The 71,038-nt window shown below is 42.2% G+C and overlaps 3 protein-coding genes across 4 annotated transcripts; 2 read left to right on the top strand and 1 right to left on the bottom strand.

Moving 5' to 3' along the window:
* Positions 1 to 10,658: 10,658 nt before the first annotated feature.
* LOC308383186 (3',5'-cyclic-AMP phosphodiesterase 7B-like) lies at positions 10,659 to 44,190 on the top strand. 2 transcript variants are annotated; one of them, XM_080860804.1, is made up of 13 exons: positions 10,659 to 10,834; positions 19,545 to 19,605; positions 32,990 to 33,073; positions 33,510 to 33,661; positions 33,925 to 33,988; positions 34,131 to 34,226; positions 34,467 to 34,567; positions 35,306 to 35,437; positions 35,865 to 35,956; positions 36,469 to 36,613; positions 38,604 to 38,700; positions 40,560 to 40,640; positions 41,442 to 44,190. In XM_080860804.1, the coding sequence occupies exons 1-13, from the start codon at positions 10,814 to 10,816 to the stop codon at positions 41,633 to 41,635; spliced, it is 1,320 nt and encodes a 439-aa protein (XP_080716930.1). In that variant the 5' UTR covers positions 10,659 to 10,813; the 3' UTR covers positions 41,636 to 44,190. The 2 variants fall into 2 exon arrangements, with proteins under 2 accessions (XP_080716930.1, XP_080716929.1); XM_080860803.1 differs by lacking the exons at positions 10,659 to 10,834; positions 19,545 to 19,605 and adding an exon at positions 23,142 to 23,450.
* A 1,771-nt stretch (positions 44,191 to 45,961) lies between these two features.
* On the bottom strand, positions 45,962 to 49,176 carry mtfr2 (mitochondrial fission regulator 2; the record flags this gene model as incomplete). The annotated part of the gene is made up of 7 exons (XM_080833413.1): positions 45,962 to 46,006; positions 47,269 to 47,452; positions 47,681 to 47,981; positions 48,263 to 48,483; positions 48,637 to 48,761; positions 48,864 to 48,968; positions 49,105 to 49,176. The coding sequence occupies 7 exons, from the start codon at positions 49,174 to 49,176 to the stop codon at positions 45,962 to 45,964; spliced, it is 1,053 nt and encodes a 350-aa protein (XP_080689539.1).
* A 1,696-nt stretch (positions 49,177 to 50,872) lies between these two features.
* On the top strand, positions 50,873 to 53,713 carry armc1l (armadillo repeat containing 1, like; the record flags this gene model as incomplete). Its single annotated transcript, XM_080860835.1, has 6 exons — positions 50,873 to 51,025; positions 51,162 to 51,253; positions 51,496 to 51,685; positions 52,348 to 52,464; positions 53,019 to 53,093; positions 53,522 to 53,713. 6 exons carry the CDS (start codon positions 50,873 to 50,875, stop codon positions 53,711 to 53,713), a joined length of 819 nt encoding a protein of 272 aa, XP_080716961.1.
* Positions 53,714 to 71,038: the final 17,325 nt, after the last annotated feature.

Here is a 71,038-nt window from a genome sequence, read left to right as displayed (position 1 = left end):
AACACAAACAAACAGACGAACACACACACACATAGCCATACAAGCAAACAAACAAATACAGGGACACAAACAAACACACACACACACACACACACACATCAATATAGAAACAAAAAAACAAATACATGCACACACAAACAAACAAACAAACCAACAAACCAACACACGTGCATACACACACACACACAGCCATACAAGCAAACAAACAAATACATACACACACAAACAGACAAACACTCACACACATAGCCACACACAAACAAACACATGCACACACAAACAAATAAAGACACACACACACACAGCCATACATGCAAACAAACAAACACGCACACACAAACATACACAAACAAACCAAACACATGTGCACACAAACAAACAAAAACGGGCGCACATACACAGCCATACAAGCAAACAAACTTTTGCACACACACAAACATACAAACACACACACACACACAGCCATACATGCAAACAGACAAACACACACACAAACAAACAAACACATGTGTAACAAGCTGGCTCTTAGGCTTGTCGCAAGAAACAAAATAAAAATACAACAAAGGGGTTTTTGGTTATTGTTTTTATTAATCTGTTATTCACGTACATTTTGAATTACTTCAAATGTGAAATGTCAGTTGGAGGAAGTAGAGGCAGACATCTGGCCTACAGTATTTCAGATCATCCCCCATGGAGATTTGTATCTATGCCCTATTATCTATTATTGAGCACTCAATATATACAAATCTTTATGAAAATCTTCACTCTTTTTGATAGAAATGGTGAAAATATAGGGACAAACACCAGATGAGAATTACCAATCATGTGATACATGTATAATTGTTTTCCAAAAGGGGTGAGGAAAATCCTAAATCGTCTTTTTATGATAACTGTTAACGCAATTCTCCCTTGGGGGGAGTCTGGTGCAGGGGGACAAAAATGTAACTGCAACCTTCATATACACCAATTACTAGTGTGTCACAGTACTTTATTCTTTTATTGACCATAACCCAACCAGGCTTCTTACCTGGGTTTAATGTGGTGCCAAAATATTGTTGTACTCTTACTCTTTCTTGGCTCTTGGCTGCTAAGAATGTTGTTCTAGGTCTAGCAGTACTAATAGAGAGAAAAACACAATGTATTCACTGCCTAGGCCTAGACGAATCTTTTAATGGCTCCCGGTCATGAAAATATATTTATTATGTCCTCTAGGGGGCAGTCAGACACAGTGAACATACATTGAGAACTCTTATTTGCTGTAAACCATGGAGAACAAAACAAAGTGAAGCGACGCACTCATGACATATGTGGATATTCTCCCTCTGCTCTGCCGCTATAAACGCAACTTCCAAGCTTAAATATTGTTAACAAATGTGCAAATGGATTCTTTAATGAGATTTGCATTTACAGTTTTTTACGATTGAATAAACAAAAAAGTCTAAATTATTATACAATTATCAAAACCTTACACTCAAGGAGCAAAACTCAGCCCAGATTTGCACCCTTATAGACACAATGTCAGTTCACACTTTTCGCAAAACAATACACACAGTGATTTGCCAAACACTAAACACACTTGTATACATTACACACAGAAGTATATCAAGGTGTCACTTCCTTGCAATTCCACAGCACTGACTGCCAAAATACCACACCTATGAGCCAATTGGTTAAACACAGCCATCAAGTGCGCAAACACATGAGTGCAGGTGAGCAGCTTTGACTTTGACTTGACTTAGCAGGTTTTTTAAGACGCGGTTGCGGAAGATGGGAACGCTACGTTTTTTTTTTGTTCACTACGGGGGCCCGTCATAATATCTTGCACCTGGACCCGTCGTTACTAAGTTACGCCACTGCTTGGGCAGAGGGGAGATGGCTGCAGGTGATACGCTCTGGCTGCTGTCTTTAACACCCTCTGCAGGGCCTTGCGATCGGCAGCAGAGCAGCTACCATACCAGGCAGTGATGCAGCCTGAGAGGATGCTTTCGATGGTGCATCTATAGAAGTTTATTAGGGTTTTAGCAGACATGCCAAACTTCTTGAGACTCCTCAATAAGTATCGCCGCTTTTAGGCAGTTTTGACTGCCAAGCCTGCTTGCATGGACCAGGTAAGGTCATCCTTGATGTACACTACGAGGAATTTGAAGTTGGAGACTCTCTCCACTGCAGCTCCCTCTATGTGTATGGGGTCGTGACTCCTCTGCAGCTTCCTGAAATCCACGATCATCTCCTTGGTTTTGCAGACGTTGAGAGACAGGTTGTTGTCTTGGCACCATGCTAACCAAGTTGTAAGAGAAGAGACCCAGGATGGTAGTGTCGTTTGCCATCTTCAGAATGATGTTAGAACTGTGTGTTGCCACACAGTCCCGCGTGTACAGGGAGTACAGGAGGGGACTGAGTGCGCAGCCTGGGGGGCCCCGGTACTCAGGGTCAGTGAGGAGGATGCAGTTGCACAGGGTGTTTTGAGACCCATACACACGTGTTTAAAAACATACACTCACACACACACGTCCAAAACAGATCAGTGTGTTGTTGTGTGTTTTAGTGCAAGCGCCCCAATAAAAACCAAGTGCACCGGATCGAGACATGGGAGACTAAATGCAAGAAACTAGACCAAAAGGAAAAGGCCCTTCATTCCAAACAACAAATGACAAATGTGGCTGGCCAGGCTGCCTCTGCACTGCTTGACTATGCTTCAGTGGGTGTAAGTGCCAGTCGGCCTGTGAGGGAACAACAGTGAGAGGAAGCAGCGTTCCAGTGAAGCGCTGGCACTGGGACAGCGTGATCATCACAGAGCCGACAGTAAACAGAGGAGGCTTTTCTGGGCTCCGCTCGACTCGCCATTCCTCCGTTTGGACAGGAAGGAAACTCTGCCTCTCTGTGCTGCTTCCCTTGACGGGCCTTGTGTGTGTGTGTGTGTGTGTGTGTGTGTGTGTGTGTGTGTGTGTGTGTGTGTGTGTGTCTGGTGCCATCAGAAAGCTATTCACACACACATACTAACATATACACACATTACACAAAGACATGGAGACAGGGGCACACAAAACACACACACACACACACACACACACACACACACACACACATACTGTACATATGCACACACACATAGATGCTTTTACACACACACTCACACACACACTAGCTCACACATAGATAAGTCAGCACATACAGAAGGGTTTGTCCCTTCAGCTGAAAAATTATTAATAGACACTGCCATTGTGTCTTTTCTGATGACACTACATGGGTCCATGTGTGTATCCATGTCCGTGTGTGCGCGCGCGTGTGTGTGTGTGTGTGTGTGGGTGTGTGTGTGTGTGTGTGTGTGTGTGTGTGTATGTGTGAATGTGTATGTGTGTATGTGTGTATGTATCTGTGTGTGTGTGTGTATGTGTGTATATTTGGGTGGATGCATGCACAACAAGATCCACTTTGACCAAACAGCAAGACTACCTTTAGTAGCTGATACAGAGCAGAAATTTGCAAGTTGTTTAGATTGTCTCTTACTAAGTCCTGCCAGTCGTAGCCCTCTGACTGACAGCTTATGGTGATGCCCCAGACTTCCAAATATCAATAACACCAGCTTACTTGTATAGCCTAGGTCTCTCATCTTAGCAACAATGGGCTGGTATTTAGTCAACTTGTCAAGGAAGGCACACACGAACACACACACACACACACACACACACACACACACACACACACACACACACACAAACACACATACTAATAACACAAAGAGAGGGTGGAGAACAGACACAAAAAGACATTTCAAGAGGAAAAAGGTGAACACACGAGAAATTGAGATGCTGTTTATTTTCTGTGGCTGTTGACACAAATACACCCAGCGATACGCCTAACAGATAGCATTAGAGGAAGCAGGGGTGCTTACTTCCTGTTTTTCAAATGCCGCAGTTCGCTCAGGGAGGATTTGCCTCGAGAACGAACTAGCCTTTCTCTGACATGGACCTGGCCCTAATGGGGCTTTAAATTGGCCCTGATTTGGCGTGGATCCGCCCTTGTTCTGGCACAGATTTACATCCGTTCACACTATCCACATTTGAGTAGGACCAGATCAGTGACACAGTCAGCTAACAACTCTTTTTTTGTTTTGTTTTCCGGCGCTTCCGGCAGCCTTTTTCAGACGCTAAGAGAGATCCTCGCCTCCTGTAGTAATCCTCTTCTTCCTGTGACTCCTCTACTGGATGCTCCTAGAAAACCCTTGTCCATTTGGAGCGCAGCAGTTATTATTATCATTCGAGTTCTTAGTACATTAGCATTACATACATAATAACATGCACTTTGGACAAAAGTGTCTGCCAAAGTACTAAATGTAACATATTCTGAGATGTGTGTCCAGTTCGAGAACATATTCATTTTTGTACAACCCTGAAAAATATTGATGTATGAATGTGATTTTGTTTGTGCTCTATGCTGTTATCTATTTTCCTTGCCATTATCACCTTGTGCTGGGTCTAGGGGTTCAGGCCTTGGGCTCTGTAAAGCACTTGAAGGCATGGTCTGTTGTTGTGGCAGTATGAACCAATACATTTTTATTTAATCTAATCGCTCTCTAGGCGATGTGAGCTTCAGGGGTCACATTACATTTATTGTGGTTGGGATTCCAGGAAAGTCAGACATTGACAAAGAGAGACAAAGAGAGGGACAGGAACAGAATAATCCAATGTTATGGTGTGCAGCAGCATCATTACCAATCTGAATTACTCTTCAGTGGCAGAGTGAAATGATCCTCAACTCTAAAATCCGATCGCCCTCTTTTCTCATTCACTGCTTTGAGTATATCAACAGCACTGATAATATCATCAGCCTTATCCATGCATCAGTAAAGGTCAGTAGTAATCTGAGGTCATACCTTTATATTGTTTGTCTATTGTTTGTCCATTTTTTCTTTTCAGTGTGCTGTGATAATGCACTCCTTTTTCTGTGGACCTGGATGATGCTCATCTCCATATATCTCACCACACACATACACATCTTATGTTCATCTCTCTTAATCTACTGTATTTATGGTTACTGAACATCACGCACCATTGACTCCCCCATTGGTTAATTGACTTCCTGTTCTGAACTTGACTGTGCAGTGTTTTGAATAGGAACGGCCATTCAACTACCTTTCATTCTTTGGTGTCCACATGGTTAAGCATTTGCCAAACAAATAACTATATTATACTATGAGGTCAAGTACTTGCTCCTGTTGCTGGTATTGTTTTCAAGTCCCAGGGTGAGCATACATATGGTTTAAAAAGTGAAGCCTTATTCATTGCATTCTATCAATTTTTTTGTGAGGAATGAGTGATATGAAATTGTATAAAATTCTCTGTGTTTGTTTATGAAGGGTGTATGCTCTCCACACCACTGAAACATGGTATAAAGTAACAGGCCACTTGGCAGTTCAACCAAACACAAAATAACTTTGAGTGAATTCTGGCCGATATACAAGACCCTCTTTACCGGCACACTGATAGAAAAGCCTGTTTGCACATGCTTTCTAGAAGTGTGTACTTCCTCTTGAGATCAACACTTCAGATAGCCAACGAGATGGCCTTTTCCATTTAAAACAGGGGCCAGCCTGAGGCTTCTCCTCGGGATTAATCACCACTGAATAGCCTCAGTCTTCTGTTTCCATTAGGAGTTATAATACATTGGGGACGTTCGCCAACAGAGAACATCAACACTACACACTTCTAAACAGTGCTTAGCAATAATCGTGAGAGCACATGTAAAATAAATCAAAACAACATTAAGACTTGTAATGAAATTGCTCAAAATATTGGAAACGGCCTCAGAGATAAAAACAGATTAGGTCTGAGGTTTTTCCCCAGACACTGGGATTTTACCCCACTGTGGAAATGCGGCAAGAGCCTCTGCGCTAAGGCCATCTGTTTGTCTAATGAAATATACTAGGTGTATTTGTGTCTGTGTGTGCGTGTGAGTGTGAGAGAGTGAGGCTATAGGACTACCATAAGGTTTGAGGACATGTTCTGTTTTTGGTCTGATACATATCTTAAAATGTCTGATCATTCTGAAATATGTACATATCTGCATCGACACATTACAGTCAATTTCTTAATAGTATTGTCACGATTTGGGACCTCTGTGTTTGGACCTCCAGGCCAGGGTTTACTTCCAGAGCCCGGCCCTGACAAGTATATAATAATGCGTTCCTGATTTAAAGCCTTTCCTCTCTCAATATGCAATTAAAATTCCCTGTGCACTGCACGGTGAAATGATTGACAGACCTGTCGACAAATCCCTGCAGAGATCTGTGCAATTGATTAAACTTGGGCCAAACCAGATTACAAAGCCAGAGCTGTTCAAAGAGACTTGTTTTTCAACACATGTAGAAGAGAGAAAAGCCTTTATTGTCATTGTACTTGCAAACAACAAATTGTATAGGCCATGTAGGTTATTGATAGCAGTTTGGGAAGTAAAGATGGTTCTCTGGAATCTGTAACACTGTACATTATTGGTAATATTTCCCTCGGATTGGTTCCTTTGTATTTTGTTTCTACCACAGTGCAGTGGCATACGGGCCCCCATTTCATTACAGGACACATTCTCAATACAGACTATTATATCAACATGGCAACAGCCATTGCTACTACCATCTTCAATGTCTGACCAAAACAGATAATGAGTCATCTCTTGTTCCTGAAAAAAATCCCAAATCCCAGAAAAGGGTATCTAGCGAAGCGAAGCGAAGTGAGTCATGATCAGGGGTGGACTGGCCAGCTGGCATGCTGGCATTTTCCCAGTGGGCCAGTGCGCATCTTAGGCAGACAGACTCAGACTTTCAGAATCAGATATTTCTTTTTACGGTAATTCATTTCATTCTTGACTTGCCCCTGAAGTAGATAGACTGGTTGTTTTCTAAACTGAAACTGACTGACTGTCACATCTAACAAGCATGTTTAGCATATTTAGAATTGATACCTCCGATACAAAACTGTCCATTACCACTCTAGTGTATTTAAAATAATATGCTTTTTGCACATCATTACCATGGAATCCAATCATTCTGGACCTAGTAAAAACACTCAATTATCTCTCACCTCATGTGTCCATAAAATTATCTTATGGACCAATTACAAATCTTAGATCTTATACTGTTATTGTCCACTTAAAACTGGAACAAAATGTGGTTTGGGTATATGAGAAAGCAGGTTGCCTACACTGTAACATATTTAAGAAGCATAAAGCTGTGTGCTCTGACCAACTGTGATGGGCCCATCTGAGACATAATGCCAGGGGTGATATTTTTTTTTTGTCCCAGTCCAGCTCTGATCTTGTTAAGTTAATAGTTTCACATACCAACTTGATTATGGGACAGAGTTAGTTCATATGTGGAACACATACTGTACCTCTCTTTGCTGTTGAGGTCAATCCTTGTCAGTGCATTGGGAAATATTTTGTCAAACACAGACAGCCAGTTTAGAAAAGAGAGAGAGAGACAGAGAGAGAGAGAGAGAGAGAGAGAGAGAGAGAGAAAGAGCGATTGACAGAGAGAGATAAAGTGAGGGGGAGAGTGATATTGAGAAAGCGAGGGAGAAGGAGAGGGAAAAGAAGAGGGCGAGAGAGAGAGCAAGATGGTACCTGACCTAATCAAACCCTTCCTGTTATGGAGCACAAAAAGGGGGAAAGGGGGGAAAGGAAAAGGAGCTCTTGTGTGTGTGTGTGTGTGTGAGTGCGCATGTGTGTGTGTTTTTCTGTGTGTGTGTGTGTGTGTGTGTGTGTGTGTGTGTGTGTGTGTGTGTGTGTGTGTGTGTGTGTGTGTGAGCGCATGTGTTTGTGTGTGTGTGTGTGTGTGTGTGTGTGTGTGTGTGTGTGCATGTGTTTGTGTGCGTGTGTGTGTGTCTGTGTTTGTGTGCATGTGTGTTTGAGAGAGGGAGAGAGAGATGGAGAGGGAAAGGAAGAGAGAGTGTGTGCCTGTGTATGTGTCAATTTGTGAGAAAAAAGTCTGCACACACATTTCTGTGAGACTATGCTCTCATGTGTGCATGTGTGTGAATGAGAGACAGAGAGAGTGACCTATTCAAAGCTAAATTAGCTAATTTTCCGCTATTTTAATATGTGCACTGTGGAAAAATGCTGGAGAGCAGTGTGAAGCACGTCTGAGACAAAAGTGTTTTTTTCCCCTCAGTCTTCTGGACCTGACCTGACCCGGCCAGGCGATTCCAAGAAGTGCGTTTCTCAGTACACTTCTCAATGGGTCGCTAGAACGCCCTGAGTCCAGCTGTTCTCCTGTGTCTAATCAGCGTCAAATTTGGCGTCTGGGCGCCAGAAGCATAGCGAGAAATATTAATTTGGATGTGCCTGTGGTATATAAGGTGTGCATGAACCAGAGCAAACAGTGATCTGCAGATCAACCATAACAGTTTTTTACACTTATTTTAGGATCTCATGAAAACATTATTCAGAGTATTTGCCTACTTTCAGTTTTATGCGTTGTATCGTAGCCTGACCTATTAGCCCCTTTGACCTATTAGCCCCCACGCAGGGTTCAATACGCTGTATATGTGCCATTTTTGCTACAAAGCTAATTTAAATACCCTTTTTGGGCAGGGACCTATGTTTTCCGAAATCCGCAATCCTGGTTGGTAGTTAAATGAATATTACGTTACGTGTACCAGCGCGTGGGGGCTAATAGGTCGCGGGGGCTAATAGGTCGCGGGGGCTAATAGGTCGGGCTACGATATCAAACGTACTGGTCGTGTTTACAATTGCTTAGAAAAGAAAAAGGGGCAGAGGCAGGCCGCAACATTTTTTTCTTAATTTAATGCCACATTGATTTCTGCAATACTATTCTAGTATTACTGTTGCATAAAAGCAGTGTGAAACCTGGAGTTGTGGAGACTGAAATGGTCTACTCACTGAGCATCTACAGCATTGAACAAGTCACTTCTTCATCACATCAGATTTTGTGATAGCAAGGGTAACCACAGAACCACAGATTTCGCAACCATGATGGCCACAACACTAGAGGGCTCTTTTAGACAGCCATTGTCGATTCCTCTTTCTGGATGCATAGAGTCTTAAAAAACTTGTCACAGTTTAGCATTTTAATTAAATTTCTAGGTGGGTAGCTTGATCTGTCACTGACGGGCAATTGAATAGATCGATGGCCTGTGCCAACTCCACTTTATGCTCTTTTAAACTTTGAAAACACCTTGCAAGCTGAATACACACACATATGTAGGAAGAATATGTAAGTAGACGATGCGCGTGTAGGCAGACAATCGGTGGTAACAGGAAGTAATTCTGGTTTCTGATTGGTTTAGACCAGTCACCTGACCAAAAACGGAATACACTACTAATACCAGGACCTTAATTTTTTCGTTGAGTAACACTGCCGATTGTCTGACTTTTAAACAATCTTTTTTTTTTATTGAAAAGTTATACAGCTTAATAGTCAACTCACTTGTAAACCGCCAATCGGCAGTTACCGGAAGTAATTCAGGTTTCTGATTGGTTAAGACCAGTCAGGTGACCCAACCCATTTCTTTACAGATACAAATTAAACCATTTACATACCCACTTCAGTCAACATAACAGATTCTCACTAACCACCCCCCCCCCCCCCCCCCCCCCCTCCTATTGCCTGCACTTCCGTTTTGAGTATGAGGTAGTTAACTAACTAATGTCTGGACATGTCATTGTAGTCTCTAGAATTGCAGATTTCTAGGGGGTTCTCATGGAATTACCATTTCTGTGAACTGAAATAATCAGCTGTGTGGGATCATGACACCTTTAGATTTAGATTGGCTCTATAAACACTCTAAACGCTTAGGCCACCCCTCTACACTTATCTCATTTATAGCCAGAGGAATTTCCCAATCCCATTGCAGATCTGTACACCAAATCACACACGTATCACAACATAGAAGAAACGCTTGTCAGGGTCATAAGATCAAAGTTTCACATACAAAATATTGAAATCCATTGAATTTGTGAGATTTGTGAAATCCATGTTACTATGCAATTGGCTACCAGCTGGCTGTGTGTGTGTGTGTGTGTGTGTGTGTGTGTGTGTGTGTGTGTGTGTGTGTGTGTGTGTGTGTGTGTGTGTGTGTGTGTGTGTGTGTGTGTGTGTGTGTGTGTGTGTGCGCGCGCGTGTGAGAAAGAGATAGAGAGAGAGAGATGGAGATTGAGAGAGAGAGAGAGAGAGAGAGAGAGAGAGAGAGAGAGAGAGAGAGAGAGTAGGCCTATGTTTACATGTTTAGGTGCTTGTGTTTGTTTAGACCAATATGTGTGTGTTTCTGTTCGAAGACACTGCGATCCCTACTTAACAACACTTCACATCAATAAATTAACAGAACAAATTCATCACACAATCAGTCTAAAATTGAAGATTATTGCTGCTATTATTGACTCGAATCAAAACGACTAAATGTGATTGGCCGTTTAACACTTAGGCCCGCCCATGGTTCATCGCTGCCACTCCCTCTGTCTCCGCAGCAGCGGCACGCGGTACTATACGGCGTGACGGTCGCGCGCCCTACCTCCAGTCCTCCACTACTCGAGAGCGCGCGCTCGTACAGTAAACTTAACCCTGAACAGTTCAGGGCGGCCTAGAGCTCCGCTGCGAGTTTAACAGCTGGAATCAAAGAGACTATAAGACAGAAAGAGATTAATTTCATTATTTTTTTCTTTGTCAGACACAGCTTTTTAAAATTCCTACCAGGTCTTGCATGCAGCTGGACTGCCCCGCGCGTCGTTTCTGCTTACATGAGAGCACTTCGTCCGCGCAAGATTCCACTGCATTCACTCACCTCTGGTTTTCCAAAATGGTTAAATGTCTTGTTTAATGGTTGAGGTAAGTAAACACATTTGTGTATTTGATTTGGTGCTGTTCTTCAGCTGCTGTAATTCGTTAGTTTGGCATAGAGGCTTGGGGTAGCTGCTGCTAACGGGAGAGAAGAAGTGGGGCTGCATTCTGATTTCTTTTTTTTCATACCTTATGACCGAGAATGACACTTTGTAATTTTGGGTTCATTTTTTGTTTCTGTGGAATTGACATATCATTAACTCACTAGCGGAGAAGGCTTCGATACTTTTTTGAAGGCCTTCGTTTCAAAAAGATATATATTTTCTACAACTGTCATTTTAGTCTACAAAGGATTCTGTCACTGCGCACAATTGACAGCGGATACCGTAATCGCGAGGCTGCTGTCTCTCAACCAGCATGCAAAATGCATCCCACGCACACATTGCGCCGGAAGCTCGCTTGTCTTAAAATCGATGATGATTAGCTCTCAGATACCGATCCTGTGGCATGAACACCGGGGCCCTTATCAAGCCACGGGGTTTAATATTCAGCTCCTATCCGTTGCATCGACACAACGCAAATCACACTGGCGGCTGCGCATGCCAACACGTTCCCTGGCTCGAGTGAGCCGCTGTGTCTCTAACATAGCTTTCCATGGTGGTGGGGATCCGATGTTAATGTGAGCACATCCCGAAACAAATCGCTACAGGTTGCTGTCAACTCAAAAAAGAAATTCTAAATAAAAATGGGATAATTTAACATAGATGTGGTGTGCAGATGTGGACTGCATAAAGGTTATTATACAGCCTGCTGAATATCAGAGGATAACTCATAGGCTATTTAAATCAGAGGACAACCCGAGGCATTAGACAGGATGGCCGACACTTCAGAACAGGCCAGGGCTTAACGAGCTGAGCGCCGTTACTGTCGTTTCTGTGAAAAGAGACAGAAACTGCGGATGGAAGGAAGACAGGAAGCGGATCTTTTCCTACTGTCCAACACTGCTCGGACATAGCTCATGCAAATTACGAGAGATAAGAGCCTTATCCGGGGACGGGTTGTAAAAACATTTGGTTAGTTTTTATGTATGTAATGCCTTTTTATATCCGTGTATTTACATACTAACCACTCAAATAAAGTGTAGCCGTTGTATTTCCACAGTTGAATAGCGTTGTACACTCAAACGTCAGGTCTTCCTATATGGGGTTGCTTAGAATGGTTTAAGTTTTGTCGTATAGGCTTACCTATGTTTATGCCTATGCCTATAATTTGTATACGCACTATTACATTATGCATAGCCTAAACATAATCTGTACCCTCTTGATAGGCCTATTACACATTTCCCAAACTTTTGAGATAATTGTCTCAATTGCCTCACTTAAGTTGGGTTCCTGTTGTGTACCAAGATCGACATCAGTGGTTTCTGATTTTCATTTAGTAAGCAGTGATGTCAGTCATCACTTTATAAACTGATTTAGATCAGGGGCTCGATGGATTGCTCAATGAATTGCAAGACAGTGATTGAGATGTTTTAGCACTTCAAAAAAACCTTTAACTTATTTCAGTGACTGTCATGCTGTCAGACACTGAACTAATGCCAGTTCACATAACTTACAAGAACAGTGCGTTCTGAATGAGCACAAAGGGTTCTGTTATTCACAGACAGGTTTGATCTTTAAAAGGTAAGCTGTATATTTATCACACTGTCTGGCATTCCACAGAGTAAGATGTGGTCAAACTCTGAATTTGAACTGCCACCTGTAGTTTAATAGTGTTTGTGTGTGTTTGTGTGTGTGTGTGTGTGTGTGTGTGTGTGTGTGTGTGTGTGTGTGTGTGTGTGTGTGTGTGTGTGTGTGTTTGTGTGTGTGTGTGCATTGAGTGTGTTTTGAAGTAAGTTCTGCCAGAACACAAGAATCTTTGAAAAAATAAGCACAAAGTGAAGCACCCAGGAGCAACATGATGTGAAGAAAGGTAGTTGAAAAAGAAGAAAGACAGGGGGAATCGAGAGAGATACTTCACCAGAGGAGATGGGCTAGCGAGATGTAGGGAGAGAAGTATAATATGGAAAGTACCATGCTTGGTTTGGCCAATATGTTGTTAACCTTGTGCACAAATCACTTGACACAATCACACACACACACACACACACACACACACACACACACACACACACACACACACACACACACACACACACACACACACAGTGAAACTGTAAACACTGAATCCAAACACTTACGATAAACTCAACAGTGGAAAGTCACAGTTTCCCACCTCTTATTCAGATCACTAATGTATATTAGGAACAGAATCTGCCAGAGCAAAGCAGACAGAGACTGAGAGGGAGAGGGGAGAAGGAGGAAGATATGTGTAAACACTGCTAAACACAGAACGTCATACTCACAGTCAACAACTTTGAGTTTGTGTTAAGACGAGCCTGTTGCTTTCTACATAAACATACCAAAGCAGAGCATTTTGTACAGTTTATTCAGTCAGAGCTCTGCATGTTTGTCAGTTTAAGGAGCAGGTACATGAGGACTGATGTGAATGTGGCTGGTATTGTATGTGTGTATTTCTGTCAGTTATACAGGCTCAGGCCTGATAGATAGATACAGTAATAACCTCAGGCTTACATGCCTTGTCTGATATGTGTAAGTAGCTACAGTTTCTATGCTCATATCCCTCTACCGCTGGCCACATAATAACTAGAAGATGGATAAACTGTAATGTAAATAAATATTCTATGGTCTGTTTCCTCAGTAGAAATGCCTTATTTGGAAAGGAGATATACAGGGTTGTTCCCTGTTTGTAACAGTTCATTTCAGACTTTAACCAGCAGGGGGTGCCTGGCTGAAGCTAACTAGCTAAACCCAGCATCTGGGAAGACAAAAGCTAATTCATTTTTTGAATAGATGAACTATTTCTTTAAGCCTATTGGTGTCTTGCTAGCCTGGATACCAGACCGAACCCCGCCCACAACATTTTTGGTCTGGAAGTTTGGTCAGGCACTGCTCCGTTGGGGAGAAATTATGCTCGACCAAAAACTAGACAGCCAATCAAATTGTCAGGGCGTGCTTTATACGATGATGGACAGATGGCTTGAGTTGAATTAACGGTAGATTCAAAATCATACCAAGATGGCGGCGTTAGTGGGAAATATTTTATGTGAATTAAGCTATCTACACGCCTTTTTTATGTCTACATTGACTCGATTAGTTGTGTATGTGCAACACGAATGTTGCAGAGTATTGTAGGTCTTAACTGAAGCTCTCTAGACCAGGGTTGGGCCGCGGAGCACTATCCATTGGGCCGCGAAAATGTTTCAGATTTTTTTTTCCCCATTGGTGGGCCGCGGAGCGAGTAACTGATTTTAAATTGAGAACAATATTAATTAAGAACGTCAAAGTTAACGCGTACATCTATGATATTATTGTGACCGAGATGAATGTGATACAAATATTTGAATGCAGTTAACGCAACTTTGTTTACTTCCAGTGTGCGTTGACCACTGACACGAAACCAGCGCGTGCCTACAGTCAGTTAGGCAGGAGCTACCTAGATGGTAGTGTAAGGTGGAGAGCTGAGGGATTGTTTGGCGGAAAGTTTCTGTTTAAGAGGCAAAATGATGGAACAATCGACAAATCTAAAGTTGTGTGTAGCATTTGTCAAGCTGAATTTAGCTGTCACAGAAGCAACTCGTCTTTAAGTTATCACCTTAATGCAAAGCACCCGACAGAAAGCAGCCCCAGGTTAGATGATTGCCAACCCACACTCCACGATGTTTCTAGGTAAATAACTAAACCAGTCCGTGAAAAGGTTACCAACGCTGTATCAGTTGGGGTTGGTGGTGACTGTCGACCAACTCAAACGACTGCCCAGGAATGATTGGTGCTATTTATGTTGATAATAGATTGCAGCCACAGATTTAATTCATTATTTAAATGATTCTGATCATTATATTGACCTATTTGAACCTATTTGTTTGCATGTCTGAAGCATCACCTATTTTAATTAGGCCTAGCTGAGTGGTCTTGTTTGCATGTTCCATCACTTGTTTTGAGTGCATGCTATCTTTTGGGTCTTTTCTGGTTTGATTTCCTTGCTTGTTTGCTGTGCACAAATAGGCCTAGGCCTACTGCAATTAAGTTCTCTGTGTGTATTTTTGCTGTTTTCTGGTGCACAATACAATTTTGATGCAATATCTAGAGTTAGATTTTCTTTTATTTATTTATAGGCTTCCACCTGTGGCAGGTGCTGATGTTGCTTTTTCTCACACATAACAATCGCTTATTAATTAGAATGATTGGATTATAGATTCAATGAGCCTAATGGAACACAGATTCGCTAAAATAAGCGGGGTGTCTGTTGGGCCCCGACCTGTTACAAATACGAAAAGTTGGGCCTCGGAGTCGAAAAGGTTGGGAACCCCTGCTCTAGACCATTATTGTTAGGTTATTGCTAACGCTAAGACCAAAAATCCATTGAAACACATAGTAGCTAGCTAGCCTCGCTGCTAATAAGTATAACGTGAGAATGCATATCTCACAGATATTGACAGCGCATTAATTTTGAAAGAGGAACAGAGAAACGCGATTAAGGCATTTGTCGATCGAAAAGATGTTTTTGCCGTCCTTCCTACGGGATCCCGTAAAAGTTTAATGTATCAGATGGTCATACTACGTTGCTCTGATTGGTTCTAGGTATCCAATTGAGCGAAGAGGCATTTTCTTTCCTGGTTCGTTGAAACACGCCCCATAATCACAGCTCAATGGAGCAGACTCATATTCTGACTAGAATTATGAGTATGACATCGTCAGGCTAGTGTCTCGCACTAAACAGATGTTAACCTCCAGGCAACGTAGTTAAACTCAGTATAATGTCAGAAACTATACCTCTCATTATTCCCAACAAGTTTCTGGTAAAACTCAAATGTTATTTCCTCTGTATTAATTCTGTAAATATTTATGCAAAAGTATAAAAGAGGCAAGGTTATACAAGTATAATTGCGGGTAAAGTAGAAAGAGAGTAAAGCTAATGTCATGTAAGCAAAATAATATTTCCGTTATTGTTTATTTTACCTATTCTTTACGATTTAACGATGGACATATAAGAACAAAAGCTAGGGAACACATATCTGGTGTGTTAAAAATTCAGCCCCTCCTTTCCCCCAACACACTTGACACTACCCGCGATCTTCAAACATCACAATTCACAAATCCCTCTGTTACTCACCCCTTTTAGGTCACCATCCGAGCGATCGGTTAGGTACGAGCCGGTTCCGCTCCATAATTCATTTCCCGCAGCTAATCCGTTCATTTTTGCACAACACAAACAACCTCACTCTCTTCCTGGTCCTGCAAACTTTCCGTCCCCCAAGAGAGTCGCATAGTTTATCGCAACATTGGGATAGGGGGAAGTGACTGATTTGTGCACATGGGGTCATGTTATGTTGTATTATGTAAAGCTATGTATAAACGGACTGGGTAGTCCCCTACTCATCTTGGTGTGTTCCAATTTGGCTAATTGGAGTGCTTTATTTCAGCTAAGGAATTTCTACCTTAGTTCGTGGGATTCTGGAGAGCATTATATGCGGTAGCTTGACGTGAGGCTAAGTATTGTGATTGCTATTTTGATTGCAAATTGTGCAGTTTGTAGTGATTTTTGTTTGATTTGGAAAGTATTTTTGTTGTCTGCAGCTGTTAATACATTTGCACAATATTTCACAAATATTTCACTCTGTGTGCTGTGTTCCTCACACCCTCACCAACAACCTCTAAGCCGCCACCATCCTGGTGTGGAAGTGAGACGAAGGCGCATTTTTCACAAGGTGTGTTCAGAGTGATATTGTGGTCAGCATGGACCCGGCTAGAGTTTGGAGAAAGGAGATGAGAATGAGAGGAGAGCTAGATGAGTGGACCAGGGGACGTACAGTTTCCTTCCAGCTTCACGGTCAAATCATGTGAGACAAGACGTTGACCTTGGCCATCTGAGGGAAGAATGTCAATTTCAAGAGCAGAGTTGGAAAAACAGGCTGTGGAGTCCAAGTTATGCTACTGAAATGAGGAAGTTTGAAATGACTGGGTCTGACGGTCCTGTTCTTCAGTAGTGGTGAAGAAAAAAAATGATTCAGTTACAAATCTGGACTCTTGACATAATATGTGGTGATGTGATTACCGATTACTAGAGAGGTTCAGGCCCTGGGGTTCTGTAAAGCACTGTGTCAATTGCTAATGGCACCATATAAATAAATAACATTTCAGTTGTAAAGAAGTTGTTGTACAAGGTAAATTGTCACATCGAAAAATGTTTACTTCAAAACAATCGCAGAGAAAGATGCTGCAAGCATCAGTGAACTTGGTTCCATTCCCAGAGGACATAAATACCGAAAACACCCTTGGGATTAAAAGCAACTTCCTAGTAATTGAAGTGAAACAGATGAAACATTATTCCATCTTGAACAGGGATCACTCTCAGGCAGTAGTTCACAGTTGCTTACCTGTCAATATTCAGGCTTTAAAAGCATGAGGGATTTTTTTTTTTTTTTTTGTGTGCGGAAGGTTTGTTCCAGGAATTGTATGTGGTTGGAGTTGCCAAGTTGTCAAGTGACACATAGGGGACGGGAGGATATAGATGTGACAAGGCACCACGGTAGGGGTGAGACTGACTCTGCACCCAGTTTTCCTGAAGCCAGCTGTGTATAGTATATATGCTGTTTATATTATTGGTTGAAGTATGGTTTACACAAAATAATGCTGAAAATTTGAGTGCATATTGCCAAATGAATGGAGCCTGTCTAGATGGCAAAAAGATACAAAGCAACAGAATGAATGTAATATTCTATAAATAAGCTTTAAAGCTTTTTTTATCACAAAGAATATATTCGGATATAATCCCTTTGTTATCACTAACATTTTGATTAGTAACTGTAATTGAAATACTTTTTTTCTCAGTAACTGTAACAGATTACAATACATGTATTGTGTAATTTAATTACGTAACTCCATAACATGTAACTAGTTACCCCCTAAGCCTGTAGAACGTTGAGTAGGAGCAGCGGTATAAAAATGTCCTTACCACAATATACAAAGAGTGCCTCCTTGTGAGTTGCGGTAATACCACAATCAAACCCTCCTGTGTTTAATCATTATTGCCTTCATAAAGACGTTTGAACCCCTGATGATTTCGGTGTGGTTTGCTTGTCTGTCTGTCAGATTACGCAAAAACTACCAGCGCGATTTTTATGAAACTTGGTGAAAGGTGTAGTATGGGCAAAGGAAGAACTGGTAACCCATACACTGGGAGCCGATCTGAATCACAGGGCGGATCTCTGAATTTAGTGCAAGATATGGCATTTGGCCTTAGTGGAGGTCTGCACTCTCTGAGTACCCTTGTTGTTCATTCATTTAACATTTCTTATCCCTTAATATGTTGAAACTGTTAAGATGAAAGAGTTTAAGGAGTTCTAAAAAAATATTTAAAAAGACTATTTCTGTATGGCTTGTCTGTCTTGCCTGTCAATGTTGCCATAATTTGCCGTCATGAGGATACATTGCAGTCACTAATGAAACAGCCAATTGTGACTTACGAAATCACATGTTTCATGTCATTTCACATTTGTTTGAATGCAATATTTACATATTTGTGTTTTCCAAGCAACTAATGATCAGTCGACCAGAAGGTTACAATGACATGATGTGCATGCTAAATATTATGTGTATGCTCAGTGCAGAGATCTGGGAGTTTTAGAATCTTTTTCTCTTTCTCGTGTGGAGAGTGGCCTGTGTACTCGATCCTTTAGAACTGATAGAAAAAAGTGAGTTTTCGAGCATATCCAGATACCTGTAGACAAGACCAAAAACTACATGGAAGGCAGCACTCTCAGATAAAAATCTGTTATGACAGTAATGGCGCTGATAGGCTCAATATCCCCAACGTTAGTTCTTGACAAAGTACTTTCTTATCAAAAATGTCTGACCCTGCAAGACTAACTTCTTGCCACCTTCTCATGTGTGTCAGGAGCAGAAGGTGGAACACGAAGACTAATTAGAGAACTGTCGGGGGACAGAGTCAAACATGGTTGGGTTAATTAACTACACTACCCAGAAACCTTAGGGCCATCTATTAATAAATCAAAGTGTCATTTGGAAGGTGTCTAAGAACAGATGCATGACACACCTGGCCTCTATTAATACTGATAGTAATTGATATTGGTCTTCTCTGAATCTAGAAACTGGAGGGGTTGTATGTAAGTCACCTCAGGTGTTACCATGTTAGGCTGCATGTCAACAGCACTGAACTACCTCTGATGTGCCTTTGCTGGGTTTAAGAACAGGTCCTAACTAACATTCACAAGTACCAAGTTTGGATGATGTTGGAAACCAGATAATGATTTAAAAACTTGAGATGGAAGGACCATTACAATGACAACAATGTATATTCACCAAACAGCACAATGCCATCTACTGTATATGAGACTCTAGAAGAAGCCAAATGGTTTGAAAACCATTTGTTATTTTAATACCCAAGCCTGTGAGCTCGAGATGGAAGTACTGTGGCTGTTAGAATAATGTGTCTTGACTGGAAGCCAAACAGTAGGTGACTGGAAAGAGAGGATCCTGTTTGAGGTGTTTGTGAAACAGGAAGTCATGTGCTGCTTCCTCTCCTATCTCCTTGAATATGTGTGGGGGAGAGGACTATTTCAGTGTTTAATGAATGCCTCACTCCATATATCTTTCCCTCTTTTTCCTCTTGACTCCAGAGGTGCGGGCAGATATCGTTTGAAGGTCCAGATCAGAATGCCATCCGGGTTCGCATGCTGGGTAAGCAAACAGTATTATTGAATCACTCCCACATTGAGTTTGTCTGTTAGAAATAAAAAAAAAAACATTTTGTACCATTTTGTACCCCTGTGTGTATTGCATCCTCAAATTCATTTTTGATGGTATCTGATCATGTGAAGGAGAGGTAGACATACATCGCCAACCAGGCTATTCACTATGTACTACTGTGACCCAGATTGGCGTCCATTAAAAACGTAAAAGTGACTTTTAATGCAAAACATCTCCAAAGTGTTGCCATCAGTTAGCTACTTCACTTTTACCAGTACCAACTGTGTTATTGGGGGTGTTTGCAAAGCAAGTTTGCTGGCTGCCAGCTAGTTAGCTCACTAGTTTTATGCACAAACACTGGAATGCCCTTTAAAGGTGCATTAAGGATTAATAGCTATTCGCTAAAGGTATGCTAGCAGCTAAAACTAACGAAATCTCTTGAAATGTGCTGACTTTGACATTATGACAAAACTAATTACTCAACGACTGTCCTTACACAGTCAAACATCAATCATGTGCAACACAAGACTAAGCAAGGCGGCAAATAAGCTACTTACTAGATCGGCAGAAGGTAACCAAAGTCAGGTCGGCGGGCATCGGCAGGCAAAACTACAGAACGCAGTTATATGCCTATCGACCCTGCTATGCCATTGGCACGGACGCAATTCTCCATATTAAAAGTCATTGTAGCGCCCCAATTTTTTTTAAGCTGTTATTTTAAGGTTAAACTGCTTATCCTAACCCTAATCCTGAAGCATAATTGTTGCATATTGTACCTTTAAGTACAGGCTTTTCATTTACACTATGTCTGAATATTGAGAAAAGAAACTATGACATAATCTATTGAATCACTCCTAGATAGCACCTGCAGTCCATAGCTATGCAGGTCCATCACATTCCAGTCATCTTTGTGAGTCTTGTGATGGTGGTTAATCATAAAACAATTTTTTTCGAATACCGTTGCTGCTCCTTTAGCATTGCACTATTGTCAGTGCATCAAAGGTGCCGTCCACGATTCTAATCACATAATCACATAAACGTTTTAAATTCAGCAAATTGCTCCTTATGGTCCCCTAGCTGTCTGCTCAGAAGAATATGGCGTTCCTATACAGTCCTACCTCTGTAAATGGGATACATGGCTCGGACCGATCCATAAACAATCCCAGCCAATCAACAAAGTGTTTCAGGAGCACGGAAGGGAGGGGTCGAGTTTAACAGTACTTCCTGAGCGAAAACAGTCACCGAACAAACACACATTTGAAAAACAAACAATCTTGCACTTTAGGCGTAAATCCCCGTTAGGGGTGGGGGAAGCGGTAATGCACATGTCCCAGTAAAAAGAGCCTTTTAGAGGCACATCTTCCGAAGAGAAGAGCATTCCGGTTATGAACACAAACTCAAAGGCCATCACGCTAAGCACTCCTCCTGACTCACCTTAAGCCACCTTGTGCATCATTGAGCTGTTAAATAGTTTGTGTCTCAATAATTACGCTCATCACAGTTTATTCTTATCACATTAACTTATGTCATCAACTGAGAATTATCACGGTCCAAGTGACCTTCTGAGAAAAATGAGATTGAAAATCCAGAATCAAATCCACACATACATACAGACACAAACAAACACAGGCACACACACACAAACTGGCACACAATCACGCAGGCACACACACACACACACTCTCTCTCTTTCTTTCCCCTCTCTCTCTTTCTCACTTACACAGACACAGACACACACACCACTTTGTGGCAACTTAGTGTAAATAAGCATGTTTCACACAAGTGTGCTTGATTCATAGTAAATGTGGTTGCCTTACGTAAATTACTGTAAATAAGGTTGCCTCATGTTAAGTAAGCGTGTTTAACATGAGGCAAGTTTCTCACCTTATGTCGGTTCATCTCTTGTGTACAGTGATGCACAGTCTCACCGACACATGGCCAATGACAAGCTTCCTCTTTCCCCTTATGCCTAAGGCTGATCCTGTTCCTCTGCTGGGTGTGTGTGTGTAGATGTGTGTGTATGTGTGATTGTGAATGTGTGTGTGTGTATGTGTGTGTGAGTGCCTGTGTGATTGTGTGTGTGTGTGTGTGTGTGTGTGTGTGAGAGAGAGAGTATGTCTCTGTAATTGTGTGTTATTGTGTCAGTTTGTTTGAGTGTGTTTGGGTTTGTATGTGTGTGTGTGTGTGTGTGTGTTTGGAGCTTTAGTGTGGTCTCAGAATGCTGCTCAAACTCGATGATGGATTTTTTTTTTTGGGTCATTATACCAGACAGAAATCTTGTAGGAGTTTGAACTTTAAGATATTGGTAGATATGGTTAAACCAATGCATAGTTAATCATAGATAAACGTCTTGTTCTAAGATTTGATGTGCACATTTAGAATATTTACATAAATACTACAGATATGACACTTGTGTGGCACTTTGCTGTTTGTGCACTGGAGCCTGAGAAGCATTCACACATCAGTTACACACACACACATCGTTACGATGGCAGATACTAATTGTTTGTGGCCCCATAAGATGTAGACACTGAGTAGCTTTTCTGTGTAGTTGTACTTGTATTTACAAATACACAAACAGGCACAGTGTGTATGGGTGTGTGTGTCTGTGTCTGTGTGTGTGTGTGTGTGTGTGTGTGTGTGTGTGTGTGTGTGTGTGTGTGTGTGTGTGTGTGTGTGTTTGTGTGTGTGTGTGTGTGTGTAAGTGAGTGTGAAATATATCTTCCCACCAACCCTGACCTCGACCTGAAATGGCAACCCATCTCTACACCCCCCCCCCCCCCCCCCCCCCCCCACACACACACACACACACACACAGCTGGCCTTCAACTCGAGGCGGCCACAGGCAGTGAACGTGACCATGAACCAATCACGCCCGAGCACAGTGATCGCACACAGCTATCTCTCTCTTTCTCTCCCTCACTCTATTTCTCTCTCTCTTTCATTCTTTCTCTCTATATCTCACACAGCTCACCCTCCCCCATCACTGTCCCATCCCTCCCTCTCTCTATTTGTACCCTCCTCTCTCTCAGAGTCACTAATCTCCCCCTCTTTTTTTCTTTCTCGCCTCCCTCCCACTCTTCCCTTTCTACCTCTCTCTCTCTCGCTCTCCTTCACACCGACAGATGAGTTCAGTTGCTCAGTATGGCAGTTTAAATGTGTGCATCGCTCCGCGCAACACCCAGCCACGCATACAGTCAAGAGAAAGGGAGAGAGAGAGAGAGAGGAGAGAGTGAGAGAGAGATTTGGGACCGTAGCATGGAGAGAGGGAGGGCAGAGTTGAAAGAGTGCGAGAGGCAGCTAGAGGGGGCGTGTGGAGAGACAGAGAGAGAGAAGAGAGAGAGAGGGGAGAGGAATGTCACACATAAGCTTGAGACACAGCACAGAGAGGACAGGAGACCTGGCGCTGTACTCTCGCTTTGAGCTCTGAGCTGTTTGATCTACCGTTCGATTCACCTTCTCGGAACATAAACGCCTCCTCTGTGGATTGACTCTGCTCTCAGACCATTCCAACCTGAGACGTGTCAGTCTGCTTCTGTGTTGACCACAACCAGTCCTTGGATCCTGGAGAAGAATGCCTGTGCTGAACGAGCTATGGACCGGTGTTAGAGAACAGACTCTGGAGGGGTCCGGGTCAGAGTCCGGCTCCAGGTCGGGGGCCATTCCGGCCTGGGTTTGGCCCCTGGGGGCACCGGTACCGTGTGGGGGACTCCCTCTCGAGCTCCCGGCACTCCTGAAACGCATTCGGACTGTATGGAGGGCTAGATTGGCCCTCTTTGGCCCCCGTAGGGCAGAGGTTGCCTCTGACAGAGAGGACACTTGCTCCTGCCTCACAGGTAATGGAAGGACTGTTACTGTGAAGTATAGATATGAGGATAATGAGGATATTGTGGAGCAGTATGGGTAATGGGCTATTGTGGAGTAGTATGGGGATATTGTGGAGTAGTATGGGGATATTGTGGAGAAGTATGTGGATATTGTGGAGTAGTATGGGGATACTGTGGAGTTGTTTTTGAGTTTGGGTTCTGTATCGTGATATTTTACATGACATTTATACTATTTTTTTGTTATTAATATCCTATGTTTGTTGTTAAGAGGTGTAATTAGACCCAATGAGTGAAGATACATGATCTATAACAGTTTGAGTTCTTTGTGTGTGTATGTGTGTGTGTGTGTGAAAGTGTATGTGTGTGTGTGTTTGTGTGTGTGTGTGTGTCCAACCATGCAGTGGTTGTCATAACAGTAGTTTACCCTGAAGTAAGCATTAGTTGTGAATTTAAGCCCTGGGTGTGTTCTGTCCATGCTCGTCTAAGTGATACATCTCTGTCAATTATACCGATGTGTGTGTGTGTGTGTGTGTGTGTGTGTGTGTGTGAATGTATGTGTGTGTAATTAAGTGTATGTGTATGTGTGTGTTTGTGTGTGTGAGAGAGACAGAGTGGAGAGGGGCAAAAAGGGGTCAGATGGGGAGAGATGCAGGATTATGATAAGCCGATGTGTCAATCAGCCGCCTGAAACATCTGCTTGACCTCCAGCTGTGCTAATCAGATCTGCAGATTGCAGCCAATGCAAGTACCCACACACACCCATAGTTTTTCTCACCGATGAGACATGGCTGCATGTTGCAGTCGTTGAAAGTAGCCACAGACAGCTGTGGTTTTTCTTACCATTGATAAGGATGCAGAACAGCTGCAGAGGTGGCGGGGAGATCAGCTGTTGTTTTTCTCACCAATGAACAACAGGGATGGAGAATATCAGCAGCGGTGGTGGGGAAAACAGAAGTGTTTTTCTTCAATGGAGTTCAATGTTGTATCAGTGACCATGACACAGATTGTAGATTGTTGATAGGCAATGGCCAAGAAATGCCAATGATAACCACGTATCATATTTTTTTCTGTTCCTTTTTCTGTCCTGTTGATCTCAAAGTAGTAAGGTGACCTTAATCATAGTCAAAATGATTAATACATTCATCTTTGATGAGATCTGTGCTAACTGCTATGATCAGCAAACACATTTTTCTTTTTTTTTTTTAAGAAAAGATCACAAATATAATAGTGACCAATAGGCCTTCACCCTGTTCGCCCATCAGCGACCCAGTGCCCGTTCTCATGAATAGATACACGTCATCTAGGGTAAGATAACTGTTGGTTAGCTAAAGCAACATACATCCCGGGTAATCTGAGATATGGTGGCAGTGTGGCGGATCAGAATGACCACTTCAAGGTCAGATCTAACAGATCCGATAGAGTATCACACTTACTCAGAGCATAACTGCTAATTCCTTTTATATTGGATTAAAGACAGCTCAAGTGTGTGTAGAGTTGTAGCAATGCAGTAGCCTACATTTTACACAAACACACTTAAACACAGACACACTCACACAAAGAAACACGCACACTCATGCACGTTCAAACCAGTGCACACGTGCACACACACACAGGGAACCCTCTGGAGCGGGGATGCTGAACCATGTGGAAGAGATGCTCTGCAGTAGAAGGACAACAGTTGCTGTATTTCTGTGGCATCCCCTGTGTGCTTGAAGAAGCGTACGTATGCATGTGTGTTAGTGGCGGCTGGTGAAATATTTTTTTGGGGGGGCACAGTTCGGCGGTAAGGTTTAAGTAGCACCCCACAATGAGAAAAAAACACACACAAAAGAGGTTTTGAGTAGAATGTATTAAAATCAAAGATTAACAAATCTCAACAAACTGTAAAATTGGGCATGAGAGGTTAGATCAGAATGGTTTAAGAAACATTGGGTTGGGTTCCAGAGGTTTAAACATTGGGTACTAGAGGTTTACATTAGACTAGATTCAGAAACATTGGATAGTAGAGGTTTAGAGTAGTCGACGATGTCATACTCAAAATTCTAGTCAGAATATGAGTCTGAGTCTTCTCCATTGAGCTGTGATTATGGGGGTGTTTCAACGAACCAGGAAAGAAAATGCCTCTTCGCTCAATTGGATACCTAGAACTAATCAGAGCAACGTAGTATGACCATCTGATACATTAAACTTTTACCAGATCCCGTAGGAAGGACGGCAAAAACATCTTTACGATCTACAAATGCCTTGATTGCGTTTCTTTGTTCCTCTTTCAAAGTTAAGGGGCTGTCGTGGTCTTCTAAAACCGACTCAATGGCAGAATCTACACATATTAGCTCTCCAGTGGCAGCCATGTTTGTTGAACACGAATTTGAACTGAGCGCTCTTTGGTGACGTGGTTGATTACGTTACTGTTCATCATCTGTCGATCTATCATCGTATAAAGCCCACCCTGGCACTTTGATTGGCTGTACTGTTTGCTACCAGGAAAAATTTCTCCCCAACGGTCGAAGAGCCAGACCGAACTTCCCGTCCAAATTTTTTTGTGGGAGGAGTTCGGGCTGGTATCCAGGCTAGGTTTAGAGCAGAATACATTCAGAAAAGTGTACAAGAAGTTTAAAACAGAGTAGATTCAAAAAACACAGGGTGTAGAGCTTAAGAGCAAAATAGATTGAGAGACTGGATGATACTAGAGGTTTAGAGCAGAATAGATTCAGAAACAATGGATGATACTATATGTTTTCGAATGCCAATTCGATACCTTTCGTCCAACGGCTCTGCAATACTCTGTCTTCCAAATGGGTTTAGCTTCAGGTTGTTATTTAGAAGGCCAGATTCATGCTTTTACATTTTTCAGTAACGTGCTTTAGATCCCTCATTCCCGCTGTAATCCAGAGTGTTTTAGACACAGGACTTTGGAACAACAGACAGGGGAAACTAAATAACGCATTACTAACTGGCAGGGGTCTGCTGCTGAATGTTTATATCAGGACGTTCGGGTCCCAAGTCTTTCACTCTCTTCTTGTCAACATCTAATCGTCGATTAAATGGTGTTTCACATAAAGATACCACAGAGTTTTAAGTTACCGATGTCGCCATATTCACAAAACCAATGTTTCTGCTAGCTATGCTGCTCTCCTACTCTCCTATGTGCTAATGTGATGTGAGGGAATGACATCACATCATCATTTCTGGTTTCTGATTCGGCAAATAGTCCAATAGTCCAATCGCGTTGAAATAAGAAACGATAGGAAACAATGTCATTGGTTTGGGGCGCAAATTGGATTTTATTTCAATCCGCCAATGAGAAGCTGTCCCTCCCGAAATGTATGACAAAAGTTAGATGGCTGCCATAGACTCCCATATGGTCGGCATCCCCAGGGAGGAGGGGCTTCTCTCGGTAATGACGAAATATATTATGTTCTTTTTAAGTGGTTGTCGACAGGGGCTTATGGTCTCCCACACACATTTAACGCGTAAACATGGAACATTTCTTATTTTAATGATTTGGTATACAATGTTTTGACATATTTTCATATCAAAATTGTAAGTGGGGCTGCGCCCTTGCACCCACTATTGACGCACCGCCACTGGTGTGTGTGTGTGTGTGTGAGTGGGTGGGTGGGTATATGTGTGCAATCTTGCATGTGTGTGAGCCTGCATATGAGTGAGTGTTCAGGCATAAGTGATAAGGACAAGAATAGGAATAGTGGAGTCTTATAGCTTCAGTGGATGTTTTTTTCTTCTTCTTTTGTGCAGTGAAAAGAGCTAATCTGGGTATTATGCACTTTGCATTCGGAGTGCATTTGAGTGAGTTCATGTTTGTGTTTGTTTGTGCCCAAGAGAATATCTCTATAGGTATTTGTTCTGCATGTGTGAGTCTCTCTCTCTCTCTCTCTCTCTCTCTCTCTCTCTCTCTCTCTCTCTCTCTGCGTTTGTTTGTATATGTGTGTGTGTGTGTGTTTGCATGCGGTTGCACACATGTACACCTTTTTATTTAGTTCTTCTGAGAATTTGCCGCATATGCACAGAAATGAGCGTGTCTCAATATGCATTTCCTTATGTATGAGTACATGTGTGCAGGTGTATGTGTGTGTGCCTAACTCTGGGCTAGGATTGATTTGTGGGTGTATGAGTGCATATATTATAATGGTCTGTGTGTAGGAACGGAGATGTAACTGTGTAAGTGTGTATGCATGTATTTGTGTGTGTCTGTGTCTGAGTGTGTGTGTGTGTGTGCATACATTATAAGTGTATATATGTCTATGTGTGTCTATATACACATTGGCATCTGTATGCATGTGTATGTATGTGTATGCTTGTGCTGGTGTGTGTGTGTGCAAACATTATTAGTGTGTATATATGTACAGTATATGTGTGTGTATGCACGCATTTACATCTGTATGCATGTTTATGTATGTATAAGCTCGTGCGTGTGTGTGTATGTGTGTGCCGCATGTGTACCCGGAGCCATGTATGCTGATTCACTCTCCTCTGACCCACTTCCACCACACAGGGAGACAATAACCCATTTACCCAATGGACAGGATGAGTTGTCAAGAGACAGAAACTAGGGTTATGGAGTTTGAGTCTGTGAGTGTGAGAGGTGTGAGTCTGTTAGTAAGTGTGTGTGTGTGTGTGTGTGTGTGTGTGCGAGAGAGAGAGGGGTAGAGCTAGTAATGTCAAGTGTGAGTGTGTATAAGGGCGGTTTGTGTGTGTGAGTGAGAGAGAGAGCGTGTGAGGTGTGTGAATGTGTGTATGGGGGGGGTATTTGTGCGTAATTGTATGTGTGTGTGGATGTGTGTGTGTATGCGTGTGTGAGACAGCAGATTTATGTTCATGCAAACATTTTCTCCTTTTTTCCCTTTTAAAACTCTCTGTCTGCATGAGTGCCACTTTGAGCCTAATGCTGTAATTAAAGCAAGTCCATTAGTATAAATATGTTAAAAATGGGGAAGGGCTTTGTGAGGGTCCATGTGCGTGTGTGTGCGTGTGTGCATGTGTGCGTGTGTGTGTGCGTGTGTGTGTGATTGTTTGTGAATGTGGTAAACGATACATAAGCCCATGCTGCAGAAGCCATCTGATGCCATTTTCAGTTTGATGTCATGATTCCAGAACTGGGTCACAGTGCTGCATCACAGCTTGCCGCAGTCTGTGTGTGTGTGTGAGTCTGTGTCTGTGTGTGTGTGTGTGTGTGTGTGTGTGTGTGTGTGTATGTGTGTGTGTGTGTGTGTGTGTGTGGGTTTGTGCGTGGACTCGCATGTGTGTTATTACAGTATGGTCAGATGGCGTTCTATTAAATCCTTCTGTCTGTTTTGCATCTTTGCAAGCAACATAGCTTAGTCTGTCTGGCTTTGAGGTTGACCTGTGTGTGTGTGGGTGTACGTGTGTCGGTGTGTATCGCTTGGTCACCCTGTGTTGTAGTGGATGTTTAGAGTGTGTTTGTGTGTGTTTACCTTCAGTGCTTGTCTCTGAGCATCTCTGAAAGGAGACTGAACAATGTTCATTGGAATCATTTTGGTCTGTGAGAATCTGTCGCATCAAGAGCCTCACGTCCAACAAATGAATGTGACTACAGGCTGTTACTTAGCCCCCTGTGGACCGTATGTGTGTGTGTGCGTGCGTGTGTGCGTGTGTCAGTGTGTGTTTACTCTGAACAAATGTGGCGGAAGAAACTGCTCTCATAATGGCAGAGTTGAGATCAACTCAGGTTACTTGCTTTTCTTTGCCCTCAAAACCAATACAGTGACATAATGTGACAAGAAAATAGCCCTGCTTGTCACGATTGTGGGTATCTGTGTGTGTGTATGTTTGAATATATATATATGTGTGTGTGTGTGTGCTGTGGATCTGAATATGCATGTCAAGTGTATGTGTCTCTCTGCCTCACACACATTCACAGCTACGCACTCCCACACACTCTAGTGTAGCCAAACTAATGATCAGTGTTGGGCAAGTTACTGAGAATTAGTAATTAGTTACAGTTTCTAGTTACTTCTTTTAAAGGTAATTGAATTACTTCACCAGTTACTGTATTTCAAAAGTAATTAGTTACTAGGGAAAGTAACTTTTAAGTAACTTTTATGTCTGCTTTTAAATGTAATGAATATGAACAGTACTGAACAGTCAAACACAATAAACATATATTTTTGACCTATTTATTTTAATCAACAGGGCAACAAGCCTTCAAATAAAGCAGTAGTACAACACTTAACTTAATACAAAATAACTGTCTTAGTCATTTAACAGTGTTTTTCTTTTTACCACATTAGGCCCAATGAAATAAAAGTGATTGGCCTACCGTATTAACACTAATTTAAAGAGAAAACAAAGGTGCCTTGAGGTGTAGCATATAATAAAATATGTGATTTAACAAAAGGTTAACAAAATGGTTTAACAAATCTATATCTGTGAGTGATTCTTTTTGGAGTAATATCTCCGCGATTTCCTCTAGATCGAGGCAAAAGGGACTGCATAATGTAGTGGAAGGATGTATCCAAAATATTAAGATCGACAATGAAGGGGACACAACAATAATCGAAGCAAAAGCAGGCCTCAATAAAAAAAAACTAGAAACCCCACGACCTATTCATTAAATGCAACCAGCACAACATTGTAGACTAGTCGTGTTCTTTCACCACTAGGTAATATCTGTATATAATAGTTGAGGCTAGCTAATAACCTACAAAGATTCTTTGTATTCCGTCTCTTGCGAGAGACTGGAGAGGTATCTATCTAGCTAGCTAGGATGGTGACAATCTAGATCAGTGGTTCTCAACCTTTTTTCAGTGATGTACACCCTGTGAAATATTTGTTCAGCCAAGTACCCCCTTACCAGCGCAAAGCATTTTTGATTGAAAAAAATATGTAATACACAGCACTAAACTGTCAAAACTGAAGTTTGAAGATTAAACATTGTTGCATTGAACTGAGTGCTTTTGCAAATACATTTTAGTGAGAAACTTGTGCTTGTGCTTCGCTGAGAATCTTTGTCACGTGTCCTGCACGTTTCGAATGATCACCGATACTGCACGAGGCGAGATCTTGCATGGAGCCCCAGACCAAGGGCGATTGAGAGTTGTTTGGTGTTGCTTCCATTCGCTAATAATTGCACCAACAGTTGTCTGCTTATCACCCAGCTGCTTGCCAGTGGTTTTGTAGCCCATTCCATCCTTGTGCAGGTCTACAATCTTATCTCTGACATCCTTGGACAACTCTTTGGTCTTGCCCATGGTGGTGAGGTTGAAGGTGTGTTGTATGATTCTTTGAACAGATTTCTTTTATACACGTCACCAGTTAAGATCAGGTGTACCTTGTAAGGCTTAATGAGGACTATTCTTGTGTGCCTCATAGGCACATACAGTGCCTTATATAAGTATTCACCCCCTTGGATGTTTTACCCTTTTATGGCTTTTATAAATCAGTCATGGTCAATATAAGTTGGCTTTTTGGACAAAAAAATTCACAAAATAGCTTTCTTTAATGTCAAAGTGAAAACTGATTTCTACACAGTTATGTAAATTAAATAAAAATATGTCACGAAAATAAGTGATTGCATAAGTATTCACCCCCTTTATATAGACTGACCTAATTCAACAGAGGTCCAGCCAATTGGTGCTAGAAGTCTCACAATTAGTGAAATGGGGATCATTGTGCAGTGAATGTGTCTCAAGTGATGGTAGTATAACGACACCTGCGTCTGGAAGGTCCATTCACTGGTCAGTATTCAGTAATCAGTATTCCTGGCTACTGTTACACCATGAAGACCAAAGATCACCCTAAGAAACTCTGAGAAAAGGTTATTGAAAAGTATAGGTCTGTGTTAGTGTTTGTGTGTGTTGTTAGTGTTTTTGTGTTAGTATGTGTGTGTGAGTGTGTGTTAAGTGTGCCTGAGTTAGTGTGTGTGTGTGTGTTCTCAGTCTACTTCAGTGTTGGTTGTATTAGTTAATCCCTGAGGGGGTGTGGGAACTGTAACATTTACAGTTCCTCTGACGCAAGCAAACAGCTGTGTGTGTGTGTGTGCCTGTGTGTGTGCAAGCTGGTCTGTTTATGTCCCTCTGTGAGTAGTGCGCGAGCGCAAGCATGTGTGTGTATGCATGATTGTGCAAACGTCTGTGGTGTGTGTGTGTGTTTGCTTGTGTGTGTGTGTGCATGCTTGTGCATACATGCCTGTGGATGTGTGTACATGGGTGTGCTTTATTTTGTTTGTGTTTAGGAGTGTGTGCATGTACATGCATGTGTGTGTGTATGTACTGTATGTGTGTGTGTTTCTGTGTGTGTTTGTGTGGAGGCGTCTGTGCATGTAAAAGTGTATACGGAACTGAATCGTTCTTTCCTTCCATCTACTTATACGTAAGCATCTACACACTAAATTCCAAGTTTTTGTGTGTGTGTGTGTTAGGGGGTATAGACACGTGTGTAAACTTATCCATCCACTTGAGAGTAAATCCATTGGCACATCCACACGTGTGTGTTTGTGTGTGTGTGTGTGTGTGTGTGTGCGTGTGATTTTTGAGTGTGTCTCTTTATCTCTGAAGAGATTAGAAAGTCATTAAACTTTCAGCACTACCAACCGGCTGATGAGTCAACATATCAAAAACACAGCTGCTGCAACTGTGTGTGTGTGTGTGTGTGTGTGTGTGTGTGTGTGTGCGTGTGTGTGTGCGTGTGTGTGTGTGTGTGTGTGTGTGTGTGTGTGTGTAAGCGTGATAGGTCAACTAAGTTCTGCATTAGGCATTTCATATCAAAACAAATCATGCATGTTGAACTATGGCAAAGAAAAGCAATTGTATACTGAGGTTGGATCTTTCTTCTTATGTATAATGGCAGGGTACAGTTTATGTGTGAAATGAGTCTCTTGACTGCGTATATCTGCATTTGTCTCTGTATACCTGCATGTTTCTGAGTGTGTGTATATGCGTGTGCATGCATGTGCTGCTGTGCATGAGTGTTTGTGGTTCTGAGTGTGTGTGTGTGTGTGTGTGTGTGTGTGTGGTGTGTGTGTGTGTGTGTGTGTGTGTGTGTGTGTGTGTGTGTGTGTGTGTGTGTGTGTGTGTGTGTGTGTGTGTGTGTGTGTGTGTGTGTGTGTGTGTGTGTGTGTGTGTGTGTGTGTGTGTGTGTGTGTGTGTAGTCGTGCTTGTTCCTGCACACTTGAGTGATTTACATGAGGGATTATGAGATGTCATGGGGTGGTGTCTCTCAGTTGGAAAGTTTCCGTGTTGTTCCGGTCAGAAGGCACAGTCGATTTCCCATGATGTCATTCCAAGTGTCCGACTCCAGCAAATGACTCACAGGCCTCCACATTACTCCCACACATTCCTCCCACCAACAGATCTGCCCTGCTTTCTCAGTGAGCCCCCTGTTTGGTCTCTGTCTCTTCTGTCTGCTCCTGTTGGGTTGGAACACTACACTTGCCCTAGATTGTGTCACTGTGAAAGTCTGGGCAATTCCATTGATTTTTTTTCTCTCTTTCTCTCTGATTGTGTATCTCCCTCCCTCCCCATTCACTCCCCCTCTTCCCCTCTCTCTCTCTCCCTCCAACTCTCTTTCAGGAGATGGAAGACTGAGAGGGCACACAGTTATTCTGTCTGAGCGCAGAGGCTCTTACCCGCTCATAGACCTGCGGTTGTTGAACAGTAAGTCACTCGGTCTACCCTCCGGTTACATTATAAACCACACTGGACACTGACTCCAGAAAGAAAAGATCCTCCTGTTTTGACTGTTATTATGTTATTATTAGGTACAGTGAAATGGACAAAGATCATTTAGCTTGTTTAGTTACACTGATATCAGTATATTCAAGCGATATGGCACTCGTGTTTGTGTGGTCGGTGAAGGTGGTTGTGATTACCTGCCGTGATTACCTGCCGTCTTTGGGGGTGGGGTGAGAGAGGTATGAGTATAATATAGGTGTATTGTGCTTTATGCCTGTGCATTTATGGATGCATATCCCTTTGTGTCCCTGTGTGTGTGTCCCTGTCTGTATGTGACTGTTTGTCTTTGTATCTCTCTCTCTCTCTGTGTTTGTGTGTGTGTGTGTGTGTGTGTGTGTGTGTGTGTGTGTGTGTGTAGACACTACCCAGCAGGGAGAGACAGGCAGCAGGCGTAAGCTGAAGAGGCTACTAAGCTTCCAGAGGTACTGCCACGCCTCCCGCCTGCTCACCGGCCTCTCCCCACACACCTCTCTACACCTGCTGGACGACGACTATCATTCACAGGCCGGGGTTAGTCTACACAAAAACACACACACACACACACACACACACACACACACACACACCTCTTTACAGCACTTTACACCTCTTTACATCTGCTGAGTAATGACAACCATGCACAGGCCACGGTGAGTCTATGCACACACACGAACACATACTCACACACGGTACCCACAACACACACACCATGGCACACGTACAAACATACATAAAAGTTAAACCAGTGGAATGGGTTTTAAAACTGAAACCATGTGTCATTCTCTCTGTTGCAGCACATGCTATCAAAGGTTGGAACATGGAGCTTTGACATTTTCCTGTTCGATCGACTTACCAATGGTAATGTGTCACCTGATTTTGGGGATTTGAAGGCTGTGCACTTTTTTAGGTGATAATGTGTAGTTGTTCATGCCTGTGTCTGTGTGTGTGTGTGTGTGTGTGTGTGTGTGTTTGCGTATGTGTCTCTGGGTGTGTGTCACAGGAAACAGCTTGGTTACGCTTATGTGCCACCTCTTCAACGTGTATGGCCTCATTCAGCACTTCCAGTTAGACATGGTCAAGCTGCACAGATTTTTAGGTAAATTCTGCCACACGCACGCGCACACACACACACACACACACACACACACACACACACACACACACACACACACACACACACACACACACACACACACACACACACACACTTACTTTCTGCTTTGATGTTAAGAATTTACCCTGTTGAAGCTGTTTGGGGAATGACGTGTTTCTGAGTTGTTCCCACGGGAACAGTGGGGCTAAGTGGTGCTAAAGGCTCATGTTGTGGTTACCACAGGGATGGTGCAAGAAGACTACCATTCCCAGAATCCCTATCACAATGCTGTGCATGCTGCCGATGTGACTCAGGCTATGTACTGCTACCTGAGAGAGCCAAAGGTAAACAAGCTTAACCACTCTCACTCCCACTCTCTCTCCCTTTTTCACAATTTCCCTCGTCTATCTCCATCTCTATTGTTGATCTTTTCTCTCTCATTCTTGCTGTCTCCTGTCTTTCTTTCTCGGTGTTACACAAACAAGGTCTGATCCTTCAGCTAAAGGACAAACATCATAGTCCCCAAAACAACCTTTTCCCCAGTTAGTGGTCTAACAGGGATAACAGATAGACTGTGTGTGTGTGTTTGTGCGTGTGTGTGTGTGTGTGTGCGTGTGTGTGTGTGTGTGTGTGCGTGTGGGTGAGTGTATGTGTGGGTTTGTGTATGTTTGGGTGTGTGTGTGTGTGTGTGTGTGTGTGTTTGTGTGTGTGTGAGAGAGTTAAAAATTAAGGCTTTGTGCCCAGAGCGCTGAAGAACAGTGTGTTGTTGGTCACAGTCTGGCTTAGCCGACCTTTACTTGAACTCTACAGATGAGTCTGCTGTGTGCCTGACCCTCTGACCTTGAGAACGCCATATCCCTGCAGCCAATCACATGCCTGATCCTCTTTTTCTGTGTGTGTGTGTCTGTGATTGTGTGTGTGCGTGTGTGTGTCTGTCTGTATTTATGTGTGTGTCTGTGTCTGTGTCTGTGTCTGTGTCTGTGTCTGTGTCTGTGTTTGTGTGTGTGTGTATGTATGTGTGTGTGTGTGTGTGTGTGTGCGTGCATACATTTGTTTGTGTGTGTGTGTGTGTGTGTGTTTAGTTGGCGGAACTCCTGACCCCTCTGGACATGTTCCTGGCTCTGATGGCGGCCGCAGCTCATGATGTGGATCACCCCGGAGTCAATCAACCCTTCCTCATCAAGACCAAACACCACCTTGCCAGCCTCTACCAGGTCAGAGAGAGACGGACAGAGAGATAAAGAGAGAGAGAGAGAGAGAGAGAGAGAGAGAGAACTAACCTTTCCTCATCAACACCTCATTTACCTCGCCAGCCACTACCATGTCAAAGAGAGAAGGATAGTGTGTTTTTGTGAGAGAGGAGGCGAGAGGGAGAGAGAGGAGGCGAGAGAGAGAGAGAGAGAGAGAGAGAGAACCAACACTATATGAGATTGACTGAAGAGCAAATGATTATGGGAAATGTATACCACAGAGAGAAAAAGACAGTTATGTATGGATCGAGGGTAAAGGCTGTGTGTGTGTGTTTATTTACATCTGTGTGTGTGTGTGTGTGTGTGTGTGTGTGTGTGTGTGTGTGTGTGTGTGTGTGTGTGTGTGTGTGTGTGTGTGTGTGTGTGTGTGTGTGTGTGTGTGTGTGTGTAGAATACCTCTGTGCTGGAGAGTCATCACTGGCGCTCCACGGTGGGGATGCTGAGGGAATCAGGCCTGCTGTCTCATCTACCACCGGAAGAGACGTAAGACACACACACAGAAACACACACACATACACACAGACACACACACATATATAACTACACCCAGACTCACGTACACGTAGGGCAACAAGGATACATACAAACAATACACACGCATGGTGGTACATAATAAACAATAATCATGATAATATAATATGTAATGGATAATGTATAGTTCTCCGGTCAGTATAGGAAAACAAATCCGACAAGACGCGCAGCGGATGTGTGTGTGTGTGCAAAACCTGTTTGCACCTGCCATTCATTTTTTTACAACGGTCAATATAAAGAAATATCAGAACTCTGAACATTGTGGGGGCCATATCAAATCAATTGAACTTTTTGCAACATTCTGAGGAGCCATATAATCAATGCACATATCAAATATCAAATTGTAGCCTTTATCCTAGTGATAGTTTCACAGACAGTGAACAACAGATCAGAGGCAGATCTACTCACAATTAAATACAAGTAAGCATTTGGCCTTCATGTTGGTGTGTGTGTGTGTGTTGCAGGCAGGATATCGAACATCAGCTGGGCTCCCTGATCCTGGCGACAGATATCAGCCGCCAGAATGAGTTTCTCTCCCGCTTCAGAGCACACCTGGACCAGCAGGATCTAAACCTGGAGGACACGCAGCACAGACACTTCATACTGCAGGTTAGCACACACACACGTTCACAAACACACACACACACACACATACACAGACACACATACATACACACACACACACACACACACACACACATACATGCACGCACACTCAAACATACACACACACACAGACGAACACACACAAACATACACAGACACACAGCCATTTCATAAATACCAACAGAACATGACACCAAGAGGTATAAAACATTTATATACAGCCGCGGAAAAAATTAAGAGACCACTTCAAAATTATCAGTTTCTCTGGTTTTACTATGTATTGGTATGTGTTAAAGTAAACTGTACATTTTTGTTTTATTCTATAACCTACTGGCAACATTCCTACCAAATTTCAAATAAAAATATTGTCATTTAGATCATTTATTTGCAGAAAAATCTTCAGATCTCGAATAATGCAAAGAAAACAAGCTCATATTCATTTTTAAACTACACAATACTAATGCTTTAACTTAGGAAGAGTTCAGAAATCAATATTTGGTGGAATAACCTTGATTTAAAATCACAACTTTCATGTGTCTTGGCATGCTCTCTCCACCAGTGTTTCACATTGCCGTTGGGTGACTTTATGCTACTCCTGGCGCAAGAATTCAAGCAGCTCGGCTTCTTTTCATGGCTTGTGACCATCCATCTTCCTCTTGATCACATTTCAGAGGTTTTTTATGGGATTCAGGTCTCGAAATTGGGCTGGCCAGACAGGGTCCTGATCTGGTGGTACTCCATCCACACCTTTACTGGCCTGGCTGTGTGGCATGGAGCATTGCCCTGCTGGAAAAAACACTTCTCAGAGTTGGGGAACATTGTCAGAGCAAAAGGAAGCAAGTGAGTCCAATTTTCAGCTTTGCCCAACACATGGTCGTCTGATGGTTAGACGGAGACCTGGAGAGGCCTACAAGCCACAGAGTCTTGCACCTACTGTGAAATTGGACTCATCAGAGAAGACGAACTTAGAAGAACCTCCAGTCCGCTTTGGTTCAATCCTTATGGTCTTTTACAAACCTCAGCCAGGCAAAGTACAACGTTGTCCCGGAAGAAAAACTTGCTTCCTTTTGCTCTGACAATGTTCCCCAACTCTGAGAAGTGTTTTTTCCAGCAGGGCAATGCTCCATGCCACACAGCCAGGCCAGTAAAGGTGTGGATGGAGTACCACCAGATCAGGACCCTGTCGTGGCCAGCCCAATTTCGAGACCTGAATCCCATAAAAAACCTCTGAAATGTGATCAAGAGGAAGATGGATGGTCACAAGCCATGAAAAGAAGCCAAGCTGCTTGAAGTCTTGAGCCAGGAGTAGCATAAAGTCCCCCAACGGCAATGTGAAACACTGGTGGAGAGCATGCCAAGACACATGAAAGTTGTGATTTTAAATCAAGGTTATTCCACCAAATATTGATTTCTGAACTCTTCCTAAGTTAAAGCATTAGTATTGTGTAGTTTAAAAATGAATATGAGCTTGTTTTCTTTGCATTATTCGAGATCTGAAGACACTGCATCTTTTTTGCTATTTTGACCAATTGTCGTTTTTCTGCAAATAAATGATCTAAATGACAATATTTTTATTTGAAATTTGGTAGGAATGTTGCCAGTAGGTTATAGAATAAAACAAAAATGTACATTTTACTTTAACACATACCAATAAATAGTAAAACCAGAGAAACTGATAATTTTGAAGTGGTCTCTTAATTTTTCTCCGCGGCTGTATATATATAAACATCCCCCATTTTTTTCTGACCTCTCTTTCTCTGTTCTTCCTCTGTCTCACTCTCTTTATATTTCTCCCCCTCTCCTTTTTTCACTCCTTCTCTCTCTTCCTCTCCATCTCTCCCCAACCCTCTCCCTCTCTCTTCTCCACCCTCCCTTTTCTCACTCACTCCTCCACCACCCATCTCCCTCTCCCACTCTCTATCTCTCCCTTTCCCTACTCTCTTCTCCCATTCCCCATCTCCCTCCCTCTCCCTCTTTCTGTCCATGCTCTCAGATTGCCCTGAAGTGTGCTGACATCTGTAACCCGTGTCGTGTGTGGGAGCTGAGCAGGCAGTGGAGTGAGAGAGTCTGTGAGGAGTTTTATAGGCAAGGTGAGAGTTCAGCCAGTCATTTCACTGCAAGAGTGAGAGTGAGAAGGAGTGTGTGTGTGAGTGTGTGTGTGTGTGCATTTGCGTGTCTATGTCCATCCCTAAGCATGTGTGTGAGAGTTTCCATGTGTGTGTGAGTTTCCATGTGTGTGTGAGTGTTCTTGTGTGTGAGAGTGAGTGCATGTGCCTGCATGTGAATCCATCCATATGTGTGTGTGTGTGTGTGTGTGTGTGTGTGTGTGTGTGCATGTGTATCTTGTCTGCCCGTGTGTGTGTTTGTGTGCCTGCATGTGAATCCATCCAAATGTGTGTGTATGCATGTATCTTTACTGCCCATGTGTATCTTGTCTGCCCATGTGTGTGTGTGTGTGTGTGTGTTGGAGTTTGGGTATCCGTGTTTGTGTGTGTGTGTGTGTGTGTGTGTGTGTGTGTGTGTGTAGGATGCCACCTCCAGTCGTCATTTCCTCTCTGCTCTGATGGCGCTGGAGGTGCTGACACAGGAAATGAGCCGACAAACAGGAAGGGAGCATTTCCCGCTGACGCCTGGCCCACTCACATACCACGGTCCATCAGACACACATACAAACACACACACACACACACACAATCATTAGATATGCTTTTGAAAGGCAAAAGTGTGGCAGAGAATTGATTCTTCACGTGTGTAAAAATACCCAGAAGGCCCATACATAGATATAGACTGGACTTTGTAAACTGGTGCTGAAACTTTTTGGATTCCTTGCTGGTTGGTAGAAATTGGGATGAAGAAACACACACACACACACACACACACATCAAACACAAAGTCTGTGTTTGTATGAGACTCTGAGTCAGTAGAAAATTGGGTGGGTACAGATTAGAAAGATCTTCATTGTGCCCAGTTGGGTGTGTGTGAACATCTATATGTGTGCGCGTGCCTGCATGTGTGCGTACATGTGCCTGTGTGTGTGTGTGTGTGTGTGTGTGTGTGTGTGAGAGAAAGTGTGCCATGTCCCTCTTTGTGTCAGGAAGCCATGGAGACGAGCAGGCTGCCTCAACACAATGACAAAACTGAACAGAACATCGGTCAAACATTAACCCTCGCCCTCCCTCCGTCAGCCAAACAGCCCACAGGGTTTAACCCCAAACTTCCAGTGGCCTGCGAGCCCTTTATGGCATAATACTAGGCCTGCATGACCCCAGGGAGGACAATTCCGCTCACACGCACACACACAAACACACACACACACATTCCTACCACCTGTTTACTGTCCAGAAGAAAATTACTTACTGTATGGTATATACTTTATAATGCTTCCATAAATGTGGAGATTTTCACTTCACTTGAAATCACAAAAAAGTAGTCCAAAAATATTTTTGGAATGTTTTGTTTTGCAACTTTTGCCAAGTGAAGGATAACATCAGGACTGCAAGAGCATGGATCATGTATCATTCTGGAGGGGTTAATTTTGTGATCATGACCAGCTGACTGTACTATGTTATTTTACCCCAGAGTAGACTACATTTGACTGAACCTCTTACATAAAAGTTTCTTTTTAGCTTCTCTATTATTCACTGACAAGGAAACGTTGAGCATGGCCACAAACAGTAACGCTTATGAAGCCTGTCCGTTGTCCTGCCTCTCCCCCCAATGTCAGGACTTGGTATTGCACATCCTGTGAGAGAAAAAGAGACGCAGGATGGTGGGTTACGACTACCAGGATCCGCTCTGTCCATTTCCTGCTTTCAAGGGAATGATATTAAGTCCCTGTTTAAAGATCAGAGTGTACTAAATCAACTCAAATATCCTATCCCTCAAGCATTATGTGGTCTGTCATTGGACATCTCTAATGTGTCTACTTCCCTTTTTTCACTCTTCACAGGCGACCTTGAGCGCAAGTTTGACCTTGAGATCAGTCCTCTCTGTAATCAACAGTCCGACTCAGTTTCAGCCATTCAGATTGGTGAGTCCCTAGGTGTCTGCAAACTGTCCTTTGATATTTGAAATGGTGTGCATTCCCCCCAAAAAATGGCCACAGCATATCTGCACTCTCCCTCTTGTATGTTAAGGTCAAAAGACTCAGATAATTAGGGATGCCATGTTGCTATGCATATAAGCACCATACTCAGGTTAGCAGATATAGTAGACCTGTGTTCTTATTGTGATATCTCCACATATTAACTCTTCCTAGATCAACAGACATTGCAGACATCACATCTCTCTAGTATATCAGCAACATTGAATCGCTGTAGGTTAGAAGGCACAGTAGTGAAAGGCTTTTCCTGATATCTCACAATGTAAACACCAAGAGACAAGATAGACATATGCTTTCCCTGGTATCTAATGAACCAAAATACACTAGTGAAATCTCCTTTTCTTGCCGTCTAAACATTTACAACAGGAAAGTCATCAGACACAGCACATTTGATTTCCATTCAGATATACATTTTCATCAGTATACTGTATGTGTTGACCATGAGCTAAAACCTGCCCACACTTTCAAATCAATTAATACATTCAATTTATCTTAGTTTACTTTCAAATCAATCAAAAGACCTGTTTGTTTTATCCCAGTCTTAATTGTATCTCTTGCATGGCTGTATATCAGTGAATCAATCAATCAATCAATCAATCAAAAGAGTTGTAAGCCCCTTGTGCTGTTGGTAGACATATGTTCTCTCTCAAACACCCCCCTCCCCCCCAACCCCTCCGCAAACGTAATTCACATCATGCCTCTTGCCCTCTCCCTCCTCTTCCTCTTCAGGGTTCATCTCCTATATCGTAGAGCCGCTGTTCGAGGAGTGGATGCGCTTTACCGACGGCAGCGAGCTGACAGAGAGCATGATGGGACACCTGCGGAAGAACAAGGCGTGCTGGAGGCAGCTCAGACAGGAGCCGCAGCCCGGCTTTCCACTCCAGGAGGAAGTCGATGGGGCAGAGGATTCTGGGACGCCATGAACCTCCTCTCCAGAGGGCCTTTTTCAGAGGAGGCACTTTTTTCAAAACCTCCTTCTCTTGCTCCTCACTACTTCTTCCCTGTAGCTTCCTGTCAGCTGAAGGCGTTGAGGTTTTTTTTGAGGAGTTTTACAGGCAGGGTTTAGTGCACCCTTGCGGATGGAGGACCAAGTCTGATCATAGATGGAGTAAGAAGCAGAGAAATGAAGCCAAATAAACCAAAAACCTCAACTTCAACTCTGACTAATGCATCTTTTGGGGGATTTTTTCTTTTTTAATTTTCTTAAGAAAAAAAAAACACTTCCATAGTTTTTAATGGATTCTGTCTGGGGAGAATATGAAGAGCCATTCAAACGTGTGTTTACCCATGATGCAACACTGCAGCACTGGATGCACCATAAGGACATTTTTAAAGGGAACCAGAAGTAAAAATTGTCTGCTAGACTGCACAAGATTGAAGATAATCCGAAACAGGAAGTATCTGAAGACATACAAAGTGTGCAGATGAATATGCCCTTTCTAGAGGATCTTTAAAACAAAATAAAGACATTCCTTTATATTTTACCTTTTTTTTTGTACAGCTCGCACTGACAGTAAATGATAAGCGATTTTAACTTTCAAATTCTTTCCACTGTACAGCCTTTTTAAGAGAAGCCTAGGATAAGACATGAGAGAGAGTGGATGAAAGAGAGGAGGAATCTATGAAAAGAAACATACATCTTCAAGGATCACTGTTGTGTTACTGTTTATTGTCAGTATAGAGTGGCTGGCATAAGTATTTAACCCCCTGAGTGTCATCACCATTTTCCCAATTACAAAAGCGACTTACACATATTTCCACAATCAGTCTTTTTATTGCGAACATTTATGCTGTAGTATACACAGGCGCAATATAAGTCATAAATAAGTAAGTAAAACTAACACCGCCAATGCCTGACGAATCACCAACCCAATCCAAAACAATATCGCAATGGTATCATGCTGTGGGGTTATTTATCATCTGCAGGAACTGGGAAACTTTAGAATAGAAGGGAGAATGAATGGAAATACTCCATAGGATAATGATCTAGGTGCAAGGCTAAAGTGACACTGAAGTGGCTCAAATACAGTAAAGTGAATATTCTAGAATGGCTCAGTCAAAGCCCGGGTCAAAATCAGATGGGAATCATTGGTACTACATTCCAGGACCACTATCCCATCAATCTAGATGTTTTATAGAAGTGCTACCAAGAAGAACACTGCAGAACAATATACAAAGCTGGTACTGTCTCACATCAAAAGACGTAAGGCTGTTATGGCAACAGATGGAGTATTGACTGTATTACTGTATAGAGGTTGAATACTTCAAGCAGAACTGTTTTACATTTTATTTTAGTAGACACATAACCTATTTAGACTTAAATATACTGCAGCATAAATGTTCACAATGAAAATACGGATTGGGAAAATATGTCTAAGTATCTTGTGTAAACCAGAAAACGCTGTTAGCTTTCAGGGGGGTTGATTACTTTTGCAAGCCACTGTATATTGTTACCCTGGTTCTTTTGCAAGCCACTGTATATTGTGACCCTGGTTCTTATGTCACTATGTATTACTTCCATTGGTTCAAGGCATAAGAGAGATCCAGGCAGAGCGACATCTCCATTCTCTCTGCATTGTTTCTTTGACACATGATTACAGTTCCAAGCTACAAGCCTTAACATCAGCCAATATCTTTTTTACCAAGTGGTGTAAATTCTTCCATTGATCTTTCTCTGATTTTGTTAACAGGCACTGCCTCCAAACTACATTCTACTGCCACCACACAAAGTTAATGTAATTTACTTTCCCTAACTGCTCTATACCGGCTCTTTATGTTATCTATATCTTCAACACCTATACACACTATTTTTTATTGCAAACTTTATTAAGCAAGCCAATACTATACCCTGAGCTTATCCAGGTGTTAATCTTTGTGAAAACAAGAGTGAAACTCAGCACTGTGAGGACAGATCCAGTTTCATTTAAGTGTCAAACGGTTGATAATCTCACAAGGTAATTAATCAGTCAGGGTATTTTTCTCCCACAGCCAAACACTTGTTTAGGTTTCTCTGGATGTTTCTGTTTGAGCTCTTTACCCCCTGCCTTTCTCAGATTTCTGAAAGGATTCAATGGTGACTGTTGTCATGGTGACCTTGACCCAATAGAGTGCTGTCTTCCGGACAAATTTGTGTCTGTGCGGTACTGAGGTAGAGATGATCATGAGACTGGATAAACTTTGAAGGCCTTGGTGAAAAACATCCATGAGTGTAGTTCCCTACGCTAAAGTCTATAATACTTTCAAAAACGCTTATATGATCCTACAAGTTAAGAGGGTTATTCTTATACCTATAAGATTTTTAAACATACACTTGGGTTGTGCTTAAGTTGTCAACAGGCCGTAAACTTCAGTTAATCTGGCCCTTTGGGTCCAAATGTCAGTGATGTTAACTTTTTCTTTTCAAGTTACAGTACACCCATGACTACTATCTAACTGACCTTCATACACTGTGATGAATAAAAAAAAATGTTATAAAATTTTACAAGCGACAATTAATTGAATTCTTCAGAGCACACACCTCGTTTACCCCCATTCCCCTTCCTAGACACTGAAAAATGCAGCAACAATATTTTTTATTTCTATAGAAAGACAGACACTGGACAGCTGGAGAAATACACAAGCCTCACACTTTTGAGATAGAATCTAAATTAACATGCAAAACAAAGTACTCAAATAGTCCGTATTCTCATACAAGACCGCCACAGAAGGACATTAAGGACAGGATATAAACGTTTAAATAGGCAAGAACAGGTCTAGCTGCCGGATACAGCAGACAGGAGCCTGTCTGTTACAGCAGAATGTGCAAAAAAAAAGGGGGAGAGAAAGGGTCTGCCAGCACCCATACACACACACGTTCAAAACCAAGCAGGGCGTGGGAATCCTCAAAGCATGCCAAGCACTGTGTCAACAAAGCATCTGCTAGAGTCTCTCGCTCACACAAACAAACGCATGGACACACACACACATACACACACACACAATCTCTAACCCCAGACTCACAGTCTCATACGTTTCTCGCAAACTTCTCACAAGTCAGGCAGAATCACAATCTCAAACATGATTCTCCTCTTCTCACAGAACCCAAGATGAGAGTTTAATCAGAAGTCAAGTTCAGGAGGCAGGTCAGACACACACAACCACTTACAGTTTATATCCAGTCCTTCATTCCACAGCTGGTAGTTCTAGATCTGAAAGTTCTGACAGCATGAGAAATAGGAGATGGTCATCCACCAATATAGCTACAGCTCTCCAGAATAAGGCAGAAGACAGAACGCAACAAAACCCTATGCATTAGCACCATTTGCAGCATTGTTTTTCAGTGTGGTTGCCTTGGAGGTAAAAAGTAAACAGAAGGTGCCCTTGCTGGACTGAGATCAGTTTAGCTGCCGTTATCTGCGACATTGGGAGTGCGCAGTAGATGCTGCAGGCCAACATGCATGACTGTCCCATGCGCACACTTCCAAGGAGAGCACAGGAGTGGCCAAGAACAGCAAAGAAAGAAAAGAAACAATATAAACCCGAGACAAAGTCTTTGCATAGATTAGGGCTACAATTACAGTCTGTTTTCAATGTTTTGAAACGTACTACAGATCTGCAGAAAAAGATGCCCACTGGTAGAGAATATTGCCTGGATTGAACATAGACATTGAAAACAACCTCATAGAGAGTTCACACCAGATGACTTCAGGGCTTCTTTGAGCAAAGTCTTGAAAGGTACTCAGTGTAAATTTGTTGCCCTCTACATATATCCTCATGAATCTCCTCTCTTGAAGGGAGTACATGCTGTTTCTCCTATGTGCTACTTGTTTCCAAGGTGGTAATATTTTATGCATCACTCAATCCACAGCCTATTACATGAAGTCATATACAATTTATAACTTACATTTTGACATATTTACAAAGCTTTCAACCAAGCAGACCAGTACGGTCACTGCATCTTAGAGCAATCATAGAATCCGTTATTGCAAGGCTTTACAAAAATGCTCTCTACAGTAAAAAGGGAAAGAGAAAACAGCATAGGTTGAAATCACTTAAATGACTGCATTATTGAACTTTACACCCCCAGAGTAAACAAACACCAAATCAACAAAAAAACAGGACCGGAGCACACAAGCACATGGGGTATGGTAGAAAAAAAACTAAGCAGCCCCTTTAACACCATTCAAACATAAAAAAGCACTCCAAAAGCAGCACCTGAGGTATGCAGTAGTCAGATGAGACACATGATTGGTTGTTGGTGAGTCAAGAGGTTAGAGGTGAATTCGTCCTTGGCTGCGTCTTATGTGCTTAGGGATCTGGAGAAAGAAATAAACAAGTCAACACACAACACACAACCATGCCATGCGTGTCAACATAAATATAGGACCAGTAACAACTAATGTTGGCTGATAGCCCTACCCAGGATGCATTTCATTTAGATAATATCCTGCAGGGGGTGGGAGGAGTCACTGTCCTGTCAATCATGCGTATCATGGGGGGCACTGTGACTCAAGCAGTAGCCCCGACCTTATACAGGCTTGAACGCCCACGGGGACACGGGTTCGAATCAGACCCGTTGTCATTTCCCGATCCCAATCTTCCACTCTTCTCTCCATCTCATGTCCTGTCTAAAACCTTCACTGTCCTATCTGATTAATGAACAAAAATCAAAAAACAAAAATCTTTTTTGCCCTGATTATTCCCCTAAACTGGAGGAAATAAACAAACAAACAATAAATAAATAAATAAATACAAGTACCAATCATAGTACAGGGATTTTAAGTAGGACAGAACTCCTCTTTTAAGCCTATGGAACAGAGAACAGACCTCCCAGCTGGGAGCATGACATCACTGTGTACGTGAGGATCCTTATATTACATAACCACTCTATAGCACACACAAATCCAATTGCATTCCATACAAACACATACATCTCGAAATGACTCACAAACAGCCATTGAGTGAGAGAGGGGAAGACTCTCTGAGCAATGTTGCATATAGGAGATGGTAGACAAAAAGCAGATTGTTCATATCAAAACGTTTTATAGTCAAGATACTACTATCTGTGTCAACTACAAATCAATTATTCAAGATGAGGCTGCCCCACACTTCCTTTGTGCTGCCAAACATCCACTGTGTGTTTCAAAGACTAAGTATCTAACTATTAATTCCACATTGATTACGTAACACTTTGTCATTCAGCCAACATTTGTTGGCCCAGAGCTCTGTAAAGCGCCTCGAGATTATTCATTTGAATTCAATTGAATCTAAAAGAATGATCTAAAGCCTGTTTTTGCCACTGCTACTGCTCCTCGAAACCTGCTTTTTGTACGGTTTCAAAATGAGAAACATTTAGGTTTTACCCACACAAGTCACAAAAGAGCAGTAAGTAATTATTTCCTTACCTAAAGCAGTTACTTCGCCAAGACAAAGTATTACTCCAGACTCTACAAAGGAATACTGAGAGACACTCTCTTTTCACTGCTCCTTATGCATATTTAATAAGTCTACTGAAGCAGCATTTGCCCCTGATCATAAGCCAATGACAATTGTGAGAGCAGAGTGTTACGCCACTCACACATGGAGCCTCAGGACTTCCGAAGGGCGATAGCTCAGCCGATCGGTTCTCTTTATCGAAAGAGTCGTCTCGCTGACGATGCGCAAACTTCTTCCTTAGCGCTTCTGCAATTAAAGCTGCGGGGTCCGACGGACACGGGGCGCCCTTGCACATCCTCTTCCTCACTGGGGTTCCCCCAGGCGACCTGACCAGAAAGGAATCAGTCAAACAAGATTTATATTCATATCAACTCCATATGTGCTACTTGTTATGGGTGGGATGGGTTTACTGTCCAATATTAAGCATGAGGAAGATGGTAAATAAGAATAGCCCATTATTATTATTGTACAAAAAAACTAATGTCAAAGCATTTGTAATCTCTCCACAACCTAGTGCTTTTCTAAACAAGTATCACCACTGTATAAGTGCACACCTCTCCACTGTGCGGAGTTTGACCTGGGTCAGGTCCTTCAGGACATCCAGCATGGAAGGGTGACTGGTGGCGGCTGAGCCCATAGACAGCTCACTTTTCCTGGGCTGGCCTCTGCCCGCCGCTCTCCTCTGTTTCAAGGTCTCTAGGGCGGAGGGTGTTGGAGAATCAGAGGCAGGAAGAGGAGGTGGAGGTGGAGGAGGGGGCGGAGGAGGAGGAACAGCTCGAGGGGTGGAGGTCTGAACAGGAGGTGGGAGCAGGGATCCACATGGGGAGACTGGGACGTTCTTATGTGAGGAGGGACCTGAGGAAAAAGAAAGAGGACAACAGACCCACATGTATCTAATCAATTATTTATTCAAACTCCTCTTCCCTAAGCCAGCAATGGAATTGGCTAAATCAAACCAATTCTAGTTTAAGAATTTTTCCACCTCAAACGTAGCCTTCAATCTACATTATACAAAGCCTGTCTTCAATATGTCTAAGTCAATAGGTGAATCGTAAAAATCACATCATACTTATATTACGTACCACAAAACATATATTATATTCACACAATGTGAGTCATCAGACTGAGCTCTGTACCTGAGGGAGCAGTGACTATCATGGCAATCTGTGCACGCAGTTTCATCAGCTCTTCCTCCAGGACTGAGATCTTCTTTAGGGCCTCAGGGTTTGTCCTTTGCCCCACCATCCTGCCACTTAGCTGGGTGGAAGATGTCAAAGACACTGGGCCTGCAACCATCTCCAATGGGGGTGTAACAAACACTTGAGGCACCTGACATCTTTTCAACGAAGCAGCATTTCTAGAAAACAAAAATGCACACCACCAGGAATATCAGATATGCAAAACTTGGTGGTGGATATTAGCTTCTGATACCAAATGGTAGCTAACACTGGTAAGGTACCTGAAAATACATGTTCTGCATTAAATTCTGAAATTGGAGGAAAGAGCCAACCTGAATTTGGCGAAGTGGTCTTCCACATCCTCAGCTATCCAGCGGACATCAGCAAAAGAAGGAATCGCTGGACTGTCCACACTGATGTCAAGAAACCCATGTCTCTTATAGGCTTGCAAAGGAATCTAGTCACAAAAACAACCATACACGTTAGCATCCACTGCGAGGGAAGTTATGCTTCCGCGTACGGGGTACTTTACCAAGAGTTCCGCAACACCGCCACTTACTTGGAAGTGGATTCGGGGGTAAGGATTCAGGGGCAAATTAGTGCCTATCATCCGGACGATGCTTCGATATTGTCCGCAGAGTTGGTTGTCCCACACCGGGACAAGCTGAAAAAGTCATGTTGTTATTGGTACATTTTCATTTAAAACTGTAAACAGAGGTTATATTGCTGTTTCCAAGACCCCTTTTAAATCGTAATCAAATGTTTTATTGCACGAAGGATCTAGGATTCGTTTCACTCACCATATCAGCAGGAACTCCAAAATACTCAAGGACACATTGCAGTACATCAACGATGTCTTCTATGAGCGACATCTCTTGACTTGGAAGCTCTGAGAGGGGAAAAACCAGATTTCAGTGGAAAGCTGTTTTAATGACTTAGGCTACAGGGGACAAAACCTCCAACTGCCTTCTGACTACAGTGCCTACGTGCCAACAACAACGTGATGAGTCGAATCAAATTAGCTGCATTATTTGATCACGCATCAGCCAAACTAAAAACTATGAACATGAACTAGTTACTCGAATGCGATTGTATCATTTTTACATCAATGTTCTGGTGCTCTACCGTATCGAAGGGTATATCAATATTATTTTTGGATGTTTTCACATGCCCACTGCAGTCTTGTGTAAAAAGCAACATCATCAAATCACCATAGGTGTCTAACGTTACAGAACTAACCAACGGTTAGATAGTCCTTTTCTTGCAGTTTACTTAAAATAACGCTGAACGCTCGACATAGAAGTACTCCTCTGTGAACGGTAAAATACTTACCCTTTTGCTACATTAACCAAACCCCAAATGTCGTGCTCAATTGTTTTAAGTTAAAATATTCGATACACAACACACGATGCTGCACTGGAGTCACGCTTCCAAGGCAGGTGAACTCAAATAAAGCGATGGTAGCAAACGTGCTTGTGATTGGATGGTACAGCAGCACGACTGCAGAGAGCCAATTGTGCCTTAGAATGGTGAGACACGAAATTTGCCTTCCGACCAATTACAGGGCTAAAAGCTTTTTAACACGAAATTTGTATTTGTGTGTGACTTCAGTCCGTTCGGTCAGTGGTAAGTTCGATTAAATCATGCCTTAATCTGGACACATTAGGTTTCCTGTCAGCCCTTTTAAATTTCATAAAACCAAAAAGTTGTTTTATTCAGCTGAATTTAGTTTCGTGGCCGTTCGCTCTCTGCCGTGTCCCAAAAACTCAAGTAATCGAAAGCTAGCTCGGTAGCTAGGTGACATTGGTTCAAGTATGCTACCTTGCTAGCCAGTTGACTCTAGCTAAAAAGGGTACGTTGGTTTCGAAGTTACGATAGTTGTCCAAGGAAATTACAACACTTATCCATTAGGTTGTGTTGCGCACACTACTAGTTTTCTTCCCTTAATGTAGCAGGTGAAATGCTAGTAAATGAACACACTTATCTGCTAAAGACTCAACGTTACTCTCGACAGAGTTTCAGAAGTAATATCCCTGGCGTTGTTTACTTTGCCTGGCTATTTTGATAGCGCGCAGATCCAGTCAGAACACTATATAACTCGCGTGCTATATGATGTTAACAGGCAACATGAATCAAGCAACATTTTTAACATGTCGGTAAGGTAAATTAGTTGACTGACTGGCCGAATTGCGGTGCAAGTTGGTCAACGAGGTTACGGTTTTTTTTCTGGTTAACTGCATAACATTCCAAGGTTATGTGTCCGTGTTGATGTAACTCGCATGACAAGTGTAAATGTTGCCTTATAAAAATGTATGGCAACAATATTGTGCAGCCAGAGTAGGTCCAGAGTTATCAGGTCTTTCGCTAAAGCTCACATTCTGGAAATAATAGTTTGTAACAATTGTATCCTAAATACGTTACCTAACGTTAACTTATAGCAATACCTTTAATAAAACCATGCCGTTTTGTTGTCTTGAACAGTAACATTCTTTGCAAGACCTTAATTATTATGGATTAACTAACGTTGGTATAACGGTCTTATAGGTTTTATCTTGTAAGGACGGCAGAATGATGGATGCGTTGGCAGTGGTAACCCAATTGCGGGATCTCGCTTCCGAGCCCCAGAACCGAGAGGCTATAGTTCAGGACCAGGGTTGTCTTCCCGGTCTCGTTCTGTTTTTAGACCATAAAGATTCCAATGTCCTCCTCGCCACTCTTCAGGTAGGTTTCAACTTTTCTCTCATCCAGGAGTTCATAGGAAAGCCAATCAAACAAATATACTGTTAGTGTATGAATATTGTACCTCATGTTTGACTGTTATGCAAGTTTTGTGATAAATGTTTATCTCAATTCTTAGACTCTACGCTATCTAGCAGAATGGTCATCAAATGTCAGCACCATGAAGAATGAGCTGGGCATGATGGTGAGCTTGGAAACCCTGATGGAGAAGTAAGTCATGCACCTCCTTAATGTGATTATACTTTATTTCATTACTTTACAATGTACAGCTCTGCTTAACGCTATAACTCAATCTACAGTTTTGCTATTGCATTATTACATTCCCCTGTAGAAAAATGAACAAAGGGTTTTGCTGTTTCTCTTTCTGCCTCAAGTTTTTTTTTTTTTAGATAGGTGTGAAACAGTGGTAATGTCTTTCCCATTCACCATGTCTCTCTCTCTTAATTTTTTAGAGGGGGGTTAACGGATGACATAACTGTCCTGGCCAAAGATGTGTACGATGTTCTGAGCTCTCCAATCAACACAGAAACATTCAAAACTCCAGGACAGCAGCAGAGGAAAAACAAATCTCAGTTCTTCATCAACAGCTCCAACAAGAAGGCCAAAACAGTCACCCTACACATTGAGGGGCTTGAGGGAATGGTGTGTGCTTGGAGACCATTTTCAGTGGTGTTTGTTTTCCTCTGTCTGGGCCTGTCAGTGTGGTTTAAAATAGAAGAACGCATTTCTAATCCAATTTATTTATTATCAAATTTCATTCAGTGTGTGTGCGCTCAAAAAGTCTTGTGTTTAGTACACAGATCTGGCTCTGTAAATGGGTAATAAACATAGTGGCTCAGGCTGAACCATAAACAATTCCAGCCAATCAACACGTTGTTTCAGGAGAAAGGATGGGAAGGGTGTAATTTGATTGGCTGTTGATCTAAAAAAAAAAAAAACTATAACCTTTTGCCAGAATCGCAGACTGCATCTTTAACTCTTGTTTTGTGTGGTAATATATCTTTCGTGTGACTGTCTCACAGAGAGAGTCTAATGGTATCAACATGATGAATTAGTGTTTTGTGTTAGATTACAGATAAGATGATTAGTTAAGGTGTATGAGGATGTGGGACCGTTTCTGTGAAATATAAACTGTTGTTAGTTGAATATTCTAATAATTTCCTTATGTGTGGTCTGTTGATCAACCTGTACTTCATAGCAGTGCGTGCAAATTTGTGTAACATGCAAATCTACAGTGTATAAACAATTCCTACTTGATATATTTGGGCACATTGGTCTAACTACTGTTTGTGTGTGTTTGTTAGGACCGGCGAGGGATGTGTGAGGAAGCCTTACTGAAGGTCAAAGGGGTCATCAGCTTCACATTCCAAATGACACTAAAGAGGTGCACCGTACGCATCCGCTCTGACCTTTCCACAGAGGTATATTATAGTCTATTATTAGCCCGATTAGCTTAGTTTGAAAGGGTTTCCTTTGTCTGTTTCACCACTCTGTAATCACCCCCTAGAGTGTTTTGGAGGTATAATTAACCAATCTATTAACAGTAGCGTGAATGTAAACACAGAACATTGGCCAGACCACTTTGAAATATATTTAGTATTACTCTTGTGTCAGAACAGGCCAGTTATTTATTTTGTACCTCCAAATTAATCTTCTGTTTGCTAAGTTGGCTCCATAATGGAAAGAGGGAAAGTCTTTATTTTTGATGGAAAATCATATGTTAAGAATTTCTATACCCCAGTATTTATCATCAAATATATTAATATAACAGATATGCCATCCGACCTTGATCTTGCCCAACCATAGTAAGTGGTACAGAAGGTACAGGTGTTATAAGTTTATTAATCTGTATAAGCAGTTAAGTTGTTTTCTGTTGTAGTGTCAAATTGAGGTTTTCCTCAGGATAAAGCACATAAGTGACTGCATACTCAACCTCTGTAGCGTCCGCAGGCTAACTTTCTGTCTCCCTGCCCAGAGTCTGGCCACTGCTATTGCTGCAACTCAAATCCTGCAGGCACAGCAGGTGGTGAAGAATGAGACTGGGGAGGAGGTGTGTAGCTTTTTACACTGTCTGTAGATGCATAACATAAGTCCTAACACAAGTAAAACTTTGAGTACTGATAATCTAATTTTTGAGTAACATGGCATTGTCTTTGAATGTTTTTCTCTCACCACCACTTATCCAAATATCAGGCATAACTTTGTGAATCTGTGAATGACCCCTATAGCATAGGTCCTCTCCTTTGTCACTGATTCCATTTAAATCAAATTGCCTTCTCTAGACATGGAACTGTAATCACAACTCTATCACGTTACTACATAATTTGAATTATTTCCTTATCTGTTGAAAGTAAAAGCGGTCAGAGGTAGTGCAGGCTTTGTATTGCGGAAGCTCTGTGTGTCTGCCTTTGTCCATTATTAAGGATGAATCCTGTATGAATGCAGTGGCTTATCTAAACCTTTCACATTTTTTTTAAGGTCCTGATCCCTCTCAGCACTTCAACCACAGCTATCCAAGAGAACTCCAAGCTGCCCGACTACCTACCCGAGGACGAGAGCCCAGAGAAAGACCTGGGTAAAGCCATGTCTCGGGCCGGGGCCAAAGAGGACGGAGGCGGGAGCTGGCTCAACAGCGCCGCCACTTTCCTCACCAGATCGTTCTACTGGTAAAGAGCCATGGTGAAGAGCCACCTCTGAGCTACTCTCAACGCTTCAGGTTCAACATCAACCTGCACACTGCTCCTGCACTAAATGTGAGAAGGGGATGGCGCTGGCGATGGCAGCCAAGTCAGTGCTTCATTCAACACTTCTAGATTCATGTTCTCCACCTGGGCCAACACCTGCTAAATCTTCTGCCGAGATCCTGGGTCATTATGGAGATGGTTTAGCCAAACTAGTGCCTCATTCAACACTGGTATAATAAGTTCTCCTACAACATTACAGTATCTGCAGTATCTTCTTCAGGGATTCATCAGATCTTAACCAGGGTTTATTAGTTATTAATCATCAAATTGGCCACGCATCCTCATGAACTTTTGGTAGCTGGATTTACACTGAAAAATGACAAACCATGTGTAGGGTCAGTGTTCAAGTTAATGTTAGTTTGCAGAGGCCTTCTCAGACATTTGGAGGGTTTGTTGGTGCTGGTGCTGGTGCATCCACTGTCTAATTTACAAAAGTGGTTGCTCCTCACTTTGTACTTTGTACTACTCTATGTTTTCCATGTTTGTGTTTTGCTCAGTATGTCTGTTTTTCTGTCCTTTAAACTGTTTCCTTGCTGTAGCTGTTGAAGTTTCCTTGACTGCGTTGTATGCACACATGAAAGTGCATTTACTGTGTAAAAAACACTTGAATTTCGATATCTTCAGGAACAGTGTGTTTGTGCTGTACGTTTCCTTCTGTACGTTCTTGTACACATGAAAGCTGTTTTCTTGGACAAAAATTGCATGTACATTGTGCTTAAATGCATAGGGGAGTTTATCCATGTAAAAAATAGCTTAGAGCTACACTTGGTGTAATGCTTGACTGAAAAAAATAAGCCCACATTGTTTTATGTCCAGCATGTGGATGGGCAATAAAGCTGGGTTTGCATACATTTTGAAATGTTTTGTTTTGTATCTACAAGACATATATATAGTCTATGGGTTTGTACAAGAAAGCTGTTTTAAGTGTGGCGGCCCTGCTACTCCTTCCTAATTTCCAAATCCTTATAGCCCTAAATGTGCGATTACCCATAGACAAAATGAAAAGTGTATAAAGCCTGCTACACTGAGTAAAATAGATAGACAATGAAAATACACCCTGTAATTTACTTTCAAATTGCATTTAAACTTCATGTCTTAATGTCTTTTTATTATTATTCTTTCTCTCTCTTTTATGTCGGGGGTTTGACATCTTTGGCATGTTTTTCACCCACTATTAAGTAACTCTTCTCTTCGTGTTGAGAGATCCCACATGATTTTATAGGCAAGAGCATTCAGGTCTTAAGGCACTGCACCTACCATCCAAATATAACTCTAATTATAACATGCATCATCAAGGTTGTAGGACAGACATCAACGGTTAAGAGGATGCTTAATTTTTTTTGGAGCTGACCTCCAGATCAAACTGTATGCTACATGGATATAGAGAGAAGTGCATTGCTGCTACGAAAGGGCTCTATATCAGCAATGCAGATTAAAGAACAAGGTCATTACTAACAGGTTTGTTTTTCCCCACGCGTCAGGTGCTCTGTGGATTTATCTGTGATTTTTTCCCCCCAAAGAAAACAACCTTGACCTTAATATTTGCTGGTTTATAAAGATAGAGGACACTCGTGTGCTGAGTGCCTTGTTGAAGATGAAGGTTGCTATAACACTGCTAGTGCTCCTGTTCGCAGTCTTGGGGAGCAAATCCCGGAGCTCCCCAAATGAAGTTCAGAGTGATAGCTCAAGCCGTCAGTCTGCGTCTATGATTACGGTCCAGCTGGACGTCTCTGCTGAGCTCTCGAGACTGAAGGACATGGTGATGGAGCTGAGGGTGGAGCAGACTGTCACTCAGGCTGGGTTAGAGTGCAGCAAAACCCAGCTGGACAAGATGGAGGCTGAGACATTGAGACATACAGGTAGGACATTGGCTTATTTTTACTGAGAGACAAATAATCTGTTACTTCCTCCTAGGAGTGATTTCCTTGTCATTGTATTGTTGTTTTCCCAGACAAAAACATGCCTTAGGTGAATAAGGTACTGCACTGCATTTTTCAATTCTGGTCAGAAGTGTCAAATGTTAAAGTTCAGCTGAAGGTTGAGAATCTAAAGACACATAATTCTGGTACTGTTCAAATTTTTACACTTTGTAAACCATCAAAGTGAGAATTCATGAATTGCTGAGATTTGATGTATTTTTTTGCCATTTTTTGTTTTTACAGCTCTTAAGTCAGAGTTGATGGGTGTGAAAGACAGACTGACCAACAGTGAGAAGGAGATCGATAGTATAAAGAATAATGCAGGTAGTTATTCAAAAGCGGAATGCATGTAGGTATTTACCATGCTTACATGACTACTTTTGACCTTCAGTTATGCACCTGTCAGTAAACTAGTGATGTTGGTCTTCTACAGAACAACCCAAGGTTGCGTTTTCAGTAGCTTTGACAGACTCTGGATTCATTGGGCCAGATTCTATTGACACCAATCTGGTTTATACCAAAGTCATCACCAATGTGGGACAGGCCTACAATCATATCACAGGTATTCTATGCACATTGTGGTGACTGAATGGATTCTACACAGACTGAACTATGCGATGTGTTCTATGACTTTCATTTAACTTCATCGTAGTTCACACGTGAACTGTGTGATCTATGTGAACATATGTTTGGAATCTGCCATTTTACATTTAGCTTAGAGTTAGAGAGGACACCAAGACCATTTCTTATTTTTCACTATACATGCTGTCAACACATGTAGTTGTGCATGATGTGCACTATGGCAATAATAATTATTAAAACATTCCCTTCAAATATCAGCAACCTTTCACAAAACCATATCATAGACTGCATCTTTAATCATGGACACCATCAATTAATGTATAGATCTCCAGAGATACTATTATTAAAGCACTTGACATATTTGTTTCTTGATTACTCCTCAATGCAGGTTTTTTCACTATTCTATAGTCTATTACTTCAGATTTACCGTTAGGGACAGCCTTGCCTCCCACCCTATGGGGATACTGCTGTGTAAGAATGGGGAGAAGGTCATGTTTTTGGAAGAGTATGACACTGATGGCCTACGCCACTACCTTTCGAGTGGTGCCTCTCTGCAGCTGGAGGTTGGAGATGTGGTTAACATGCGTCTGCCTGCTGGCTACAGGATCTATGATGACTTGGATAATTACACCACCTTCACTGGCTTCCTTCTGTTTACCCTGTGAGGGAAGTCATCATGGTAGGACAAGTCACTATTGTTGTTGGTGACAGGACTAATTGACATTATATCGTACAAAATGTATGACTAAATAATTACTAAATGAGTGCCAAGGAACTTAGAAAAATACATTCAGATTTCTAACAGCAAAGGTATGTAGGATATAAGTATCTTAGAGAGTTGGTTTTGTTTTGTTGTTTTGTATTATTCAGATGCAGTTCAGCGGTTTAATGCAAAGTAATGCAAGATTATAAGTCAAACTAGAAAATGCATTTCCTGAAGGAAATACCAGTGCATGAAATGCAAAGGTTAAGAAAGGAAGAAGAAAAGAAAGAAGAGTGAAAGAAGGAAAGAAGAAAGGAAAGAAGAGTGGAAGAATGAAAGACAAAAGGAAAGAAGAGTGAAGAAAGGAGAGAAGAGTGGAAGAAGGAAAGAAGAAAGGAAAGAAGAGTGAAAGAAGGAAAGAAGAAAAGAAAGAAGAGTGAAGAAAGGAAAGAAGAGTGGAAGAAGGAAAGAAGAAAAGAAAGAAGAGTGAAATAATGAAAGAAGAAAGGAAAGAAGAGTGAAGGAAGGAAAGAAGAATGGAAGAAGGAAATAAGAAAAGAAAGAAGAGTGAAAGAATGAAAGAAGAAAGGAAAGAAGAGTGTAAGAAGGAAAGAAGAGTGAAGAAAGGAAAGAAAAGTGGAAGAAGGAAAGAAGAGTGGATGAAGGAAAAAAGAAAGGCAAGAAGAGTGGAAGAAGGAAAGATAAATGGAAGAAGGAAATAAGAGTGGAAGAAGGAAAGAAGAGTGAACAAGAGTGGCTCTGGATGAAGAGATAAAGAGAGAGTGAAAATATTGAAAAAAGGAGATAAAAATGGAGTGAAGAAGAGAGATTGAGTGTGAGAGAAAGTTGACTGAGAGAGAAAGATGGAGAGATGGAGAGAAAAATAGAGAATGGATGGTGTCTTAATGTTCCTAGTTACAGTTAAATTGAGAGGGACAGAGAGAGAAGAGGTTTCTTGGATTTGGCACAGGTGTCGGTAAAGCACAGGTGCAAGCCAGTTTAAAGACCCTATTATGATGTCATAATGGCCCAATGTAAGTCAATGGGAGAAATTTATATTCGTTTTTCTTTAATATCTTAAAAAGTATAAAGTTAAGAAAAGTGAAAAATACATAGCATAAGTGTCGTTTACAAGACGTACGCGACAAAGTTTGAATGAAGTTTCTACGTTAAGCGGTTCGGGCTGAATTAATCGCAGAAAAAGGTAACAAGAATAAGAAGAAGAAGAAGAAGAAGAAGAAGAAGCCTAGGAATAACAATACAGGGCATTTCATGCACTGTAATTAAGCTTGTGAGCGCTATTACTGATACTAATGTAATTGAAACATGAATTGCTTGATGTATGGGTTCTTGTTTGTGGAAGTACAGTTTGTAACTTTTTCACTACTTGTTATAAGCTCCATAGACTGAAAAGTACCTGTTGTTCAGACTTGGTATATGCACTAAACATATGTATATGTTATGGGTCTAAGATTTCTATTCTGAACATATTACTGCTCCACTGTGTACATGTTTTGGGACCAATCTATGTTTAATACAATTTAGTTTCTAAAGAGGTTTTTCTTTTCTTTCCATCTCTGCCCATCCATCCACTGCTAAAAAAATGTAACATGACAATAAACAGAATTTGCTTTTTTTATTACAATAATTAAAAAAATAAAACATAAAGAATCGGAACTTCACACTCACAATTATTACAAATATTAAAAACATGGGGCATTTATATAACTTTACTGTATTTAAATATAATATAAAATAACTTTTATAGAAACATATAAAGACATAACATTTAAATGCTTAGAAATGACAGTTTCAGCATCAATTAAAAAATCAAATCAACTTTCACTTAAATGTGACAGAAAAATATGAATGTTGTTTTTTTACAGTACACATATTCAGGTTCAACCCGTCATATGATAAAACACTATTTCAACACACATGAACCCAGAACACTCGAAAAAATCGCCCAGCAAACCCAAGACATTTACGAGTATTAAGATATATTTACATGAATCTATGTCTCGCTCCTCCTTTCCTTGATTCAGTCTTCCACCCACCGACCTGCCCATTTGGCACAAAAGTGAGCCTCTTTATATCTGCTGTGACCATGTTGTTTGTCACTGTACAGGCGGCAGTTGTACAATTTGGCTCGTTTGATGGGGTTCCCACTGATTAGGAAGTGGGGGTGCAGGAAAGTGGGTAAGGGGTACAAGGAGTGTATGCAGTAGAGTTAGCTCTGAAAAACACAAAGTTAAAAAAGCGCTACACAAATACATTTCTATTATTGTTATTATTATTGTTGTTGTACCTGTGGGTCTTACTGCAGGAGGACCTTCGGCCATATGAGCATATCTGCCTGCTGAGTGCCACAGGGTCTCTGCTTGCAGTGTTGCAAACTGAGCAGGACGACTTGCAGAAGTCGCCGTGGATGATGTAGCAGGATTCAGGTATGGGTTTCCGCTAAGAGCAGGAAAGATGCTGGTAGTGGTGGCCAGGTGAGGACTCTTCCTGCTAGGTACTGCAGGGACGCTGTTTGCAGTGCACTAGATTGGTATTGAGGACAAGCTGCAGAGAGAGAGATCCGTGGGAGAGGTAGTAGTGTGGTCATGTATAGGTTGCTGCCTGTGGTAGCTGGAGCCATCCAAGAGTTTCCACCTGCTGGATGCTGGGGGTTATGACAACAAGTAAAACACTGATTGGATAGAAGGGTAGGAAACGGGCAAGGAGCAGGTGGTCAGAAGGGGATCTCAAGCCACATGAGCCTAAAGGGAGTTAAGACCGCACAGACAGAGTCTAATCACAACATGAGTGAAATGGTAAAGATGTAGGCTATGATTTCAGATAAATAATCAGGGGATATGTTTATGAAAATCAATGCAATTTTAGTGAGGTGGATAACAGCCCAAGCAATGGTAAGTAACAGTCTGTGTGTGTGTGTGTGTGTGTGTGTGTGTGCCCGCGCGCATGAGTTACGTGGCTAGCAGCAGGACTCTGAAGATTGCCTCTCCCTCTGTCCCTGCTGCTGTTGACCTCTCTCCAACTCCGGATCCAAGCCTATATCACTTGTCTAACCAACATATTGGTCACATACCCTGATGAGTCAGCTGACAAGATGGACATTTAAAATGCATAGAGCGATAAATCATTTTAATTTATTAGTCTGTGATTTTATCCATCTGGTCCATCTATCCATATCCATCTTATTTCCATGACAGGTGTTTTAAACAAAGACTTCTGAAATAAGTACTTGGTTTGTTTTGTCTGTTTTCACAGTTTAACAGATAAAGCCTCAATAAACAGAATGCCACAATGAATGACTTCAGCATACAAGGAACCTTCACCAGCAGACTGGCACCTATTTTCCTGCAGTCACCCAACATTACACTAAATAATATTATATTTTTATAGTTTAAAAAAATAAACAAGACAGTAAAAATAAATGTATTCACTGTCATAGTTCTCCAATGTTCACTATGAAATATATATATTTCTTATATACTTAGTGTTGGTGTTTCCAAGGTAATGTCAGCCAAGTAACATGTAAACAGAGGTGGAAACATCAGAGAAAGTCTGATTACCAAAGAAAAAGTGAATTTAATTCATTTATACTATGAATTAAACAAAATTATTAGTAGCATACGAGTTTGCCCTAACAAGGTTTGGTTAAAGGTAACACTACTTACATGCCAGAGAAGATACACAGATGAGACAAGGACAAGAAGCTGGAAGCACAAGGATGACACACAAATCCGTGAAGCGTTCCATATACAGTCATGGACAAAAATGTTGGCACCCCTGCACTTCTGTCAGATAATGCACCACTACTCCCAGAAAAGTGTTGCAATTACAAATGTTTTTTGTATTCACATGTTTATTTACTTAGTTTGCATTGGAAAAACACAAAAAATCTGAGAAATAATGCCATATCTGACTTTATTCCACATAAAACTCAAAAAAGGGCTGGACAAAATTATTCGCACCCTTAAGAAACAATTGTATTTTAAGCATGTAATTGTCCTTTAATCTTTATTTAAACTCACCTGTACATACATTTTATATACATTTCATTTCCCTTTGAAAACGTATTCCTCGAGGTTGTAGTACATTGAGAAGCCGCCAGAGGGCACATTTGACCATGGTAAAAACATGGTTGACTTTTGTGGTACGTCATCAAAGTGATATTTAAGGCACTGTCGTGTAGCAAAACATGAAACACCACATTTTTTTGCTGCAATCTTTTATAATACATTTTCTGTTGTGGAAAAATATATGTACCAAAATCTTTGCATCATGTTGGCAATGCATAGTACTTTTCTTGAGCATGCATGTGTATGACTATAGTATAGTGTAAAAAAAAATACTGAATGGCCTTTCATTTTTAATTTGCATTATGGTGTTAGTTGTTGCTGGTGGCTAGAGGAAATGTAGCTTAGCGTTAATATGTGTATCAATATATGTATGAAGTTTGAACATGTGTTGAATACAGTAAGTCTGCTAAATGACTAAATGTAAATCTAATGTAAATGTAAGTATATTTTTCATTCCCCTGCAGCGCTCCCTTAGTCTGGGAAGTCCCGCCCCACTTCTTCCGGCCAAATTGATTTTGCCTCAGAACTGGGTCTGGCCAAGTTTGCATACCCGTTCATTTCAAGATTTCCAGAATCCTTGGAGCCAATCACAAACTGGCTTTTGGCTACCTGGCGCGCCATTGGCGGATTTAAACTTACCACGGCTACGTTACAAAATCTACTGCACGGAGAGTTTTTAAACATTGGACATGGTGGCCGCCGAAGCACCGCAAAACTTCGATAAGGCAAGTTTTCTTTGAAAACAGAACAGAAACTTGCCCTGGAACAATTCATACAGAAAAAATATGTGTTTGCTTTAGTACCGATCGTTGTATCGTTGTATAGTATCGTTGGTCTGATTGGTTAAAGGACTGTCCAATCAGGTGGCTGAAGTGGAGCGCCGTTGAGAGTTGGCCAGACCAACTGAACAAATGGAATGCAGTGAAGGGGCAGGGAATTCCCAGACAAGCGCTCCCTAGGTTTCTTGATCATTGTCTCTGTGTCCTTTCTGCAAGTCCCGCCTTCCAACTGTGATTACGACGGTGATTTGCCTGTCTCGCGTGAAAGCAAAAACCCCGCAACGTATTATTGGGCTGTCTTATTTGCATCTCTCGGTTGCGTTTGGCTGCCTAGAAATGCGATCAAAGTACTGGCTGCTGTCTTTCATGCAAATTAGCACACTAGGTAGGGTAAGCTGACTTTTCATTCATTAACATCGCAACACTCGTGGCTAGATCAATGGGCACACTTTTATTCATTGCCATGATGGAAGTTTATACGCATCACCCAGATCGTGTCTATCATCAAGCTAATGTGTACGGCACTTTGCTATCATCACAACTCTACAGGGAATGCATACACTTAATGTGTATTAACAGAGTCATTGTGGTGGAAAATATGTGAATGAAAAACTCAATAACCAATGTTTAGTAACCAGTGTGTAGATGACTAACCATCAGTGTGGGTAAAACATAAACAATCAGTATAACCACTAGGATATTCATAGAAAACTATTAAAACTACTATACTACTACTAAATAAGTTATACTATTGATATGAATAACATTATCTGCATTCTATGTTTAAACATGTGTTAAGTCTAGGCACCGTGTGTGGGGAGTAACTACACAGAAGGCTGTGGGAACCCTCTATATGCCGGCCTGAAGGCCTGGTTACCCCCCGCCCCCTTTTCTTATACTGAACTGGGCACAGTTCCAAACCAGGGGTGCCTTACCGTGTGTTTGATGCAGGTGGCTAAGGTTCTGGGGAGGGGAGGCAGTGATGACACAGGTTTATGCTGCTGGTTTTGCACTGGCAAAAAAATATTTTTTTCTCAACACTGATTCCTGAAGTTTTTGAAGAACCAAAGAACAAAGAACTAAGAGTTTTATTCAGATCAGAAAAGAGGAGTGTTTTCTCTTTTACAAACCTACAAATCAGACATGACATCATCTCAAAGTTAAGTATAAGCTCATCAGTTCAATCATTGTCACTCATTTTAAAATGCATTCTGTATTGTATTTAAATTCTATACTTGATAAAAATAAATGTTATACTCTATCACTTTGTTCTTACTTTTTTCAGAAAATGGCTTCATCCCCCACTTTTCAGTTTGGTGCTCACAAGGACATCAGGAGATGTACACCACAGCATTAGTCATATTCAGGATTTGGGCCCAGTTACTCCTCACATAAAGGATCACACACACATTAGTGCACAGATCCTACAGAGTGATGAGGTGCTTTCAGAACTACCACCAGTAGCATGTATGGTTTTGGGGTTGCTGTTTTGCTGGTGTGTCTATTCAGCTATTAGTTCTCAGAACCATAAACACCTCAGGAGGAACAGGAGGGGTAAACTCCATCACACACACACACACATCACATAGATGCATTTAAAGGAAACACACACAGAAGGAAGACTTACACTAAGCCTAGAGTCACATTCAGTTTGCAGCTCAGTACACACACACACACACACACACACACACACACACACACACACACACACACACACACACACACACACACACACACACACACACACACACAGAGAGAGAAGACAGAGAAGAAGAGGACAGGAATGGACATGAGAGGATGATGGCGTCCATCCCCTGTGCTCTGATAGTGTTGCTGATCTGCCTGAGGAAGGGCCGCATGGGTGAGTAACACTGCCATTCATACCATTCAACTATTAGTGCACTCAAGTTGCAATGGATTTGAATATGAAATACAAGTCACCATAGCCATAGCATGTGAGTTGGTTTAGCAATAAGATAAAGCTACAGATACAAATAATCAGCTACAGAACTTACATGAAGGGGGACATTTGAAGTGAATTTCAAAGTGTTGTTGTGTGGCCAAGTCTGTGTTTGTGTCTGTGACTGTTTTTTGTATGATCTCACACAAACTAACACAAACAACTGACCTGAAAAATAAACAGTCAAAATTGTTATCTGGATCAGAGTTCAGGAACCATCTTCACAGTTTGCAGCTGCAAGTGTGAGTCAACATCAACTCAATATTTAAAATGAAATGTTGTTAAAAGCTGTGCAGGCACCCGGAGGGTTTCTACCTTTTCCTATTATAATTTTGAGGAGGCTAACATTAGTTTGATGGCTAGCTGTCATGTCATGCAAACGGAACTCTATCATTGAAACTGTTGAAGGATATTTAAAAGTTTCCTTTAGCTGGCTAGTTAGGTAGCATAGCAACTAAGCAACCAAGTGATACCGTCTACTCTACTGCATTACCGGAAGAAAAGTTACATCTCAAAATCAGCTCATCAATAAAAAGACAGTCTTTGGTTCAGATCAGGGGCGTGCTGTCAGGGGAGGCACTGCCTCACAAGTAAAAAAATATATATATTAAAAATTATAAAATAAATATTTATATTTCTCTACTGATCTGTGCTATGAATGTAATTTCGGCATGATTCCAATTATTTCGAGCATTTTTTAAATCAAAATCGCTGAATTTGCACATGTCTTGATCAAACAGACAGGAGCCTCACCTCAGATTGCGCAACCCCTCACAAACTGGGTTAAGCGCATGCGTGCGCATACGTAGAACATATTTAGTCTTGTTGATCTGAGAAAAACCCCATTGAAAAAGCATGGAGGTGAGGCACACAGTACCTCGGCCTCAATGAAGGGGGCGTGCGAGAGCCCACTCGTCAGGTTTAGCTGGTTCTGCCGTTTTTCTTCTTCTAGGGAAAGGGTTAGTGATTCATGGAAGACCCTATGTGTCTGAAAAGCAATCCTAACGATAACCCTTAAATCAGCAGACCTGCCAACCTGCACACATTTTGTGTACCAACCGCGCAATTTGAAATACTCAGGTACGAAATGCCAGCTGAAACTGCAAAAAAAAAAAAATCAATACAAACCTATACCGTACATGTATTTAAACTACATCCCTCAGATTGGACAGGATGCTACGACCTTGTGCCTGTGGTTCTGTAACCCTCCCCACCCGAAATTAGGGTGACCAGATATCAGTTTGTGAAAAAGAGGACACATGCAGATGAACCTGCCCCCTCCCCTCGACTAAGTTTTCACCTACAGATGACATGTTCTGTTTTAAACAATGGAACTAGTGGAGGCGACAAAGTGCTCCGGGTTTGCCAGATTGGAAATGGCGAAGTATCATACCAAATGCTCAAAATGGTCGTATTTGGAGGATGATTATCATGCATCTGGCAACACTGACAGGCCAGTCGACCAATGACAGTTCTCTCTACATTCATAGCTCATGCAAGAAGGTGGAACGTAAAGGAGATACCCTTTCCAAAACATGTAAGGGCGTAAAAACTAGTTTGTGAAAGACCCAAAGAAACAGAAATATTCGACGAGGCAAAATCCTTCCTTTTGGAATTCCTGCCGGTTGCATTTTTTAGGTCGCGTAAAGAGGACATGTCCGGGTAAAAGGTCTGGTGACCCTACCCGAAATAGTACTCTCACTCACTCAACATCCACTGATACTACTACACTGCTACTTTATTATCCACAGAGGCATAATGCATTGCTGAGGTACAATGGGAAAAGGGGAGTAATAATTGAGCACATAAATGTGACCATAATGTTAGCATATAAAGCGTTGTGTTCGGTAACTTAACAAGATGATGCATTTCAAGGGGTATATCCTTCAGATAAATTTGTATACAAAGTAAGCCGTTGTAGCTAGCATACGATGTTATTAGCCTGGTTACTAGACGGCTACCGTGTGAATAACTGATGGGGGTAGGCTAATTTAGCTGCAGTGACGTTAACTCAAACGCCACGGGGACTCCCTCTTTTAAGTTTGAATCGCTCTGTTGGGGCAAAGTGACCATTGCAATGGTGTTTGACTACAGACTGCTCATGTAGCAAATAATTCCTACTATTGCAGCCAGTTAACTGACCAGCCTTGCAGGTATAAAATAATCATGTCGTCACATGACGATTTTCAGTCTCGTTACCAAAAATACCCAATACAGAGCAACCCCGAGGACTGACATGATAAGCGCTTTGTTGATAAGAAAGGTGAGCATGGCTGCAAAGGGGACTGTCTGTCACATGGAAGGCTTCACTTGAAAAAGGCCAAGTCGCCAAGCTATGAGGTAAAGCAGTCAAGAGCAAGTGCCACTGGATTAGATGGAGGCATACTTAAATAGGAGCTTTAATTTATGAAATTCTTGTCAACAAAATATGATTATATTGTTTTCTTCGCCGCTGATTTATTATGTTGAATAACTGGATGATATGGTGGTGAGTGGGGAATTGACTGTGTGCAAAGCCCCTGCCAAACTGAAACTCCTCTGGTACTCAAAAACTTTATTTAAGGTTGGCAGGTCTGGATCAGGGGTACTCAGTTGGAAACCCAAAAGGTCCACTTGCCAAATTTCCATTCAGTCCAGGGTCCGGAACAGTGACGGTCAAAACCCTAAAACATAACTCAAACAAAAATATTCGAACTATGCACAAAAGAAAAAAATATATAGTGCGAAATCACGAACCAATGAAAACTCGCTTGGATCATGTTTAAATTAAAATGTTGATTTTGGCTTCAGTGCAAATTTGATTGCGTCTTGGTCCGGATCTGGACCGGGGTCCGCCTATTGAGTACCCCTGCCTAAGATGGTGTGGCAAAGCCAACTACCAACTGTCCATGAAAATATATAACAGTTATGTTTGGTAAACAAAACAGATGAAATACATGAACAATGGCATATGTAATCAGTTCTATGCTTAGGCAGGTTGTGAATAGCTAGGATAGCTAAATGCCCAGTTAATATCAAATTTACCAGTCCTTTGGAAAAAACAGTCGTGTTAATGAATCCGATGTTGATGAGGCAGAAGAGACGATGCCGTCCGTAGATGGATGAAAATGTCCGTAGATGGAGAAAGTTGTCCTTGCTGTGATGTCTTTGTTTTACTGCAGTTTAGCTCGGAGGATTTGATCTCTCAGAACGTTGCAGGTCTCAGCTAATTCTGTAGACGTGCTTTTCCCGTTGCAGGGTTAGCTAGCAGGTCTATAGTTAGCTGCTTACGTTAAACTCTTTGCGTTAGCGCTCCGTGTTTGGCTAACGAGAGATCTTTGGCAATTGTTTACAATCAACAAAAGTGAGAGCTTGTCTGTACTCTACCGTTGTGAGAGAACAAAGAGAATAGGTCTACATCCTTGAGGTGGATGAACGAGAGAGGTACATGCCTGGTAATGCCAGTGGAGAGAGAGACGTCACATCTGGGAGGACGTGGCTATTGTCCAAGCTCAGAGGGGCGTGGTTAAAATTGCAACAGGTTACCTTTTTACGATAGGGATGGCTTTACGTAGGTTTCAGCTTCAACCATATGCACGTTACTGATTAAAGTCAAACACAATGTACATATTCAAGGTGTACCTACACTAGCCAAAAAATGTCTTTGTCCAGGCAAATAGCTAAGTGACAGATCAACTAACAATAATCTCTCTGTCGCATTGGCGAGCAACACAGTGGTTTCTCTTACATTTATATTTAGTCATTTAGCAGACGCTTTTGTCCAAAGCAACGTACAAGGGAGAGGACAGTCAAGTTAAGAGCACTAAAAACTACTTTACATAAGAAATAGAAAACCGACATAGAAAGAAAAAAAAAGTGCAGGAATGTAACTGCTGAAGTGCAAGTTAAGCATTAGTCAAGGTGCCAGTTAGGAAGGGAGGTGCTCTCTGAAGAGTTGGGTCTTTAAAAGCTTCTTGAGGGTAGAGAGAGACGCCCTGCTCTGGTAGTACTAGGCAGTTCGTTCCACCAACGTGGAACTACAAATGAGAATAGTCTGGACTGCCGTGACTGCACGGCAGTGCCAAATGACGCTCACTAAACGAGTGCAGCATCCTTGGTGTTACATTTGCCCTAACAAGAACATTTAGGTAAGTGGAAACAGAACCAGCAAGCACTCTGTAGGCAAGCATAAGTGACTTGAACTTAATGCGGGCAGCTACCGGCAGCCAGTGGAGCTCAATGAGTAGAGGGGTGACGTGTGCCCTGTTCGGTTGGTTGAACACCAGAGGCGCCACCGTGTTCTGGATCATCTGTAGTGGTTTCACCGTTAGGAGGGTGTTGCAGTATTCAAGGCGGGAACTCACCAAGATTTACACCAGCAGCTGGGTGGCATACTGGGTTAGGTACGGCCTGATTTTGCAGATGTTGTATGGCACAAAGCGGCACGACCTGGAGACAGAGGCGATGTGGATGATAGGGCCCAGCGGGGCACCCCAGTGTTGTGGCGGTGAGGTACAGACAGTTGACCTTGCCATGACACGTTGAACGAGCGCCCAGTGAGGTACGATTGAAACCAGTAGAGCGCCTTGCCAGAAATTCCCATACTTGACACTATGGACAAAAGGATGCGGTGGTTGACTGTATCAAACAAAGCTGATAAGTCGAGCAGGAGGAGAGCCGAGGATTGAGCTGATGCTCTAGTTGTTTTTAAGGCGAGCAGCTAGACACAGACAACAGGGCTGTTTTTAAGGCCTCTGTCACAGACAACAGGGCTGTTTCGGTGGAGTGACCGCTTTTGAAACCAGACTGGTTTGGATCGAGGAGATTGTTCCTTGACAGAAACTCTGTGACCTGTTTGGAAGCTGCCCTCTCAATGGTCTTAGATAGGAGCGCCAGAAGTGAGACCAGTCGATAGTTTTAGAGGGATCAAGAGATGCCTTCTTGAGCAGCGGTGTTACCCGAGCCACTTTGAAAATTCCAGAATTAAATGAAGCATTATTAACCTGTGTGATTGCCGGTAAGACAGCAGGCGATATGGCTTGAAGGATGTTGGATGGGATGGGGTCCAGCGCACATGTAGTTGGACGGCTACCTGTTAGGATTTTGGGATTTTTTTGGGGGGGGCAAAGGCATAAACATCATGGCATCATGGCATCAAAAGGAAGCAAAGGCATCAACAATGATGTGAGTAGCTGAGGGAGGATGAGGAGGGTAGAGCAGAGTTTTGAAGGTGGAGAATTGTTTCCGAGGATCAGTTACACCATTGATTTTTTCATTGTCAAGCCATTTCCTGCTTTGTGAGTTGGAGGGGTGGGGACCTGTTGTAGGTCGAAACCAGGGTCAGAAACAGGTTCCAGAAGACAGCTGAGTTGGGATTGTCTAGGTGGATGTTCATGTCGGAAAGAATGAGTATTGGACATGGGGATGGATGACAGCAGGGTGTCCAGCTCATGGACGAAGTCACCCAGTTGTCCTGGTGGACGGTAGATAGCAACCACATAAGCTTTAACCTGCAATCACCATAATTGCATGATATTTAAAGGAGGTAAACCTGTTTGAAGGCAGCAGCGGAGTGAATTTCCAGCTGCCGTAAATCAGCAGCTCCATCCCACCTCCACGACCAGATGGCTATGGCAGAATAAAAATAAGTTCCCCATCGCAGTGGACTGCGATGTAACAGATGGGACATGACTCTGTTATGGACCAATCAAAGCACTATATATTCACGCCGGAAGGCCGAAATTCGACGAATCACCGCCCTGAGCCCGCCCCCTCAGGCACCCTTAAATACGGGGTGATGACGTTGCTCAGTCTTTTTCGACTCTTCGCGTTTCAACGTTAAAACCTCGACATGTCTCTACGCTCATTTGCTGTTCTTTCTTTGTGTGCTTTTATACTTGGTTGAGTTGGTGAGTTGTCGGATTTAATTCCCTTACTAGCTCTTGAGTGCTTCAAGGCTAATTACAGCGCCTAAGTAAAGTGACTGTCTTGGCTGGTTACAACGCTTGTCTTTGACTAGCCTGTCAGCGGAGGAGGAGCGTTTGCATCAGCTGTGCATGGTGCACGCTCTCCATGCCTACGTAGAGCGCACCGGGATGTTCAGGCGATCTGATCAGCTGTTTGTGTGCATTGGTGCAAGCGCAAGAGGCAAACCTCTAGCAAAGTCAAGCCTCTCCTGTTGGTTGGTGGAGGCTATTGCTTTGTCATATACGAGTTTGTCCTTAGAACCCCCGGAGAAGCTGCATGCGCACTCTACCCGTGGGGTCTCATCTTCCTGGGCCTTATTCAAAGGAGTTTCAGTTGATGATATTTGGAAAGTTGCGAGCTGGAGCTCTCGCCATATGTTAGATGTGGCAGAGCCTGGTTTCCTACAAGGCTTTTTGCAGGCAGGCGATCTGTGATCCCCTGAGTCTGTGAATATGCGCTGATTATGTGTTCATCTCCCTCTACGTATTAAGATGTGGATGAAACAGATTGTGGGTTATTCCATAGGCAGGGGATCGGTGATTCCCTTAACCTCAGCTGAATGTATACCCTATAAATGTAAACTACCAACTGCTGTATGAACCTCTCTGAGGGCAAAACCGAATAAAGTTGGTGTGTGTGTTGGCCAGCTCTGTTACACGCGTGAATGGACTCGGTCCCATCTGTTACATCGCAGTCCACTGTGATGGGGAACATCTCGGTTACATATGTAACTTCGGTTCACTAAGCAGTGACCAGATGTAACAAGGCTTGCGTTTACAGTGTTTTTTCTTGGTTGGTTCTATGCTCAGAGTCTGAGCGATGACTGAACGATGTCATCACACCCTATTTAAGGGCGCCTGAGGGGGCGGGCTCAGGACGGTGATGCTTCGCATTTCAGCGTGAATATATAGTGCTTAGTGTTACATACATAACAGAGATGTTTACCTTATTTGTGGTCCTTGCTTCGGTGGACTTGCACAGGTAGACTTGCATGTCTTTACCCAAAAGGGCTGAACACGAGGGCTTCACTCTAGCTTGTTGGTAAACAACACAAACTCAGATTACTTCACCTCAAGTTTTCCCTTTAGTTTTCATTCGTCGCCGGAGCTTTGGATGGCAGGGAACTGTCGACCTCAGCGGAGGCAAGGATCAAAGAACAGCGAACACATACTGACGCAATTGTTCTTCCTCTGGCTGGTGCACTGCGCCTCGCTATCATCGTAACGGCTACACACTCCAAAGGCCAGAAGGCAATCAATTTGCGTTGCTAACTT

The sequence above is a fragment of the Sprattus sprattus genome (genome assembly GCF_963457725.1).
Source record: "Sprattus sprattus genome assembly, chromosome: 2".
Lineage (NCBI taxonomy): Eukaryota > Metazoa > Chordata > Actinopteri > Clupeiformes > Clupeidae > Sprattus > Sprattus sprattus.
Note: the sequence above shows the minus strand (reverse complement) of the source record. Positions and strands in the feature narration are given on the sequence as shown.

What these genes read in the sequence shown, in the direction of transcription:
- LOC308383186 (XM_080860803.1), top strand. Translation starts at nt 23,189, where the DNA reads ATGCCTGTGCTGAACGAGCTATGGACCGGTGTTAGAGAACAGACTCTG. An exon ending in TGAGGAGTTTTATAGGCAAG is followed by an intron (nt 38,701 to 40,559) that starts GTGAGAGTTCAG and finishes CACTCTTCACAG; the next exon opens with GCGACCTTGAGCGCAAGTTT. An exon ending in AGTTTCAGCCATTCAGATTG is followed by an intron (nt 40,641 to 41,441) that starts GTGAGTCCCTAG and finishes CTTCCTCTTCAG; the next exon opens with GGTTCATCTCCTATATCGTA.